Source organism: Lontra canadensis, unplaced genomic scaffold (assembly GCF_010015895.1).
Source record: "Lontra canadensis isolate GAN:19392208 unplaced genomic scaffold, GSC_riverotter_1.0 scaffold13, whole genome shotgun sequence".
In the NCBI taxonomy this organism is placed as follows: domain Eukaryota; kingdom Metazoa; phylum Chordata; class Mammalia; order Carnivora; family Mustelidae; genus Lontra; species Lontra canadensis.
Window position 1 is genome coordinate 10,048,648 of NW_022631007.1, and position 71,254 is coordinate 10,119,901.

A 71,254-nucleotide genomic window follows, 5' to 3' on the forward strand; every position below is an offset into this window, starting at 1 on the left:
CTAACTGCAGTTCTCTTGCCTCTGTTACGAAATTGTGGTCATTTCTATAGATGTAACATGAGATTTTTGAAGGCTAGTCTGGCTCAAAACTGCTGCTTCTAGTGGCTTGAATGTTTCCCTTATGCTGGGGTAGAGAAGCTTTTTAGCTTTCTTTAGAAACGCTTTCTCTTGTCACCTTCAAACACCATGAAGTGGGTCCCAACCCCAGAAAGGGTGAAAGAGGGGAGGCCTTGGGTTCCTCCACTTCCCTCTTGGACAGAAGACATGGAGTGTTCTTTCAGGAAGTGGTTTCCACAAAAAAATCCCCGCTTTCTCTGAGGTCCTGCAGCTCTCTGCACTGGGAATCATAGGGTGACACTTGTTGCAGCCAGCCCAGAAGGAGCCCTAGATCTGAAGACTCAGGAGCCTGGGAGAATGTGAAGTGAGAGACTTTGCTTGATTCACTTCCATTAGGTGCTGGGTATTGGGAGTTCTTCCCAGGATTCTCGGAGAAACTCCTGCTCGTCTTCCATATACTTTTTTCCTAGAAAAGAGAACCCATTTTTCCACGGGCATAAAAGACCTCCACTGGTAACGTAAGGTAAGGAGTTCTCATATTTCTCAATATTATTTCTGCTTGAAATTGATTCTCCATTCTGCATTTTCAGAAACCTGATTTTATCTAATCATGCACTTCTGGAATTATCCCACTGTAATGGTAAACAGTCAATTGGTATTTTGGTTTCATGATGAGAACTATACTTAAACAAAGGATGGAAATGTTCCAGTTTAAGTGGTCAAGGCACTCTGGTCTCAGTAAGAAAATACCCGTGGGAGAGGAAATGAGGTCTGAAGGTTGATATTGGGTGGTTTTAAGGAGCCATTCTGTGTTTCTCTTGGTAATATCATCTGTACCCCCCCAGAATGGCAACCTCACTCAAAGAAGGACTTGGTTTGTCTTGTTCAGTGGGCATCCACAGCATCTAGAACAGTCAGAGGTACTCAACACATACCTAATAAATGGATGAATAGGAGGCTGGCTAGCTGGATGGATGAATGTTCCTTATTTTTTAGAACATTGTCCCAATGAAAAGTTTTCTCTGACTTTTCTAGGAATTTTAGACTCCCTCCTCTGATTTCCATGGCACTTTGAATTAAAACACTTAAATCATAGAATTGAAACTATTTGCTTAGACAGCTATCTTCCCTAAAAGATTTTGAGCTCCACAAATGCCTTACTTCTCCATTTAACTAACTATAGACACCTCACACAACTCTATCACACAACAGAAAAAAAAAAAATACATGGCTGAGTATCTCTCAGCTTGTGGGATATGCTTATTAAGTAGATCAGGATATTACATTAATTGGGCCTCATTGCTTCTTCAATGGTGATACATTATTAACTTCTTACTATTTGCTTTTCATTGCTTCCAAGGGAACAAGCATCCTTCTATTTTCAGCTGTTTTTTAATACCTTTCTGTTGAACCTGTAAGTATACTCAGTGGTTTCCATAGATTACATTTCCAGGATCAAATTAGTCATCTCCTGATGTTATATAAAGAGGCATCTTAATCTTACAAGCAAACCATCTCCAAGTGTTAAAATAGGATGCATAATTTTGGGGAGGACCACCTAGAGATAACACATCCCTTCTTGGTTATATAAATTCTTACTGCTCTGGTCACACAAACTGAAGTCCCCTACAGGTCCCCCCTCATTTTTGGCTCATCTCTTTTATTACCAATGGTCCTCTGTCTGAAGTCTGTTCTTCCTTCAGTAAGAACACTTACCTTCTGACCAGGTCAGATTTCTTTGGGGTCCAGGCAGGGATTTGCATGGTACCACTCTAACAACTCTGAAAGAGCAAATGTTCTCATGTAGCTCCAGTCCTGGATCATCCAGAAATAATATTCAACGTTTTGTGACCAGACATTTAGGAATTCAAGACATAGACTAAGTGACAACCACACTTTTAAGATCAGGGCAGTCGGAAAATCTGAAACAAGGTAGATGCTCAGGTTAGGTAACATTGGCAATAACAATGGCAATAACCATGATGTAAGCCTGATTCTTTAGTGGACTTAGTGGGATCCTGAGCCCATGGATGCAGATAGTTTCAGTGGCCAAGAGGTGGTGAAAAGGAAGGTAAAAAAATACAATTTTATTGGAAGGTTATTTGAGTATGGAAACAAGTCTCACAAGATCAGAGTGGCGCAAATATATATTTGTGGGGTACATACCACTGGGATATATACATCAACCATTGTACCCCTATCTCCCACCTGGGTTTTTCATGCAAGAAAAAGAATAACTTCCCCAGATCCTCTTATTGGGATACAGAGAAAAAAAAAATCACCTTTGTTTAACCCTTTAACATTTCTTGCAGGGCTGGCTTAGTGATCATAAATTTTTTTTAGTTTCTGTTTGTCCTGGAAGCTCTTTACCTCTCCTTCCATTCTGAATGATTGACTTGCTGGATAAAGTATCCCTGGCTGCATGTTTTTCTCATTTAACACCCTGAATATATTATGCTAGTCCTTTCTGGCCTGCCAGGTCTCTGTGGCTAGGTCTGCTGCCAGTCTTATGTTTCTACTATTGTAGGTTAAGGACCGCTTGTCCTGAGATACTTTTGGGATTTTCTCTTTGTCTTTGAGATTTCCAAGATTCACTATTGTATGTTGAGGTGTTGACCTATTTTTATCACTGTTAAGGGGGGAATTCTCTTGCCTCCTGGGCTTGAGTGCCTGTTTCCTTCCCCAGATTAGGGAAGTTCTCTGCTATAATTTGCTCCAATATACCTTCTGCTCCACTCTTTCCTCTTCTTCTGGGACCCCAATTATTCTAATACTGTTTCACTTTTTTTTAATTTTTTTTAAAGATTTTATTTATTTATTTGACAGAGATCACAAGTAGGTAGAGAGACAGGCAGAGAGAGAGAGAGAGAGAGAGAGGAGGAAGCAGGCTCCCTGCCATGCAGAGAGCCTGATGTGGGGCTTGATCCCAGGACCCTGGGACCATGACCTGAGCCAAAGGCAGAGGCTTTAACCCACTGAGCCACCCAGGCGCCCCATAATACTGTTTCACTTTATAGTATCACTTATCTCTTGAATTCTTCCCTCGTGATCCAGTAGTTGTTTATCTCTCTTTTCCCCAGCTTCTTTATTCTTCCATCATTTGGTCTTCTTTATCACTAATTCTCTCTTCTGCCTCAATTATCCTAGAAGTTAGAGCCTCCATTTTTTATTGCATCTCACTAATATATTTTGATTTCAACTTGATTAGATTTTAGCTTTTTATTTCTCCATAAAGGGATTATCTAGTGCCATCTATGCTTTTTTCAAGCCCAGTTTTGTATCTTTATAATCATTATTCTGAACTCTAATTCCAACATCTTACTTATATCCGTACTGATTATGTCCCTGGCAGACAGGACTGCCTCTTGTTCTCTTTTTTTGGGGTGAGTTTTTCCATCTTGTCATTCTGTCCAGAGAAGAATAAGTGAACAAGAGAACAAAATGCTAAAATAGTAACAATGACCCCAGAGAAAAATACACTAAACAAATTAGAAGAGACAAGAAACTGAAAAGAAAAAAAAGAGAGAGAGAGAGAATATAATCAGACAGGTGAACTAGATTCTGAGTGCATTTTGGTCTAATTGTTAGAAGAAACTAGCTTTCAAAATTGTAAAGAAAGAAAGAAAGAAAGAAAAATATATATTTCTTCCTCCTCCAATGAAATAAGTTTCTTGAAAACTGAACCCATATCTCATTCATCTCCACAGGCTCAGCATTTAGCACAATGCTTGACACAAGGTGGGTACACGATACATAGTTATTGAATGAATGGGTGAATGAATGAATGAATGTATGAATGGAGAAAATGGGATATGGACATGAATTTTAAAATTCTGATTATTCATTTTTTTGATCTTTCAAAAGTGGTTGGATGATAACACAGCTGAGGTTTTCAACATTAATAATTTTTTTCACCAATATTTACAATGTAATTTCTATTGAAAAATACAAAATATAGTTATAAACAATGTTTGTCAAATAACATTAATAATAATAATATGCTTCTTATTTGGGAATAAGTCCATTAAATAAACAGATAAATATAATGGTCATACTTTAAGATTATCACAAAGATAAATATTGACATAGCCATTTGCTCTATAAATATGATTCAAAATTCTATGCCATTTTTAAAAGGCAAGTACAAATGCTAATGAAAATAATCAAGAACTTTAATAACTTGGCATAAGTGGATTTTCCTATGGAAAAATGCTAGCCTATCCATATGGTAATAGACTCTGCTATGGTCAGAGGCTTATATCCCTGCCAAAGAAACTTTGTAAATATACGGGATTCTGAAAACTGAGATAAATCAATTATATGATAGTTAAGTGAAAGTTCAACTTAATAATCAACTATGTGCTAAGTAAAAATTTACAGAGAAGGCAAAAGTTAAAGCATTCCATGGGTTTTACATTCAATTATAAATCAGAGTTTTCAGATAAAGAGAATCGACTTTGCATGACGTATATAATCAAGTATAATTTATATTACTCAAAGGTACCTACTACAGATAAGAGTACTTGACAAGAAATGTATATTATAAGTGGATTTCAAAACTAAGGGGGTTATTTTTCATCCAGTGAAACAAATAACAGCCTGTAAAAAAGGTTAATAAGAATAGCTATAATTACATTGTACCTTAATTGGGGGAAATAGAATTAAATCTGACAGAAAGTTACAGCAATCCCCAATGCTGAGTCAGAGAGAGAAAGCTAAAGAGTTTCATGCAATCTGCTGATTTCAGATTTGCGAAGAATGTATTGATAAAACATTGGTTTTATGGCTAAAGCCAGGTGGGGTCTGCTGAGGCAGAAAGCGTGTGTGCTGTTGCTTGGGATGGGTCAACTATTTTAATTGTGCAAGAAAGAAATCCACTGACTATAGTATAGAGGATTTCCTGCCAGCAAAACACACAATTCACTATCTTGGCAACTATTGTTGACTTACAAGCTTTAATAATGTTAAAGTGATACACAGGTAAATTAATTTTTGAAAAACTTAATAAATTCAATAATGTAACATTAAAATAGTTTCAGGAATGCCTGGGTGGCTCTCTCTTATTTCCTCTCTCTCTCTCTCTCTGACAAATAAAGAAGGAAAGAAATCTTTAAAGCAAAGCAAATCAAATAGCTTCAGCATTTTTCAAGAATAAATGCAAAACCAAGAGACCAGAGACAAAATCCTCTCAAATTCTGGGAAATAGCATTCACAGTGAATCACATGCTTAGCAACATATAGATCGCTGTTTGCTTTTTGTGGTTTATAGACATCATATTGACCTTTGGTGGCTGGAGAGATAGGGAGGAAGGGAGAAAAATACCATCTGTCTACTGACTGCTAGGTTAGTGTCAGGGGCTCTGACTGTGTAAGCTCCCTGATGTTAGAGACTTCTTGGTGTGTTTTGGATACTGATGGGTCTCCAACTCTTAGATCCACACTGGTGGGCACACATGTGCAGGTTTATCATGCGATCTGAAATTAAACTGTTCCCATGAGAGCTTTTTTTTTTTTTTTTAAAGATTTTATTTGTTTATTTGTCAGAGAGAAAGAGAGCACAAGCAGTGGGGAATGGCAAGCAGAGGGAGAAACAGGCTCCTCCCTGAGCTTGGGCCTCAATCCCAGGACCATGGGATCATGACCTGAGCCAAAGGCTGACCCTTAACCAACTGAGCCACCCAGGTGTCTCTTTTTTTTTTTTTTTAAGATTTTATTTATTTATTAGAGAAAGAGAGAGAGAGAGAAAACAGGGAGAGGAGAAGAGGGAGGGGGGAGAGAGAATCTCAAGCAGACCCTACACTGAGCATGGAGCCCAATGAGGGGTTGGATCTCATGGCCCTGAGAAAACGACATGAGCCCAAATCAAGTTAGCTGCTTAACCAACTGAGCCACCTAGGTGCCCCCGTCCCCCATGAAAATATTTTGTAAGCCAAAATGACATAAAGCAAAGAAGCAATTACCATTTATTTATATGGAGAAATTTGTGAACATTCCCAGATGCCAATATCAACTCCCATAGAATTTTCTGATCCTATAGGACCTAGTGGCTGCACAAAATAAATTGAGGTGACGCTCATAGGCATAGTTCAAAAGTCTGGCAGCCTGAAGCTGAGATGCTGAGCATGGTCCTGGGGAAGGACGTGGGGTGAGGGGAGGGTCTCTCGCTGCTTGGGGTGCGTGCTGCCTCCATCCTGGCTCCAACAACTGTGGAAGGCTATTGTGGCTTTTTGGTCTTTTTTTCAGTTAGTGAAAACAGGAACCAGTATAGGTCTTTGACAAAAGCGAAGTGGCGAAACATGAACTTTCGAAAATTGGATGATACCTTGAGCAGAATTCACCAACTGAGTGAATACCTGTCTATGTGTCGAGACCACTACTTTTGACAGTTAGTCTGCGCCAGTGCAGAGAGATCCATCCAAGCAGAATCGAATGACTCTTATTTTAGCCAGTGCGCTGGTGATATCATATAAATTCATTATTTAAGCTCATATGAAGATTAATGGAAAATGTTGTTTGTTGCCTATGATATCATTACAGTTAGTATTAATGTACAGTGTTTTTCTGAAATCCTGGTATGGCTCTTTTGTCTATTTATATCTGCAGATACACCTAGCACAGTGAAATGTGTCATTAAATTGTGTCCTTTTTTGTTATCATTGTTACTGTAAGGTTAGATCACACACAGTTACTATTATTTAGATATAGAATGAAAAGAGCTTTGTCAGTGCTCTTAATGAACTACCTTCTTTTCAATACTTTCTCCTTGAATATTTATTTGTATTCCAGGTTTGGGGATTTGTTTCACGTGGCTACCCTTGTTCACGGGCAGCCTTGTGTTTCAAAACCTCAAGTAAACATGCGCAAGTGCATTGTTTTTTAAGACGTGTTTTTACACATTAAGTAGCTCAGAAAAGGCCAAGGTTCTTGTAAAGCAAGGTGTCAGGTCTCTGGATTAATGAATCCTATGAGTGCTTAGAAGAACACTTGTAGATCAAAATTTTGGTCAGAAAAAGAGTGGGGAAGGAAGCCGGAGAATTTCCCTCTATAAATAAAAAGGTGAGTTCAAACTCAAAAAGTTAACTGCCTGAAAAAGCACTCCGAAAAATGTGTGATTTTGCTGCCTTCAGAAATCACAGGATACACCTACAGAGCTTTTGTGATCTCATCTAGTTCCCACGTCACCTCTGTGAGCTGTTCTCAGATGATCAACAATCACAGCTAATATTTACTATGTGTTCTTTCTTGATATCAAGTGACTGGTACTCAGCAGACACCGGTTTCCTCCCTTCCTTCCTGCCTGCTTTGAGGAGAATAACAGAGGAGATCACCAAAGCTTCCCAGACTGGAGTGATTTTTTTTAAAATAACCAAAGAAGTAAGATCACGATTAGAGCAGAGGGGAGGACATGTTTAAAGACCTCGAGGAGGGCATGTTTATTGTAGGAGAGGAGATCTGATCATCCAGGGAGGGTTTTAAGAGCAATTCTTTGAGTATCCACTTCTTCTCATTGGCTTTCTGCCGCCAGCCACAGAGCATTTGGAATCACTTCTGAGATTTGTTTTCAGCTGATGGTCCTTTCCACTGGCGGTAAGTCAGATACTGGCCCTAAGCCTGGCCCACACTACCCAACAGACCGTGAGCACCCAAGAAGGAAAGGCCCTCCTTCCTCTCAGAGATCTTTCCTCCTTCAGAAATTCCCAGGTGGAGGTTCTGGGGAGAGTCTGGGTGGACCCATGGGAGAGTCTGAGCCCTTCTCAGTGAGCTGGAACTAAGGTGGTCGCTAGGAGCTGCTTTTCCGCACTGGATCAGTCTGCTCTGGCTGCCGAAACAAAATACCGCAGACAAGGTGGCTTAAACCACAGAAATGTATTTCCTCACAGTTTTGGACACTGGGAGTCCATGATCAAGGGGTCAGCGGAGTTGGTTTTCTCTGAGGTCACCCCTTTGCTGCCTCTTCACATGGTCTTTTCTCTGTGCACACACATCTCTAGGGTCTGTGTGTGTCCAAATCTCCCTTTCTTATAAGGATGCAAGGGCACCAGTCAGATGAAATTACAGCCCACCATAATGGCCCCATTTGAACTTAATGACCTCTTTAAAGACTCTGTCTCCAAATACAGTCCCATTCTGAAGTTCTGGGGGTTAGGGTTTCGACATGTGAATTTTGGAAAGGGCATGATTCAGATCATAATACCTAAGTCTTTTTTTTTTTTCTTTTCTTTTTAAAGAAGAATTCAATTCACCTGCACCAGTAGGGTCTTGTTGGGAAAAAACTCAACAAACAATAGCCAAATGTCATTTCAGAAATCAGAAGAATTAGGTTGGAAGCCAGACTTCACCATTAACCAACAACACCCTGAGAGGAAGTTGTGGGGAGTCTGTCACAAACTTTAGGTATCGCCCTTCCCTGATGTGGGGCACCTGGCCCCAGGGTTTTAGAGACTGGCCGCTGCAGGTGGACTACCTGGTCCAAGCTCCAGTATCACTGTCACCAGCTCATTAACCCTGAATGACTTCCTTCTCACCTCTATATCTCAGTTTTCTTTTGGGAAAAATGTGAAAAAAGATTGTGCCTCCTTATTGGGCTTGGTGTGTTGATTAAAGAAGTCAGCTCCCCCCAGAGCCATCTCATAGTGAGCAGTCAGCATGGATATCTACCGTTATATTCTGTTTGTGTCTTTACCCTCTTCCTATCTCCCTTCCAGACCCTTCCCTCACATTAGCACCCATCCAACGCTCTCTTGGTTTTCTTCGAAAGTGGGGTGTCTGTTCAGGAATGGTTGCCCTCAGAGGTAAGAGTGGGGGAGATTGCCCAGCTCAGTGACCCTGGACTCACAAGGTAGGCAGTGCCCTTCCGTGGAAGGTATCTGTCTCTCTGGACCCTGCGGTGGACTAGCATGGGGGCGCAAGCTGGAGAAGAAGAATGTGCTGCCACCCATTCATTAGCTCCCTGGGGAAATGGCTCCAAGTACACATGCTATTGGAGGGCCCCAGCACCTTCTTTTCATACCGATCTGAAGACGAGCAAAGACCGACCAGATAAGCAAAACCAAGGCCACCTAGTCAGAGGTTGAGAGATCAAGGTAGTGAACCCCAGTCACTTGCTTTTTAACAAAGCCTCAGAGGCAGGCAGAGGAATGGGAGAGCTTAGTGTGGACATGGGAGGCTACAGGTGTGCCCTGATGGGAGCCTGGGGAAGCTGGAGGAGAGCTAACTAGAAGTGGGGTGTCTTTGTGACTGGGTGGAGGGACATATTTGGCTCTCTCTGGTTGGTCTTAAGTTGGAAGCAGGGACAAAAATTAGGGAAGCTGCCAATCATTAATAAAGTCCTGGCTGTTTGGGGCCAGTTATTACAGAGGTTGTTGTCTGGCTACCTGGACGGTCACAAGAGACACCTGTTACTGTGGGCGAGGGCTTGGTTTCCTGGCAGGTTACTACAGGCTGTGGATCAGCATTTAATTTTTATACATGTGTTGGCCATATGTGTTCATGTATTCAGTTTCCCACCAAGGGTAGCATGTTGCCCTCAAGGGTTTGCCATAAGTCAGTCTCTTTGGAAGGATGAGACCCATTGTTTCCCTGCTTTTGTTAGGCGCTCATCCCGCCACCATCCCCATGCTTCCAGCAGGATTTTTGTAGGGAGTGGTGGCAGCTGCTTCTGATTTCATCACAGCAGTTGTGGAACAAATGTGATTCTTAGCTCCAGGGTTTTCTTTCAGAGCTGAAGCCAAAGGAACCTTTAGGACTGGAGGAAAATAGTTATTTCCATTTTACAATTTCCAAAGAAAAAGACTCTAGGAATGAACCATGAGTAGAGGTAAGACATATAGAAGGGGACTTCTTATGTGGCTTTTGTTGCCATGAGCTCTTGATTGGCAAATACACCTCTGAGAAGGAATATGTATTTGAAGAATGGGAGATTATGTCTGGCGGCATGATCCTGAATAAATAACTCATCTTTCTGAGTTCTCATAAATAAATTAAAGGCGATAGAACTTGCCCTCATTGATTTTGCACATTTGCAACTCTCCCGGCGATTTTATGTCGGCAAGAAGAATTCTAAGCCACTTGCTATGGTAGTAGTGTCTTCACTGTGTACATTTGTCCTCTGCCAGGCTTCCTGCTCTGTAGAGCTCCTATCAGACCCCACTGTGCAGGCAAGGGTGGGCATCTCATGTGTCCTCTTAACCTATCACATGGCTGCTCCTAATTTTAATCATGCAAGGCTCCTTATTGAGTGCAAAGTGAATTTTTACCCATGGAATGGAATGAAGGTCCTCCAAATCTGGTCCCAGACTTTGTCCTTAGTCCTCTGAATAAGCCCTCAGTCCCCCAAACTGGATCTTCTCATCTCTCCTGAAGCTCCCAGGTTTTGCCCCAGCCTGGCTCTTCCCATTTTCTGTTGCCTGCAATCTGGACCTCTCCTCGTCTCTATCCACCTCACCCTGGGTCCTGCTTTCTTTTAGTTTTCAACCTTGAAAGGCTAGGTTTGAGTCTCAGCTCTTCCAAGAAGCTTTGTCTCACTGACTCCACGACCCTTTCTATTCTGAACAACCCCGCAACCCTGCTGGAGACACCCAACTTTCTTGCTCATTTGGCAGGTTAAGTGAAACTACATGATGTTTCTGGTTATTATTACCTAGTTATATAGTATTCTGTTTCTTCCATTGGGTGAGAGGCTTCTGCGTGTCAGCACCTGTGTTTTACCATCTGGTAAGCTCACTGCTTAGGATATGTGTCGTGTGTTTTAATGAGCAGTGAAGATCGGTAGAGTAGAATGATGCAACGATGTGCTGCATCGATCAGTCTGTTAAACATATTAGAAAGCCACAGAAACTAGTTACCTGAAAGTGTGTATTAGATCTGGAAGGAGAGGGGTTTATTATAGTTGTAGCTACAGTAATTTGGGAGAAAAGAAGCTTGTAAAAATATTTTTCAAAGGAGGCGCAATGGGAGTCTCTGATGCTCTGTGTAGGATTACAAGTCATAGAACACAACAAGGCCAAGCCCCACTCATTGCTGTTGGGAATGTGCTGGGAAAGAGCCAGAGAGGTGTGTAGGAATGATGGGGGAGGGGGACATGCAGGAGCAGGGAAAACCTGCTGAGCAGAAAAGAGGAATCCAACAGGGAAGCTGAAGACATGACTGAGGTTCTGGGTGGAATGGGGGATGGGAAGCAAGACTGAATAATGGGGGAGCATAGCCCATCAGCTGAGTCAAACCCAGCAACGTGAGCTGGGGAATGAGCATTGTTGGGAGGCCTAGGCAGACAGGCAGGCTGTCACAATTGTGTAGCCTGCCAGCAGTGACCTTCTAATTCAGGGACTCAGTGACTGGGTTTTAAGTCCTAGAGGGGACCTAGCAGGACAAGGCAGGTCCTGTCCTAGAAAGCTGGCAGTTCTATTCAAGCTCAGCCATGAAGGATAAGATGGGGACATTCCGAATCAAGGCAGGGCCAATCTTGTCTCAAGAATAAGGAAAAAGCCCGGAATCTCCTGGCCCAAGTTAAAATTTGGCTCTTGAGGATGTCAGTGAGGATGGCTCTGTAGATAGAAAAAGTGTGGAACTTGTAATCCTGCATGACTATGATGTAAGGAACCAAGGACCAGAGAAGCAAAGTGACTTTGATATCCACAATCACATTCCCAATTGGCCACAGACCTAGGCTTAAAGCCCAGTTCTTATGACTCCACCAGGCATGGCAGAGTTCTAACTTACCAGGGTCTGCCTGCCATCTTCACTGGGGCCCTTGGTGTCTATGGTGGTGCCTTGAGGACAGTTACAGGAGTGTGCCCTGTGGATAAGCATTTTCCTGTTGATTATTGAAGGGTTCTAGTATAAGATTTTGGCCAAAAATTCTGCAGCTTAAAGAAAGCGTGATGATTGAGCTTGACAATGACAATGACCATTCCCATTTCTATTCCTCTCTGGGGGTTGGAGAGAGAAGAATAAATGCATGGAGTTTGACTGCACAGCAATGGCACAAAAAGCCATCTGAACAAAAATTCTCCACAAAGGGTGACAACACAATATGCAGGGGGAGAACAGATGCCTTGGGCAAAGAATTTCATAAGGAGTTGTGGCATCTCAGATTCTCGGCAAGTTGCAGCAGCTGTCTCCACGGTGATACACTTTTTAGGAAATCCATATGATATATACTGGGCCTCTTCAGGGTCCACTCTATATCCTTTCAATGCTAGTGGCCGACCTAAAGGAGCAGAGGGAAACCTATTTAAGCTAACTTAAATAATAGAGGGGTGTGTTATATTTTTAGAACCCCAGCACAGAAAATTCAGAGCATCTCAGCAGAATCAGAAATTCAGGAGCCCAGGCTGTTCTCTCTCTGCCTTGCAAGGGCTTTTGGAGTCTTGCAGGGACTCTGTGGTTCCCTCTGGTTCTCTCTTACCTCTCTCAATCACTTTCTTCTACTCACCTACGTGCCAACATGACTGACAGGCCAATCACTCAACATCACACTCAAACTCCATTCTCTGAGAATTCTTCAGTCAGATTTTTAAGAGGCAGACAGTGGTGGATTCAGCTCAGTGTACCCCTAGTTCCAATCAACTCTGATGAGGGAGGTGATGCAACAGGTGATGAAGAATGAGTAAAGCCATAGTGGGAGGCAAAGGTTGGCATCTCTACAGTAGACTTTCAGAGACAGTGATCCTGAGATTTGGAGGATCCCCAGGCTGCAACACACAACCACTTACCACTGTTTCTGCTTGAGAAGATCTAATCTGTCTACTACCATTTCAGTGGTCATAGTCCCTCAGTAATCCTAAGATCCCAGAACCTTGTTGGATGTGCAGTCTTCCAGCTTAACAACAAAAACAGTATTTCTACAATGACATTGGCTAAAGAAGAACTCATAGCACACATTTATTTGACCTTGCATTTGACATGAACATTCTTATAGTGGTTGTGAGAGTGGGTTCTGGAGTTGTACTCTGAAATTCACATCCTGGCCCCTCTATCCAATAACCATACGGCCCCAAGCAGGTTACTTAGCCTCTTTAGGTCTATTCCCCCATCTGTGAAAAGTGCATAATAAAACCACTTTGTGGAAACTAAAACATACTCCAGAGCTGGTGAGGAATATGCTCTAAAAATAGTTTTGATCCCTAGAAAGTCCTGGGTAAATGTCACCTGTAACTGCTGTCATTTTGTTAATATACCTGTCATGTCTTATGGACCCAAATGAATTCCGGACTCTGCATCAATGGCTTCCCCACATTCCTTACAGCTCTTGCCCTAATGTCTTCCCCAGACCCTTGTATGCACTAAGTGTTAACAAGTACTTGGGTTCATCAACTGTGGCTCTGAGTCGAAAAAGTTCTCATAATCAAAGTTGGAAAAGGATGCACAAAGAATAAAATCTTGACCTGATTTTGAGCAATTTGCTGACTCCTGAGAGTACATCTTTCAAACTTCCCTTTTGGATGGTTTGAGTACGCGCTCCTCTCTTGAAATAAAGTGAAGAGCCCAGAAGATTTCTCCAGTTTCTTTGATTCATGTCGATGCTGTCTGAAGTTGTTGTATTCTATACAGAAAAAGGTGTAATGTATTCCTTGCGATTTCTGCTAGATCACAGAGCTGGAAAACCACACCAGAAGCTTTAAGATTCACTCTTCCTTGTTCTTTAATCCTGCAGGAGCCTAGTTGCCCTGAAAGATCATGAACTTGTCTTCTGAGCACTGCAACATATCAGATTGGCTGAGGCTGGAAGCAACAGTGAAGGCCTCTGTGTACACAGTTGCCTTCTTGTTTGCCACATCTGTTACTGTCATCATCGTCACAATAGTGTCACAGAATTCGAAGCTGAAGAAAGAGGCCCGATACATCCTCCTGTGTCACCATCTGCTGTGCATCTCCTCCTACTGTGGCCTGGGGGTGGTATTCCAAGGGATGCGGGCTCTACTAGCCAATAGTCCAGTGCTGATGTGCTGGGTGGTATTTGGGGTCCAGCTAAGTGTTGGAGAAGGGATCCTCTTCACCCTGGCGTTGATGGCTGTCAACACTTACCTGGCCATTTGCTGGCCTTTGAAATCTCTGGCCTTTGTAGATTCAGTTAAGTATAGGGTTCTGGCTGGGTCTTGGACAATCATTATATTCAAGAATGTTTGCTTATTCCTCATAGAGGGTACTAGCCCCACTCAGGGTGCTGTTTTTAAATCTGAACCCCTTTGCCCTGTGATCTTGAATGGCTCTGCTGCCAGAGCCATTGGCATGGTTTTCCTTTTCCTTCTTCTGTCCATCATTCTTGTAAGTTACTTTCTGATCTACCAAGAAGGGAAACGGGCTGGCCATTTTAATAGATCAAATATCAAAGCAAGGAAAACGGTCCTTATTCATTTAGTGCAGATGGGTTTACATGTGATACCAACCCTGATATTCATAGGTTTGGGAAAGATGTGTGGGTTGTTTTTCTTTGTTTTAAATTTGGTGCTTTTTGGAGTCTTTGCATTTGCCCAATGTCTTAACCCTCTGATCTATGGGCTCTGGAATAAAGAGCTGCAAAGCAGATTGTACCGTTGGATGTGCTGTCAGTTGTGGTGTGGTCACATGATGACCAACAGAGAGACAGTTTAACCTGAAATTCAGCCACACTGAATCAATAACTCTAGCCCTAATGGATCATTAGCTATGCTTGAGGACTTACCTTTACTCAACCATATGAGTAAGTCAGAGTTATTCATCTGGCTTGCAAATTTTGCTGCTGTGTACATGGAATTGGCCTCTGTGAAATCACTCTATGTCTTTAATTTTAAACCCAGATCAACATTTTTGGCAGCATGTCCTACTGCATCTCAGTAAGGAGGCAGTTTTTGAGAATGCACTAATTTTTAAAAACTGAGAAACCGTCCATGGTTGATAGGAAGAGAAGAAGTTTGGCTGTTCCTTTATTATTAATTAGGCATAGGCTTGGCTACATGTAATAACAAAACAGAAACAAAATAACAATGACTTTTTTAAGGTTTGAGATTGTTCATTTGTTTGTTTCTGATGTAAAAGGAATCTGGACGTAAACAATCCAGTCCTATACAGCAGCTTTGTAGGCAACGGGTTCATTCTCTTCTATTCTGCCATGATTACTATACTGCCTCATGACCCAAGATGGCTGTTAATGCTCCTGTCATCACATTCATACTCCAGCCAACAGAAAGGAGGAAGGGGCAAAGGAGGGCTTATACCCTCCTTCTAAAGACTCTTTTTAGAAATTACACAAAACACTTTTTCTTATATTTAACTGACCAAAACTTAGTCATATGGTTATGTGTGGCTTTAAGGGAGAGTGGGAATAAATTTTAGCTGGGTAGTAGTGTCCCTAGCTAAAAATTGGGGTTCTTGATACTAAGAAAGGAAGAAAGAACTGTTATGAGGAGGCAAGGTTATTTCAGGGACCATTTTCCTCTCAACCAAAGAAAGTATAAAGAAAGACAATGGCTGGGTTATAATTAAAAAATATACTCTGCCTCTTTCAATGTGGTACTTGGAGTTAACTTTTCAAAGTCCCAGAACACTTTAATTGTATTTTGTTAACAGTTCTCAAAGAAAATGGCATTAAGAAGAACATTGAATTGGTTTAAACATGGGAATTAACTCATGATTTAAATCTAAGCCATTTTGAAGCAGTAGTACAAAATAAAGTCCTTCATGGGAGTTTACGTATGAGATTTCTTTAGATGAAACATCCACTTCTAAGTAAGTCAGGATTCAGTTCTAGAAACAGGAATCATTACTCTAGGTACTTTAGACACATGGGATTTAATATGGGACTTAGATACTTACAAAGACACCAGCAGGGCTGGAGGAGTGGAAATCAGGAGCCACCACTTGTTGGTGTCAAAATCCCACAGGGATCTGGTGGTCTAGCAGCTGTTTCCATCATTGCTGCCCATGCCTCAGGCCCCTCTTAATGTAGTAAATTTGCGAAAGAAAGAGCAACTGGAAGATGGCCTCCACTTCCTTTCATCTTTCAAATCTCAAGTGATTGCCTCTAACTGGTGGAACCTATCTGGCATTAAGACCCTATAAGCAAAGAAGTCTGGGAAATATAGTTCCTAGTTTCACAGGAACAGGAAGTTATCCCAAAGTGAGGGTGAAATGAGGATTGAAAGAGCCAATCCATGGGATCCACCATTATGACATTTAGTTTTATTTATAGGTGTTAACAACAGAAGCAAAATAGTTGCTCAACACATTCACAGCTATCATGCTCCTGACACTATGCAGGCCATTTTATATACATAAAATCAAATCCTCACAACAGGTATATAATATAGGTATTATTATTCCTGATTTAGAAATGAGAAAAACTGAGGCTTAGAAAGGCTGTACAGGAGCTTAGGAGGACAGGAACTTCCCTTTCACATTTTCCATTTATATGACTTGGCCAAAGGTGTTCATTGAGAGCGAGACCAAATTTCCTAAGAAATTTCTTAGGAAATTTGGTCTTCAGTTTTCCACTTTGCTTTGGGCGTAGACACCTGTCTTGTGGAAAAGAGCCTCTTTTCACCCATTGCTTTGATTACACTTTCCCACCCTTAGACCCCCACTTATTTTCAGATTCTAGTGCCTTCCATATCATGTCTAGACTCCATTTTGGCTTCAAGTCCTTCTTGCCTCTTCTATGGGTGTTCAGTGTGTCTTCTCTCTTCCTCCATCCTCAACTCTGAGACTTCAAAGCATGACCTTCTCTTTTGCAATATGCAAATCTCTCCAAGGCCAGAAAGACTGCCAGGGTTGATTACCATTGTGTCCTGGCACTTGACACAGTGCCTGTAGATAGCAGGTGTACAAATGATGTAATGGACTCACTGGTCAGTAAGACATGCCCTTTTCACAAATTCCCTCCTCACAAAACCCAAGCTGTCTCTTTGTTTTTATTGAAATATAAAATAATCTGAGTGCCAAGAGTAGAATAAAAACTCAAAAAATTTACCAAATTAACTCAATTATAAGCCCTAGGTCTAAAATACACAATTTAATTTATCCTTAAAGCTTTCCTTTTTTCCCCCTTTTTTGGGGTGAGGTGTTAAATTTTTTTACTGAAGCATAATTAACATACAATGTCATATTATTTTTAAGTGTATAGTACAGTGACTTGACAATTTTATGCATTACTCAATGCTCACCATGATAAGTATAGTTACCATCTGTCACTATATAACAATATTAAAATATTGTTGACTATATTCCTTATGCTGTACTTTTCATCTCTGTGTCTTATTTATTTTATAAATGGAAGTTTGTACCTTTTAATCCCCTTCACCTGTTTCACTCATTCCCCCTACCAACCTCCCTCTGGTTTGTTCTCTGTATTTAAGAGTCTATTATAAATGACATTAACAATAATCTTTCTCATGATGTATAAATCCTTTGTACTCGTTAGAGAACTTTAAACTTGGACAAGATGTGCAAGGAAGAGAGGAAGTGGTGGCTAAAGTCACTTGAAATTTGTTGAGGGTTCTTGTAAGGTGTTTCTTTTGTCTATAGAGATAGGCAATGATATTGAATTTAAAGTCAGAAAGGGTATAGGTTTGGGGGACATGTTCAGAGAATACACACTTTGCAAATAGCTCTGAAAATATATTACTTAAGGAAAAAATGTAAATTATTTCAAGATTCCTAAGTTCTTACCAACATTGTATTTTACCATAACAGCAACCATATTATTACTGTGTGAAACTATTTCTGACTTATCCATAGATATACTATATAAACATATATTGGCTAACTAAGAATGGACTTAGGCAAAGTCCCTAAAAGCAAGAACAGAGAAGTGGTTCATAATGTTCATCATAAGAAAATGTTGAAAGAATCCAGGCCATTGTTCAGAAGACGCTCAAGATTATAAAATCAGCCATATTAATGAATTTTAAACACATTTTTTTCCCCTGAAAAGATCAAGGGCTATGGTTTGAACTGCCCTGCTGATGTCCAAGCAAAGATACATAAGCAATGGGGAGAAAACCACACATTTATCCCTGATGGAAGAGGGGAAAGGATGCCAGAGTGTTCTTATGAGCCAAGAGGAATGGTGGAATGATCTGACCTTGGGGTTGTTGGAAAAGTCTTGTCTTTAAAGGCTTCTTGCCAAAGGACAGAGGCCATCAGCCAAAAGAGGCTGGAAGGTACCACTGGCTCAGAGGGTGAAGATGGGATAAGGAGCACCTGGCCAGAGACAAGGATTGCCCAAGGGCCCAGAAGCAGTAACTTTGATTGAGAGCTCCACAAAGCACTGTTGAAGAGAAACAATTATTGCTGGGAGACTGTCCCACTCAGAAGATGCAAGCATCGTCCTATATCTGCCTTTGGTAAGGATGATCTCTTCTGCCCCTTATATCTTCTTTCAGCTTCTACCTCTGCTGACCCTGCAGGAGTCACAGGCCACCTGGGGGCTTGAGGGAAGCTGACTAGAAACCTTAACTCCCCCTTGAAATGTAGCAAAACACATCCACAGGTTCCAAGGATTATGGCATCTTCGTGGTAGTAGTGGATGTTACTTTGCCTACCACATTTGCTAAAATGAGATTGTTTTTTGGACCTCAAAAAGACCAAAGGACTTTTTATTATTTAAGAATGACCGGGGCACCTGGGTGGCTCAGTGGGTTAAGCCTCTGCCTTCAGCTCAGGTCATAATCTCAGGGTCCTGGAATTGAGCCCTGAATCAGGCTTCCTGCTCGGCAGGGAGCCTGCTTCCCCCTCTTTCTCTGCCTGACTCTCTGCCTACTTGTGATCTCTCTCTGTCAAATAATAAATAAATCTTTAAAAAAAATGTCCAAAATGTTGATCCAAACCACAAAAAAATCCCACTTCACGCCCATTTGGATGGCTACTATCAAAAAACACAGAAAATGACAAATGTTCAAAAGGGTGTAGAGACATTGGAATCCTTGGGCACTGTTGGTGATTGTTAAATGGTGCAACCATAATAGAAGACAGATTGAAGTTTCTTCAAAAAAAAAATTAAAAATGGAACCACTGGATTGACCCAGCAATTCCACTGGATCCCATACTTTTGAAAGTAGAGTCTAGAAGAGATGTTTTCATGGTCATGGACATAGCACTATTCACAATAGCTAAGAGGTGGGAGCAATCCAAATGCCCGTTAATGGATGAATGGGTAAAAAAAAAAAAGTAATCTATACATATGTTGGAATATCATTCAGCCTTCAAAAAAAGGAAATCCCATCAACACTACAACATGAATAAACCTTGAAGACATTGTGCTAAGAGAAATAAGCCAGTCACAAAAAGACAAATGCTGTTTGATTCTACCTAATATGACGTATCTAAAGTAGTCAAATTCATAGAAACAGAGAATAAAGTGGTGATTAGTCGGGGGGGGGTGCTGGGACTGGGAAGAGGGGGAAGGAAAATGGGAGTTGTTGTTTAATGGGTATAAATTTTGAAATGAACTTTTTTTCAGATGATAAAATTCTGGAGATCTGTTTTACAGAAATGTGAATATACTTGATGTTTGCAAACTGTACACTTAAAAATGGCTCAGATGGTAACTTTATGTTATGTGTTTTTTAGCAACAGGAAAAAAGAGTGATAGACATTTCTATGACATATACACAGTATGGAAGGGTAAGTGTATGTGTGTGTAGAGAAATTTATATTTCTGTATATAAAGATTTTATTTATTTATTTGACAGAGAGAGAGACACAGTGAGAATGGGAACACAAGCAGGGGAAGTGGAAGAGGGAGAAGTAGGCTTCCCACTGAGCAGGGAGCCTGATGCAGGGCTCGATCCCAGGATGCTGGGATTATGACCTGAGTCAAAGGCATACACTTAATGACTGAGCCACCCAGGCACCCCCATTTCTGCATATATACATGTATGGTTACAGGACCATTTTTAGGCAATTGAGTCTGGCATATTTCAATGAGATTGAGCCTAGTGGTGTCATTATAACTATAGTTTATGCTGCATTAATGTTTTTTAAAATTCAGAAATATTGCTCAATCATTTGTACTATTGACTGAATGTTTGTGTCTCCTTAAAATTCCTATGTTTAAAACTAATCCCCAATGTGCGGTATGTGGAGGTGGGGCCTTGGCAGGTGCTTAGGTCATGAGGATGAAGCCTTCATGAATGGGATTAACCCTTATAAAGGAGACCCTAGGGAGCTCCCTTGCCACTTCTGTCATATGAAGGCACCACATAAAGACTGTGACCTAGAAGAGGGTGCTCACCCAACCATGCTGGCATCCTGATTTCAGATTTGCAGCCTCCAGATCTTTGAGCAGTAAATTTATGTTGTTCAGAAGCCTCCCAGCCTGTGCTATCTAGTTCTAGCAGCCTGAACAGAGTAAGACACCTAGCCTTGAAAGTCACACAGGACAACCGCTGAAACATTCCCTGTGTGAGCACTGAGGCAACTAGTCTAGTCACTTGCAAGGGAAGGGGAATTAGATTCCACCTTTTGGAGGTAACAATGTCAATGACTTTGTAGATATATTTACAAATGACAATGCCATGTGATTGGTTTTGCCAATGAAAACCAAAACATGTCACTTCCAGAGGAAAACCTTTAAGAGCTAAGATGTGATTTCCCACATTCTTGCCCCTTTCCAATATTGATGTTTATGTGTTTATCTGAAGAAGTAAAGCTGAGTCATTGCATGAGGGACAGCTGTCCTAGAAATTAGCCCTGACCTTCAGGGGACCTTACATGAGTGATAAATAAACTGTTGTTTTGAGCCATTGAGATTTTATTTTATTTATTTTATTTTTGGGGGGGTTCTTTTTTTAAATTTAAATCAAATTAATTAACATATAGTGTATTATTATTTTCAGAGGTGGAGTTCAGTGATTTATCAGTCTTATATGACACCCAGTGCTCATTATATCATGCGCCCTCCTTAATGCTCATTACTCAGTTACCCCATCCCCCCACCCTAGTTTGTTTCCACTCCAGCAACCCTCAGTTTGTTTCCTATGATCAAGAGTCCCTTATGGTTTGTCTCCCTTTCTGATTTCATCTTGTTTTATTTTTTCTGGGTTTGTTTCTTTAATTAACCAGAATCATGTTGTATGTATTGTTCTTTGATGTGTTTGTTAATGTTCCAGCCTAGCACACTCCTTTTATCCATTGTAGAGTCTACAGAATTAGTGTGACTATTTGAGTTGCTTTATTCTGCTGTTATAATTATACCCACTTTTGTGCATAAACTTGAGTACACTGGCTGGAATTTGAGGGGAAGAGGGTCAGTTTGAGTCCTTGTCAGTCTGAGGTGAAGGTGTATTGACTTGGCATTGAGCAGGTGGCAAGCAGTACATGCTGACTCAGGCAGGAGGGTGGCTGGACTGTGGATTTGGGATCCACAGGCCTGTGGCAATTTGTGTGATGGGGACATGGCTGGTTTTGCTCCTGGTCATGAATTCCTTTAACTTTTGTTTTTCTGGGAAAACTTATCTCTCCTATTCTGAATGAAAACCTTATGGTAGAGTGTTCTTGGCTGCAGATTTTTTCCTTTTAGCACTTTGAATATATCATGCCACTCTCTTCTAGCCTGTAAAGTTTCTGCTGAAAAATCCACTGATAGCCTTATGGGGCTTCTCTTGTATGTAACTGCTTTCCTTTCTCTTGCTGCTCTTAAAATTCTCTCTTTATCACTACTTTGGGTCACCTTATTTACCTTGTGTCTTGGTGTACACCTTTTGGGGATGGTCTTGTTGGTGGCTGTCTGTGCCTCCTGGATCTAGATTTCTCTTTCGTCTCCCAGATCCAGGAAGTTTTCAGCTATTATTTCTTTAAATAAATCTTCTTCCCCTTTTCTCTCTCTTCTCCTTCTGGGATCCCTATTATGTGACTGTTATGTTTGACAGTGTCGCTGAGTTCCCTGGGTCTATTATCATTTTGTGTACTTGTGTACATTACTCTGTCTTCCAGGTTGATGATCTGTTCTTCTGCTCCCTCTTGTTTGCTATTTATTCCAGGTGATCTATTTTTTTAATAAATTTTTTATTTTTTATTAACATATAATGTATTATTAGCCCCAGGGGTACAAGTCTGTGAATCGCCAGGTGTACACACTTCACAATACTCACCATAACACATACACTTCCCAATGTCCATAACCCAACCACCCTCTCCCTACCCCCCTCCCCCCAGCAACCCTCAGTTTGTTTTGTGAGATTAAGAGTCTCTTACAGTTTGTCGCCCTCCCCGATCCCATGTTGTTTCATTTTTTCCTTCCCTACCCCCAAACCCACCACATTGCCTCTCAAATTCTTCATATCAGGGAGATCATATGATAATTGTCTTTCTCTGATTGACTTATTTCACTCAGCATAATACCCTCTAGTTCCATCCACCCAGGTGATCTATTTTTAATTTCATTTAGTGAGTTCATTATCTCTAACTGCTTCTTTTTTTAGGTCTCCTATCTATCTCTTTGTGGCAGGTCTCATGGAGCTCCTACACTCCTTTCTCAATTCTAGTGAGTATCTTTATGAGCATTACTTTAAATTCACTCTCAGATATTACTTATCTCCATTTTGTTTTGGTCTCTTATTATGATTTTGTTCTGTTCTTTCATTTGGGACATTTTCCTCTGTCTCCTTACTTTGTCTATTTCTGTGTCTGCTTCTACATGTTAGGAAAGTCAGCTGTATCTCCCACACTTGAAAGTAGTGGCTTTATGAAGAAGAGGTCCTGTAGTACCCCACAGTGCAATGTCTTCTTTTCACCAGAAACTTGTGCTTCAGGGGTGTCTCCTATGTGTGTTGCTAAAGGGGTGACCTACCATTGTGGTAAAGCTGTGTTTGCCTTCAGTGTAGCCTGCAATGGTTCTCTGCCCATTGTGGGCAGAGTCTGGTGTCTGTGGTATTAGTGGGCCAGTCTGGGGCTGCCTTGGGCTTGAGTTGAGTAAGACCAGGTGTTTGCCAGAGATGAAGTAGCACCAAACTGCAGGGCACTTTCCCTGTGCTGTCCCCTAAGAAACTTTTGTTGGTGGGTGGGATCCGTAGTTAGACCAGCTGCTTGCCCCCAGCCCACTGCAGGGGCCACAGTCAGACTGGTGTGTGGTTATCTTCTTTTCTCCCTGGAGCAGGACTCACTTTGGAGTGGGTTTGGCCCTTGTCTGGGCTGCTTCCACACTGCCAGGCTTGTAGCACTGTCTTGATGAGATCTTGCCAAGAGTGATTGGAGGAGGTGGATCCACTTTGTTGTGGCTTCTTGTCTACCTCTGGCTGCAAGGAGTGTTCTGCTACTCTTCAGGTTGCTTTCTGGGTTATTTATGCTAATGTGGGTGTTCTCCAGGGGATCACCCTGCACGAGATGGGCCTGGCTCCTATTCTGTGATTTTCATGGCAGTCTCTAAGCCACTGAGATTTTAGAGTTACTGCACCATAACCCAGTCTGTCCTGACCAATGTTCCCCAGCATCCAAATTTGCAAGATGGATTGTTTCAGGACAACCCTGGAGATTACAGCATATGATTAAAAAAGATAGACTGCATGTTCCTGACAGTATAGAAAAAGGGTTGGCAAACTAAGTCTCACAGACCAAATCCAGCCCACTGTCCGCTATTGCATAGCCTATAAATATGAATGTTTTTTCTATTTTTAAATAGTTGGAAAAAAACAAAAGAAGAATATCTCATGACATGTGAAAATGATGACATTCAAATTCCTGTGTCCATAAAGATTTTTTGGACCATGCCCATTGATTTAAGTATTGTCAATGGCTGTTTCTCATCATAGCAGTGTCAAGTAGGTGCATGACCCCCACAGCCCAAATTAGTTACTATCTGGTCCTTTGCAGAAAACATTCGCTAACCTTGGCCAAGAAAGACAGCCTGGCAAAACACGGAATCTGATGACTTTGATTTGAAATATGGTTCAAGAAAGTTAGGAATAGATTTAAGAAACACCTTAACCAATCAATTTTCTTTGCATCTATATGTTTATTGGCTCATAGGTGATATGGGATGAAAAAGAATCTGTCTAAATAAGTTTAAATCTTCTTGAATAAATACACACTACAATTCCTAAGAAATAAAAAAATAATTGGGGCATAGTTTAATTTGCAACTTCTTTCCCTTCTTTACAATCTGTAGTGTCCTCGACTCAATATAATATGGTAGCATAAAAGATAAAAAGTGAAAGAATTTCACTTTTCACATTTAACATTCCAACAGTCACATAATAGGGATCCCAGAAGGAGAGAAAGTGAAAAAATTTCACAATTTTCACTGCTCATTATGATAAGCAGGCTGACTCAGCATCTCTTTCTTGCACTTACTCCACCTCTGGCAGTTGGCCCAGTACATATAATAAAGTGGGTTGTGACTTACCTATCTAGGTAGAACATCAGGATTGGAGAGTCTTAAATCTAGGGCGTTTTCTGAAATTCACTGAGCTGTGTGGGAGACCTGGAATGGTAAAGTGAAGCAGGAATGCCCTAGGGCAGATGCTGTTCCCATCTTTTTTTCCCCATCTGTTCCTACTGAGCAGTTCTCATCTCTATACGAAGGGTAACTGCTGCCAGAGAGGTCTGGGATGAGTGTTCATTTGTTTTCTGAGGTCTCTGTTGTCAGCACTTCTGAGGATGGTAGCTGACATGTCCTTACTTTAGAGAATTCAACCATTGTTTTCTGGTAAAATACAGGGAACCTGAAGATGTAAGATGGGATAGGCTGTGTTCTTTTTTTTTAATCGTCAGCTACTCTGATGATGAACTATTAGCTGGGATGAGAGGAAAGAAAGCAGGCAGTTCATTCTAAATCATTATCCTGAGTTGTAGGGATCTTAAAGGCACAGAGCCTTCTTCTGGGTATTTTGCCTTTAAATGGGGTCTTTCACTGCAGAAGACTTGGCAGAAAAACTCTAGAAAACTCATCTGTTATTGTTAAAAGCATAAGTAACAAGAATGATCAAATTTAAGGGACCATGTGGACCAAGTGGAACCAAAATGGGGGGGTCTGATTTCTTTTGAAGTCAGATTTATTGAGGGATAATTTACATACAATAAAATTCACCCCTTTTAGATGTAGATTCAATGAGTCCTGATGAATGTGGAGAGGCTTATGACACCAATATGATCAAAACAGAGAACAGTTCCTTTATCCCAGGAAGTTCCTTCTGGCCCGCTGGCAGTTAGTTCTCTCTCATCCCCCAATCCCCAGCCCAGGGCCACTATCAATTTGTGTTTTGTTCTTCCCATTTTTCCTTCTCTAGATGGTCATCCAACTGGCATCATATAAATGAAATTATCCCATTACCATCTATTATGGACTAAATTGTGTTTTTTCTCCCAAATTCATATATTGAAATCCTAACCCTGAGTACCTTAGAATATGACCATATTTGGAGATAGGACCACCAATGAGATAAAGTTAAATGAGGTCATATAAGTGAGCCCTAACCCAATAAATACTGGGGTCCTTATGAGAAGAGACAACAGAAATTTCTACACACACACACACACACACACACACAGAAGAAAGGCCATGTAAAGACACACCCAGAAGGTGGTTGTCAGCAGGCCAGGATGAGAGTTCTTCCCAGAAACCAACCTTACCCACACCTTGATCTTAGACCTCCAGTCTCCAGAATTGTGAGAAAATAAATAAATTTCTCTTGTCTAAGCCACCCAGTATGTGATATTTTATTATGGCAACGCTGGAAAACTAACACACCAGCCTTTTGAGTCTGGCTTTCTTCAGTTAGAATATTCTTGGGATTCATCTATGTTGTTGTATGTATCAATACTTTATTCTTTATTGAGTAGTATCCCATTGCATGAATGTATCACAATTTGTTTACCAATTCACTGGTTGATGGACATTTAGGATATTTCTCAATTTAGTTTTTGTCCATTACAAATAATGTTGCTATGAACATCCATGTACAAGTCTTTCTGTGGGCCTGTGCTTTCATTTCAATAACTATGGGGGGATTGCTGGATCAAATGATAAGCGTATGTTTAATCTTATAAAAACCACCAAACTCTTTTCCAACATAGCTGTAGCATTTTGTGTTCCCTTCAGCCACGCATGTGATTTCTATTTGTTCTGCATCCTTGTTGACTCTTAGTATTGTCAGTCTTTTAAATTTTAGCCATGCTGACAGGTATGTCATGCTATTTAGCTGGGACTTTCATTTGCATTTCCCTGATGGCCAGTGATGTTGAACATCTTTTCATGTGCTTAATTTGCCATTTATTTATCTCTTTGATAAAGCATCTGTTCAAATTTTTGGCCCTCCCCACTTAAAAAAATTGGGTGTTTTGTCTTCTTAATTACTGAGTTGTAAGATTTATTTGTATATTCTGGATTCAGGTCCTTCACTGGATACATGTTTTGTAAAAATTTTCTTCTGGTCTTGGTTTGGTTGGTCATTGTTATTTTCCTAAAAGTATCTTTCAAAGAACAGAAGGTTTTCATTGGGATGAAGTTCAATATATACAGTTTTTCCTCTTATGATTCATGTGTTTTTTAAAAAGATTTTATTTAGTTATTTGAAAGAGAGAGAGAGAGAGAGAGAGAGAGTGCATGAGAGGTGGAGAGGGGAGAGGGAGAAGCAGACACCAGGACCCTGAGATCACAACCTGAGCCAAAGGCAACTTAGCTGACTGAGCCACACAGGTGCCCCCAGTTCAAGTTTTTTATGTTCTATCTAAAATCTTTAGGTAGGTCTAACCCAAGATCTCTATTAATATTCTAGTATTGCTATAACAAATTGCTACAAATTGAGTGGCATAATTCAACATGAATTTCTTTTTTTTTAAAAGATTTTATTATTAATTTGTTTGTTTGTTTATTTATTTGTCAGAGGAAGAGAGAGAGGGAGAGCACAAGCAGGGGGAGCAGCAGGCAGAGGGAGAAGCAGGCTCTCTGCTGAGTAAGGAGCCTGATGTGGGACCCAGGACACTGGGATCCCAGACCTTGGGATCATGACCTGAGCTGAAGGCAGACATTGAACTGACTGAACCATCCAGGCTACCCAAGACAACATGAATCTCTTATCTCACAGTTCTAGAGGTCAGAAGTGTGGGTTCCTTGGCTGGTTTCTCTGCTCTGGTTTTCATAGGGTCAAAACCAAGGTGTTGGTTGGCTGGGCTTGTGCTGAGAGGATCAGGAAGTATCTCTTTCCTTGGAAGAATCCAAGTTCACTGAGGTTGGTGGTAGAATCCAGTTCCCTGAGGTTATAGGACCACGGTCCCCATTTCCTTGCTGGTGTCAGCCAGGGCTGCCCTTAGCTCCTAGAGACCTCTCTCTGATACTCATGCATAAGTGCCTAACCCTCACACCCAGTAAAAACATGTGGAATCCTTCTCACAGTTAGAATCTCTAATTTTCCCTTTTGATTAGTTGGAGAAAGTTCTTTGTATTTAAGGGATCTTGTGATTAGATTAAGCCCACTTGGATATGCTCCCTATTTTAAACTCTGTAACCTTAATTACATCTGCAAAGTTGCTCTGCCATATAACTTCGCATATTCCAGGTTCAGGATTAGGGAATGGGCATCTTTGGGAAGTCATCCTGCTGACCACAGGGGCATATATTTTTCTCCATATTTCTTCTAGAAGCTTTTCCATTTTACCTGTTATAATTCAATCTATGATCCATTTTAAATTAATTTTGTGTGTGGTATGAGATTATGAGTTTGAGTTCCTTTCTTTTCCTTTTTAATTTTTTTTTGCATGTGGGTATCCAATTGTTTTAAAACTATTTGCTGGACAAATTAGGGTTTTTATTTCTATCATCATGAAAAGTTATGATTTTTATAGTTTCAGAACAAACAGAACTATGATTCATGTTAGTTGATTCCATGAAGAGTTGTATCATATTTTCAGCATTTATAAAAAATATTTTTTTCTGGGAATTTTTAGGAGTGGAGGCATATGGAACCCTATTCCCCTTCTCACTTTCTACACATACTCAGCATTCCAGATGGCCATGGAATCCATGGCTTAGTGGGCTCAGGGGTGCTAAACAATTCTGAACTAAAGGAAGCCATAAGAAGATTCCTAGTTTCCTCTTCTTGCTTCTTTAGGGTGAGGTGGGCATTTCCTGGGAACAGTTAAGAAGAAGATTTATCGAGGAGTGGCAACAATCCATGACTAGACTGTAAAGCTCAGAAATTGGAGGCAGGACTGGAAAGAGTGGGTCAATTCCAGGGTGCTGCAATGTTGGGGTAGGAGATTTGGAGGTGGGGCACAGGTAGGAATGGGATCTGACTGCTCCACAGGCAAGGAATGAGCTAAAAGGTGGAATGTCAGACAGATCATAGCACATGCCACTTACAATGGGAATTTGTCCATCTCGAGGCCACGTCCCACACCCGTCTCTCTCTTAGTGGTGTTGGTATCTGAAGAGACCCATTACCTGGGACCTCATGCCAAATATCCAGCGTGGCTCATAGACCAGCCTGGTCTTTGAAATCAAAGAGTAGACACAGCTCAGTAGATGGGGTGAGGAGTCTTGAATTCTTAATCCATTTCCTTCCTTAGTAGAAATCAGAGTCGCAGCAGCTAAGCTTATTGAGTTTAAAGCCTCTTGTTCTTTCTTCCAAATCTGAGGCAAAAAGCCTGAGACAACAGTCTCTAATCTGGGGTCGGAAATGAAGGTGGTATCAGAGGGGACCTGAGGTGGCCCAAGATTCTGTCTGTGGCCAGAAGAACTGGCAAATCTCTCTATGATGAAGTGTTTTGCATGGTAGCTGAGCTTGCCCATCTGTCCCCTTCTGGGAAACTTTTTGCAGGAGAAATCTTGGGGCAAAACTAACTTACCACAAGAAGCCTTGGCCCGGGTACTCAGGAGTGAGACCCCCACTAATGAACGAGGAAGAGGGACAAGGAGGCAAGATGCTGCTCAGGGAAGCTCTGGAATCCACAGGCCAGTTGGCTCAGACTACCTGGGAGAATAGAATCATTCATTCATTCTACAAATATTTATGAAGCACTTCTAAGCTTGACAGAGGTATACTGACAAACAAAGTAGACAAAAAATCTTGTCGTCGAGGAGCTTACATCATAGTGGCAAGAGACAGACATGGATTATAATAAACAAAGGATAGCTTGTGTTGGAACATGATCAGTGGGGCCCTGTAGGGAAACAAAGGAAGCAGGTAAGAGGGAGTGAGAGGGGTCAGGTGAGGGCAGGGGTGCAGGGGTAGGGGCAAGTCGGGGTAAACTTCCCCAAGAAGGAGAGATTTGAGTAAAACGCCTTAAGGATGAGAGAGCGAACCATGGGCATTTGTAGGGGGAGGAAACTTCCAGGCACAGGGAACTGTTGCTGGAAAGGCCTTGAGCAGGAGCCCCTGCTCAGGGAACAATGAGGGGAAAGAGTGAGGTGCAGAAGATCCAGTAAAAAGGAGAAGTATGAAGGAGTTTCCACTAGATGGGACCCAGGTCTTTCACTGTGAGGGTAGAGTCAGTGGGATCCGAGGGTTCCAACAGGCACAGTAGGGCTGCTGTGCAGGAAATAGGGTCTGGGTTGGGGTTGGGGGGCAGGTGGGATGGGGGTTGGCAAGACAGAAGTGGGGACAACAGGGAAGCTACTGCAAAACCTGGGCGATGGTGGTTTTCCAGTGGAGGTGAGGACACACAGCCCATTCTGCATTTATGCCACCTAAAGGCAGAGGCAGTAAATTGTGGGCCAGCTCTTTGAAGCGCTGTGGCTGTTTGCCAACTTCCTGCCTCTTGTCTGGAATGTCACTGGTGCTGGACCTTGGGCTAGATCACGAATTTCCACCCCAGGAAGCTGGGGGAGGGGTGGAGTGGGGAAGTGAGGTAGGGATGTTGCCTTGCTGTGAGTATTTCTGAGAAAAGCATTCTCTCTCCTTTTAAAAAAGGTTTCCCACAATGAAAACTACATCCAGGAAAACAAGGAACAAGAGGAGGCTGGGTCTCGGGAACTCCACCCTCACAGCTTCCCTCTGTCCCCATCGTCTACCCCTCTGGGCACATAGTCACTCTGGGTGGGGCTGGGGTCATGTTCTTTTTGGGGATTCCTGTGCCTGACCTTAGTCAGGTAGTGGATTCTGGCCAGACTGATGGAAGCTGGTCATCTGTGCTGCATCAAGGCTGAAGCATGGAGCATGATGGGACCTCAGCTCCATGGACCACCGACAGGCAGGGTGGTGAGGGAGGACCTGGGACAATGCAGGTAAAGGGCTAGGAATGCCCACTAATCTCAGACAATGGCAATGACTTCGCTTTATTGAGTGGCCACTGTGTGCCAGACACGCTGCATGCGTGGTTGGATCAATGACACTTCTTCCCTGCTAAGGAATTAGCATGAGTAATTTGGGGCTGGGCACCTTCCGTTATCTGCCTGTGAAAGAAAGTTTTATATACTCTGGGGCTGAGGGCAGGTGTTCTTCTGGCAGAAATAAAGCCCAAGCCAGGCTTAGTGGTTCTCAAGAAATGACTTCTGTGAAATAACTACATGAAACAGTTAAATGGAAAGAAGTTAGGTGGATGGACTGTGACAGCTCGATAGGACTGTATTCTTTCCTGGGGATCAGGAGTGGGTGTAATTCTTCAGTATGATGGGGGAGCAGAGGGTGGGCTGGGGACAGGGCACAGCTGAGACCCTGCAGACACCCCTCCCCCGCAAAGTGGGGTGTGTGTGACATTCCTTGGGCATTCCTCACTGCGGTGGAGCTGGGGGGAGGAAGACCCAGTGGTTGGCTTATGGAGATCGCTGTCCTGCAGGACATGGGTCTCGGTCTGCAGCTGTTTTGGTGATTTGAAGGAAGGGGGCATTCTTGGCAATGACCTAACTTCCGGAGGAAAATGTACCTCAAGTTGGATGTCCTTGTAACCTGCAGCCCACTGACAAATACTCAAGGCCAGCAGGGTATAAGTTCCTCCAGGAAGCTCTCAACTGTCTTAATGTTAATGTCTTCCTCGAGGGGAAAAACAACCTTAGCTTGACAATAGCTAGGCCTGGCGTATCCTGTACGTCTTCTTCAGCATCTGAAAATTCTTTCAAAAGTTCCCTTTGTCTTTACTTCCCCCAACCCCAAAGTGTATAATCGGTCGTTCCTCACAATCCCAGGTTGGCAGCTCTTTCTGCCCACAGGTCCTGTCCTGTGCTTTAATAAAACCACCTTTTTGCACCAAAGACGTCTCAAGAATTCTTTCTTGGCCTCCAGCTCTGGACCTCACCAACATGCCAAAACTACATCAAGTGCAAGGTGTGTTTTAGTTTTAGGTATTTTAGGCCAGAAGCTGGAGCCTAGAGGAGACTCTTCTGACCCCTGTCCGTATTGTCTGCCTTTCCTGCCTTGGGTACAGTGGTCCTTCTTCGTCACCCCCACTGCACAGCTCCCCCTTAAAAGCCTGGATGGTTGGAACCTGATGCTTGGAAGCACTAAGAGGGAAGGGCGGGGTGGTACAAGGGACATGCCCCCAGCCACCTCCCCTATTTCCTGTCTCCACCTAGATGCTGGGTGACCACAGTGCCTCTTTCAGGATGTGGCTGCTTCCCTTGCCTTCTTGGGGCCTCTGGTCCTCTGATCTGGGCCCCCTACTGCCTTCACTTCCTGCTTTTCCCTGCAGCCGTTGCAATGAAGCCTGTCTACCCCGGACCTGGCAGTATTCTGGATTCCTTGTTCTTTGCAACTGACCCTAGCCTAGACACAACGGGGGAGGCGGGCGCCTGGCAGCCACCTTAGGGTGATTTCACATTCAAATACATTACCGGACCAACATCCAAGGAAAGCTTCAAAATGAATGTAGACATCTCAGGTCTCTCAAGATTGACTTGGGACAAAGCATCTTAAGCTGGTCTCCACTTGCCCCTCTCTTCAAAGTCCTGCGCTTGTCCTCCAACCCCCAACCCCCAGCTCTGCTGCTTTTCCTCCCAGCCCACCCCACCCCCACTCCCAGCTGCTTTCTCCTCCTGGTCTCATTTTTCCTTCTGGAAACACCTTCTTTCCTTCCTTATCATTGTTTCTGAAAGCTGGTTCTATTTGAATAAATGCTTAAATAAACGAGAACACATGAAACAGCCAAACAAAAGAGCCTGGAAGTCAAGCTAACCACAAATGTGTCACCCTGCAGGGCCTGGGAAGCTCTTGTTATTAAGTTGCAAGCTTCACCGCAGTAGTTAGATTGGTTCCTTTGTCAGAAGATAAGTAGTGGATCTTACCAAAGGGCAGTGGAGGTCAGAATTCATGGTGGCAAAAAAGTGTCACCTCAAAAACTTGTTAAGCTTGTAGAATGCACCACTTTCTGGGCATCAGCCCTAGAGATTGCCATCTGGGGCCAGGGACCCAGGAATTTGCATCTTAAGCTTCGTGGTGATTCTGAAGGCGTGAACCACGGACCATGTTGGCAAGCAGCGGCCCCACGTACTGCCATCTTGGAGAACCCCTCTCTGAACACCGTGGGTCAGAGATACTTTACTGGGACCAAAGGCCCCTCTAGTGGTGCAGCTTCCCCCCGGAGCAGGTCCTATGGGCGTTCCTGCCAATGGGAGATTCCAGAATCCAGGTCAGAGGACGCTGGTGGCCAGCTCCAGGCTGGGCCAACCACCAGACCCCAAACTGTTTCAGTGAAAAACAGATCCCACAGCCCTCCTTCCAGCCCGCATTCCTAGTGCGCCTCCTAGTGCATCTACACTGACCCTGAGGTTTTAAACTGGTGACAAGAAGAGAAGAGACCTTTCATCCTCAGTTACTGCAGAAGTCCTGAGTGCCTGGAACTCTCAGAGCTGGGTTTGGAGCCTGTCCTGGGCTAGTGGGAAGAGCTCTTCTTTGGCTCAGCTGAGCCCAAGTGTTCCAAAGAGCTCAGAACCAGGTCCAGAGAGTCCAGGGAAAACCACTCTGAGGACCCGGGGACGGGTGGTTTTGATACCAGGCTTGGCTACGCATATAAATCAGGTGTGGTCCAGATACGGAAAGAGTCAAGTCTGCCCTCTGGCCTCTGTCCCAGGGCAATTCTGGCTGCATTGGTGTTCGTAGGGGCTGAGGGGTAGCCTGACTGCCCGTGCCTCACATTAGGACCAATCCTCTGCCTTGCTTCTTAGGAGGACGAGCCTCTCACAGGGGAAACACCTCCCTACAGGATACAGTGGGTACTAGAGCATCTCAGGTGTTTGCCGCTGCTGAGTGTTCACATGTGCCCGTTAGCCTAAATGGCCACGTTTCATGGGCTGCCAGAAGCATCCTGCCCCGGTGGGCAGAAAGACCAGGATTTCACACCACGAGGGCATTTCCGTGGGCCCATTAATCAGTTCAGACAGTAGGCATGGGGTCCTCAGAGCCAGCCCCTTGGTCTGGGCCTTGACCACCGGGCTTCGCTGCAGCCCTGAGTCTGAGCTCATGACCCCAGCGCCCTGGCTCCTTGCCTGCAGGGCTGCTGAATCTAAAGGCTGGAAGCCTTAGTGTTGCCCCTGGGAAATAAGGACGTGTCTGCCTCATCTCACTCTTGAGACTAGAGCTTTAGAGTGCCAAACCATCCCTCCACCTTGAACACATTCTGTCCCAGAGCAATGGGACAGATGAGTTCTGGTGACAGCTGACATCTTTGACCTGCAGCTGCTCCTTCCTGCTGACACTCAGGCCTTGCGTCCAGGCTCAGGTCCCTGTCCTCGCTCCCGGGTCTCCCGGCTTGAAGGCCTTGTGCTGTCTGCTGGCAAATTGGCCTCCATGTCACTTCTGGATCAACGGAGGAGAGGGGTCCCACAGGGGTGTCACCCGCTCCAAACCATCAGATGCCAATGGCTACTCTTGGCTCAAGGTGTCCCCAGTGCCAAGACATCTCAGCTCTGGTCTTATCCAACAGAAACACCTGCTGGCACACTGCCTGAAGGAACCTTCTGCTAAGAGGGTCTTTGCTGAATGGCATTCCCTTTTCTAGATAGCTCCGGAGATGCAAGTGGCCCCCTTGAGACCAGGGGAAAAATGAGTAAGACAATGGTTTCATGGATTCCATTATCTCGTGTCACTTCACGGCAGCATGGCTTGTAAAAGGAATAGGGTCTGTGCTTCCCTTCCCTTCCCTTCCCTTCCCTTCCCTTCCCTTCCTTTCCTTTCTTTTCCTTTCCTTTCCTTTTCTTTTTCCCAGGGACAATGGCAGAAGGGAGAGCCTGGAATCCAGCACGCCCAATTCCAGGAGGCGAGGAACTCCATGATGGAGTAGGAGAATCTTTAGGGGGAAAGAAGTAGTCAGTCTCCTCAGAGAAGGAAGGGGAGAGGCCAAGGCTCCCAGCAGGACCTACCAGGCCAGCTGGAGGCACAGCTCCCCAGCCACCTGCAGGATGGGAGCTTGCTGGGTCTGGTTCTGCCAGAGCGTGGAGAGCATCTGAGAAAGGGACTCAGGCCAGATGCTGATTGCCAGTTAAGTCTACCTACCCTGAGGACAGGTTAACTTGACTCCCAGATCCTAAGAGTGAATTTTCCAAGGTTGAATTTCTTCTCTTTTTCCTTTTTTTTTTTTTTTTTTTGTTAAGTGGGCTCCACATTGGGTCTAGAGCCCAATGTGGGGCTTGAACTCATGACCCTGAGATCAAGACTTGAACTGAGATCAAGAGTCAGACAGTTAACAAACTGAGCCATCCAGGTGCCCCTCCAAGGTTGAATTTCTGGTATCAGCTGGAGGAGGGTACATATTCTTATGTATAATTCCTTTAGTCACGTCCCATAGAAAGCTTTTCCATGTTACATTTTTGTAGCCTTAGCCCTGCCACTTTAGAGTCATTTATAACCTCTGGTGTCACAGTTTGGGGGGGTCGTCCTGGGCTGACCTGGGCTGACCTAGGCTCTCTAGCAGGCCTGGCCAGTGTGGTTGGGGAGGAATGGAACAGAGCTGGACCAGGAAGGAAGAAACAGCCTGGGTGCAAAACTAGAAGGGGTTCCTGGGGGGAGGCAATTGGCCTGTGTGCAGGGGTGTCACTGACGCCAGAGGGTGGGACTGGGGGGTGTGAAGTCAAGGGAAGAGCAGGCAGGAGCCTACCTCCTGGAGGTACTGGTGGATGATGAGGGTCAGCTGAGTAGAGCAGAATAAACCAAATCCTGCTCTTACGGGTGGAAATAGTGTGAAAACCAGAGGAACAGTAGGATAACAAAAGGGAGCCCGAGGGAGAGATGGCTTCTGGGATGGGGTCTTGGTTGTCATGGCAACTAAACTGCTAGTATTTGAAACTTTCAAAGGAATAAATGACTCTTTCAATGTTGTTGGTTTCTTTTTCAGTTACAGAGCAGGCCACAGCTGTGATAGGAGAAAGAGAGACTCGACTCAGCTTGCCAGGGTCAGAATGGAAGAGAGGGTCACCAAAAGATGTGCAATCATTTAATACACAGCAATCTTGGCCACTGGTAAACATTGGGTCAGGGGCCGGGGGTGGGGTGGGGTGGGCGTAGAGATCTTTTATCCTGATGCACAGACAGTGAGTTGGGAGGAGGAGAGATCTGTACCCCAGGGATGGCCATCTCTAGCCACACCCTACCCCAATCTTCCCTTCCAGATCAGCATCAGTAACTGCAGTCTTTATGGCCCTGTTTGTCCCCTTCCCACATCATACAAGAAATTCTATTTCTTTACCTGCTTCTTTTAAGTCAGGACTCAAGCTGCCTGCACCCTTTCCTGGATCATAGCTGGCCAGTTCATATCGTGGTTCATGCTGCTGTGGAAACAATGGGGGACTCTCTCTCTCCATTGTCTGTTTATGAGTCTGTGACACCTGGAACCGAGACGGAGGCTCCCACACACTGCTGCCGGAGTCCCTGTTTGGGGAGGACAGTGGGGTCCCAAGGTGCCTCTCATTCTTTGTGTCAGTCGGTCGGGGCTACCGCAACAAAACCCCCAGCTCAGGCAGCATAGACAACAGGCATTTATTTCCCACAGCTCTGGAGGTTGAAAGTTCTGGGTGCAGGTGTCTGCTGATTCCCTACAGGGGAGAGCAGGCTTGTGGCTGGGAGGGGGCCTCCTTCTTGCTGCCTCCTCACCTGCCCCTTCCTCTGTGGAAGAGAGCACACGGGCAGAGCTCCCTTGGGCATCTCTTCCTCCTTTTATAGGGACACTCATCCTAGTTCACTAAGGCCTTACACTTGTGACTTCATTTAACCATTAACCCTTTCTTACAGGCCCTATCTCCAAGTATGGTGCATGAGGTGTTAGAGCTCCAACATAGGAATTTGAGGGGTGGGGGGGACACAATTCTGTCCATAACACTCTTCCATTGACACTACATAAGAATGAAGAAATCAGGAACCCAGGTCAGGACAACTTAGTAGTGGCAGTAAGTTTTTATTTTTGTTTTGAGAAGAGAAAAGTGTTGTGATAAGAAAAGTTTGCTAGGCTGATAGAGAGCGATTAGCATGATTGAAATGATAAAAAAAATCATTAAACAACGTGGGGGACTTAAGGGGTAGGAAAGGAATAAATGAAACAAGATGGGAACGGGAGGGAGACAAACCACAAGAGACTCTTAATCTCACAAAACAAACAGGGTTGCTGGGGGGAGGGGGGTAGGGAGAGGGAGGTGGGGTTATGGACATTGGGGAGGGTATGTGCTATGGTGAGTGCTGTGAAGTGTGTAAACCTGGCGATTCACAGACCTGTACCCTTGGGGCTAATAATACATCATATGTTCATAAAAAAATAAAAAATTTAAAAAATTTTAAAAAATTTTAAAAATCATTAAAAATATTGACCATAGAATTGTAATTGTTTTGAATAAGTATATTTAAGTCTTAGACTGATGACCTCAGAAGAGGAGTGCTTCCTGGAACTTATTTTTTCTTTTTTTAAAATGATAAATAGGGAAGCCAGAGAGCAGAGAGCCAAGTATGGATAATAGATGTTCTTGAAAGAGAGCCCAGAACAAAAGGATCAGAAAGATTTAATGCAGCTGATGAAAAAAAGAACTGGGTATGTATATTGAAAGGGCAGAGCACCAGGCAAGATCAATGATAAGAATATTACACCAAATCCTGTCCTGTCAAAAATATGTAAGTACAGAGAAAACAAGGAAACCCGCTATGTGTCTACACACTAACAAAGAAGCACACTTCACAGGTATAGGACGAAAATGCCCAAACACAGTGGACCAAAGTCTAAGTTGATTTTGAAAGTGAGAAGTTTTGATAAAATACATATTGTAGAGGCGCCTGGGTGGCTCAGTGGGTTAAACCTCTGCCTTCGGCTCAGGTCATGATCCCATGGTCCTGGAATCGAGCCCTACCTCGGGCTCTCTGCTTGGCAGGGAGCCTGCTTCCCCTTCTCCCTCTGCCTGCCTCTCTGCCTACTTGTGCTCTCTCTCTCTGTCAAATATATAAATAAAGTCTTTAAAATATATATATGTGTGTGTGTGTGTGTGTGTGTGTGTGTGTGTGTATAGTAGCCCAACAGTGAATTTATGAAAACAGAGAAGACATTCAGAGCTATGCAAAGTCTCAGAAAACATGCCACCTGTGTACTCTTCTTTTAAAATTGCCGAAAAAAAAAAATTACCTAAAGATACACTGACTGAAAGAAGGAGCAGAAAAAGAAGCAAGGAGAAGTCACTGCAAGAAGAGACCAGCGGCACTGATTCACAGCATTAATGTTGCTGTCCTGAAGCTGAGGTATCGTGGTTTTAACTTCTACTTTTCTGGTAGCTATTTGAAGTAACAAATAATTTCTATAATGTAAAAATAACAAAATAATGATTTATATAATATAATTGAATAAAACTAAAATAATTAATACAACATAAAAGTAAGCATTTAATAATGATAATAAATAGCTGTATTATAAAATAGTGAATTCTTCCCTGTTTGAATTAGGAAACCAAGGGGCATAAGAGGTGACGAACAGCTTGGCTTAAATATATGGCTCATTGAAGATATTTTATTTTTGGCTCTGACATTTAGTTATTTATCTTTTAAAATATTTATTTATTTATTTGAAAGAGAGAGCACAAGCAGGGAGAAGGGCAGAGGGGGAGGAAGAATGTCAAGCAGACTCCCCACTGATGTCCAAGCCTGCTGTGCAGGGCTGAATCCCAGGACCCCGTGACCATGAGCTGAGCTGAAATCAAAAGTCAGCCGCTCAACAGACTGAGCCACCCAAGCACCCCAGACTCTGACATTTAAAAAGTAAGTTAAAAACACGTTTGGAAAGCTTGCAGTAAATATTAAAATTAAAAACTCTTACAAAAGTCTTCCAGAATAGAAGGCAAAAACAAAGAAAATATAGACCAAAATCACATGAAAGTATTCCAAAGAGAGGGAATAAAATAATATGGTAGAAATAAGGCCAAGTCAAAACAACACATACATGAATGACTTCTTAGAAAACTAAAATTGGAACTGATTCAAAAAGCAAGAGAACATCTGAATCATTTAATGACCCTGGAAAAGCAAAGAACGTGGTCAATATTACCTCTTCAAAGAACAGTAGGCTATATAATTTTATGAGTTGGTTCATTGAAAACATTATAAGCTATTCCAGAGCACATAAAAGGTAGAAAGTTTTAGGCATACTTGTGCCAAGCTGAGATAGCCCTACATCTGATTTTGACAGTACACAGAAACTTACGGACCAATCTCATTCACAAATACAAGTGCAAAATTCTAAAAAATACTCTCTGCAATGGTATATGAAATATATAATGATATAAATAATATATCATGATATATATAAAATATGTTTATATATATAAATTATGTATCTCTATAACAGAAACAAAATACAATAGAATATACATATAAAAGAGAAACAAAATAATTTCCACACAATTTAAGATTCAACTTGGTTTCTTTTTCATAGTTGTTGGACTGTAGAAATTCTGAAGCTATTATCCCTGTAGTTTAGTTGAGTAAAAGAGAATAGATAACTGTGGGAGAAGAGAGATGGAAATACTGACAAAGAAGACGCTTGTGGTTTTGGCTGGGGATTAGAGGTATATCTTACACACACACACACACACACACACACACACTTCACACACTTTTAGGTGTAGAAAGAATCAAACAAAAAAAAGAAGGCATGATGATGGTATGAAGGCTCTGGCTTTGAGTCAAGAGGGCAGCCAATAGCATCCCAGACTCACTGGCTATCTAAAGATGGCCAGGGTCATGTCATCTGGGTCCTGAAGTTGGGGTGCCTTAGTCTTTCTAGAACAGGGTCAATGAGTCTGGAAGCTGTTCTCATTGGCTTTGCAAAAAATAAACACCTGTTTGAGGTTCTTTTCAAATTCTGCCTCCAAGTCCAGTCCTATCTGACCAAAGTTGGAAGCCTGAAAGGAAAAAAAAAAAAGCAAACAAACAGACGTTTAAGGATAAAGAATTAGGACTATCAAAACACTTGCATTTTTGAATTTTTTTTTTTAGAGCCCCACCCTGCCTATCCCGAATACTGTGCTTCCCCAGCAGCCAGGCAGAGTGCACAGGGCAAGGGGAGACGCTGATGCCTCAATACTGAAATGGACAAGCCTCTGCCTGATTCCTAACTTGGACCTGACCAGTGGTCAGGACTGGAGAGCTGATTTTAATCACTGCAAAGCCTGAGCTTGGGATAAAACAGAGACAAAGCATTTCTTGAAAGCCCACCCTCTGAAGGAAGGATGAACCTTCCGTTCTCCAAGGCTGACACTGGGCCAGGCATGGAGGGGCTCCCTGGGTAGATTCTCCGCCAGCTCCACAAGCTGACACTAGTTTAGAATTTGTGTCTTCATGAACAGGCCAACTTGTGCCATGGAGGAAGGGAAGGAGGCTGGGTGGAAATGGAAATCTTCCTTAGATACCTCCCAAGAAGTATCTGTACGAATGATAGTATAAATGAGGATAAACTCAACAGACTACAATTAACCACCTGTTGGCTTGCAAGATAACTCAACTAGTTGTCTCTCACTGTGGACAAAGGATGAACCCAACACCCTCTGAGGGCAATTCTGGAGCTTTGGGTCCCCTGGAAAATTTAGGAATAAAAAAATCCAAGCATGAACATCCTGGGAGTTTATTTCATGAAGTTGGATTCCTTTGTTCATTTCTGTATTTCTGAGGCATGGAGGACAAGGTAACCATAAATCACCTTTCCTCCCCATTTGAACAAGGCAGGATGAGATGGGCTGTTCTCTGCGCGACTATCCCGCCTGTCCAAGAATTGGGGACAGATTGTTTTCAGGGAAGGATGCTTCCCTCTCCCTGTTCTGTCTGAATTCCTCTCCACCCCTGAAATTAAGAGGCCGCTTTCTTCTGTAATCCAACTCATTTTGAGCTTTCTCTAGGACCAGATTGGTAAAATTCCCGCAAAGTTCTGCTGCCCCAGAAATTAGGGAAAAGTGGAAAGGAGGTGCAGAGGAAACAAGAGACACCCTTTACCTTGTAAAATGTTTTATGGTTGCTAAAGATGAGGCGCATGTCGCGAACAAACCACGCCACTGTGTACACGTTCTCAGTCAGCCTTTCCTTAATCAGGTCCAACCACATGGCTTCCTTAAAGGGCTCTCCATAATCTCGAATCTAGGGACAAAGCCACCAAAAGAGTGATATTGGCACCGCCATTGTTCCTGGAAGGGATCCAACAGAAACACAGCAGAAGTGATGATATTAGCACTGGACTTGTCTATGCCAGACATGGTCTAAACACTGCTACTAGGTTAACATATGATCCTACAACAACCCTGTGAGATTGGTACTATAATTACGCCCGTTTTCCAGATGAGGAAACCAAAGGAGGGAGACCTTAAACAACCTACTTAGGATTTCACAGCTAAAAAATGGTGGAGGTGGGACTTGAAGTCTCCTGAGAAGGGCTCTAAACCCTCTGCTGACTGTAAGAAAGACATTCTCATCTAAGAGAAGGAGAAACTGAGGTACACACGAGGCAGAGCAAGTCGCCCGGGGCTCCCGGAACCCGGATGCCGAGGGTGGAGTTTGAACAGGGGTGTCTCCCCTCTAGACTCTGCAACTAAACCCGCTCTTGGCCAACAGCCGGCGCCTTAGGGGTCACACTCGCAAATTCCAGAGTGAGCTTTCCATCAAAGAGATGCTCAGAGAACAAGAAGCATGAAATGTCACTTACGTTATGTGGGGTTTCTGCAAAAAAGGAGCTTTGTGGATGACAGTAGGCCTTCAAGAGGAGGAACTCACATTTCTGTAAAATGTGAAGAGAGCTTTAAAGGGAAATGCAGCTCCGAGAGAGTGAAGCTGGGCCTGTGCCCAGAGAGACAGGCACAAGAGGGCGCAGCTAGACATGGCCAGCCGTCCAGCTACATTTGCGAAAGAGCCATGGGGTGCATCGAACTCTGGACTTTGGGCGCCGAATCGCCATCCTCAGAAGCCAGACACTGCAGGCTCCCTCAGGCACCTGTGGGCGCCCTTTCCTTCCCCTCTACCTGTTGGACTTCTCACGTGTCTGGGGTGAGAAGGCTTGGGGTTGGCACCCAACTCACCAACTGCTCCTCAGGCTGCATCTGCCTCTCCAGGACCTCAGATTCCCCGTGACACGGCTGCCTTCCCGAAGAATCCTTTATCCGGCAGAAGGTGCAAGTCCACGGGCTCCTGAGAGGTGGGGGATGAATGAGCAAGGGCCAGGCCCCTGGAAACAGACCCTGTTCCTACAGCTGCCATTGTCCTCCTTTCGGGCATGGCTGATGGACAGCACAGCTGGGAGATGAAGGGGACACCTCCCGGAGTGTCCAAGACCCCCCAAGCAGGACTTGAGCCCATGACCCTCCTCCCATTGAGAGTGGCACGAGGGGGCTCAGTGCACGGAGAGTGGTGTCAGGGTGAATGGTGGGTTGCCCTTCCCCGAGCTGAGCTGCTGGGAGCACAAGACGCCCCGCCTGTCATACCCAAGTGTCAAAACTGGGGCTTAACCCCTGGGGACCTAGGCTTCTATCAGTCCTTTGAGCCCATGGTAAAATGCAGGAACCAGGCCATGTTTCCTGCCTTTTCTGAAAAAGTGCGGAACATAAACAGCTGGTGTTTCCCATCCTCAATCCCCAGGGACGGGAGTCAGGTCTGTAAAACTAGGAGAGGATGCTCGCCAGGGTCAGTGGCAAGGTGGAGGCAAGGTGGCTCGGTCATAGACTCAGAAGTAGAGGCTGCCACGAAACCACATGGAACATAGACCCCATCCTGTTGCTCTGGGTCATACCTGAGCCATGACGCTCACAGGTCCTGCTCTTCTGCCTGGAGAAGAGACACTAGAGGCAGAGCCTCGCAGAGTCCATGTGCAAAAGACAAGGCTGCGTCTCACTAACCTCTCTGCCTCTGCAGATGGGATGTGACAGTCCTCATGAAAGGCTCTTGGACAAGTGTCACAGCAGACCAGTGGTCCCCCTCTACAGCACACCTCACATTCCTTGGAGTTTTCTCCCTGGAAGCGGAGAGAATGCAGCAGCACTGGGATCAGCCCTGACACCGAGGGGCTTTGGAACACACCATCCTTCTGTGTTGCCCAGTGGAAGTTTCCAACCTGCCTGACCATGGTGCTCCGGGAGGTGGCTGATGGGGGACGAGCGTGGCCTTTCCAATCGCAGACAGGCAAATGGCAAGAATCATCAAGCTGCCTTTGAACCACACCTTGCCAGAGCTGGAAGGGCTGGAGCATCCTTTAAGCCTTTTGTATACAAAGTGTGGCCTGAGGACCAGCAGCATCAGCATCCCCTGGGAGCTGGCTAGAGATGCAGACCTACTGAACTGAAATCTGTTTTCACAGGATCCCAGATGGTTTGGAAGTACATGAAATTTGAGAAAACCCAGCTTTTGGCAATCTTCTTATTTTACAAGCCTGGAAAGGCGAGATGCTTTTTATTCTGCAGAGTAGATACAACTTACTACCTGAGCCAGACAGGCACCCAGGCTGCCTGTGCCTCTGGGTTCAGAGCTGTCCCATCCACTGTGTGCAGGCAAGTGTGCCGGGCAGACCCAGAACGGTTCCTGACATTATGGCCAAAAAACAGAAACATAAAGACAGAGAGCTGCTGTATAAATCGGTCTTTTCGTGGGCCTTTGAAATCATTGTCTTTCTCATGGCCTTAAAATGTGATCCAGTAAATTCTACAAGCGATTTTTACTGCTGGATAAAACCTACAGGCAGGAGCCCCTGGTTCCACTCCTGACCCCGCAAGAGGGACAGTGGGGCTCCATACATAAGAACATGTTTTCTCTGTACTAAAGGTAGGAGGCAGGAAGAGGCATCTTTCTGGGTGTTGAAAAGGTGGGAAATAGACCATCAGGAGCTGGAGGAAAGGACTAAAGGAGCCGGGGATCAGTCGTATCTAAGGAGAGAAATTCTGCCACTACCCTCAACTGTCCACGACACAAGTACAAGGACCTGGCTGAGGACATAAAGGATGGAAATGTTTTGTCCATTCTCAAAACTAGGCACTTGGAGGGGTGCCTGGGTGGCTCAGTCAGTTAAGCATTTGCCTTTGGCTCAGGTCATGATCTTGGTGTCCTGGGATCGAGCCCTGTGTTGGGCTCCCTGCTCAGTGTGACATTATGAGTGAGAAGGAATATTGGGGCCATTGATTAATGCTCTGGATTTAAAATATCTTTATTGTTTTGTTTGCTCATTACAAAAGTAATAAATGGACATTTTCTATCTGTACATAAGTGTATAATATGGAAAACAATGTCTTATATAATCCTATGCCAAAATAACCAATTCATTCAGATATATTTTCAATCATAGACCTACATAGTCACATAAACAAAATCGGGTTCCTTCTACTACTACTACTAGTTTAAACTTCTGAAACTTTTTTGACTTTAGAACCTTTGAGTGGTTTTCCATTGACTAAGGAGGAGTCTATAACCATGCTTTTTTTTTTTTGAACACCAATCAGTAGATGTATCAGTTTGTTTTATAATAACGATGGTCATTTGTATTCTTCCCTAATTTTTGGCTATTACAAGGAGCACCCCTGTACACATTAAGATATTTCAAATCAGCATGGAAAAGATGTTTTATACAATAAACAACTTTGGGGGACCCTTTGGCTTTTTAAACTTTGAATGAATCCAGCCAAGGGTCAGGCAGCCTCCAGGGTGACATGAGAAAGGCACCATTGCCTCTGCCTAAGGTTTAGATCAATGGGAAGTTTATGAGTGAGATTTGTATCTGAAGGACATATTTAAACAAGTGAAGAAGGTTGAGGAGGAACAGCACAAGACAATGATGACTGCCATTTTCACCTGGAGGGATGTTCTGCTGAGACAAAGCTCAGTTCAAACACTATTTCGTTTTGGTACTGTTGATAATGAGCATGTTGAATTGAGGAATAGTTATGTTCAATCAAGGATGGTCTTCTTGCTCTTTCACATACTGTTCTTATCTACCTCTATTTCATAATTACTTTTCAAACTAGAGCATTCTATTTCTGACAACTTTGGTCTGTATTCATCCAAATATCCAGGTCTAAAACACATGTAAATCATCAGTTTCTGTTCTTTTATTTTAAGAGTTATTTGTGGCCCCATATCAAATGAACTGAAATTATGGCGGCACATACATGTACCAGTGTGCCAATGCTATTGTCATGAGGATGCAATGCCTAAAACTAAAGGTGACCCAGGGCTGGGGAATTTGAGGACTCAAAGGTAAGCCTTTGGATGCAGAGTCTGCAATACGGAGACTGAAAATGTGGTAGAAATTCACCTGCTCTTTACCTCTCTCTTGACACTTCTTGGAGGACAGAACAAAAGTCCTTTCTGAAAGAGAAAAGGGGTCAGTGAATGAGGTTATTCTAGAACCTCTTCTTTTGTCCACATCAAAGTTCCCACCTCCTGGTGAATATTTGTACCAAGACATCCTACTCAGTCTCAAACCCAAGGTGTCTGAGAGAAACATTAGCTCCATCCTCCAATCAGTTCTTCTTCTGGACTTCACTTGACAAAATAAGTTTTTCCCCCATTATTCAAACCCAAGACCCCTTAGTCCTTCTTTCCAGTTCTTTTCTCACCCATTTTTTCCTCTCCATTTTTCCTTCTGTAGGTAAAGTCCGTATGATTCCATCCCAGTGATAATTTTTTTAGTGTTTTTGGGAGGCTTTGTGTTGGGTTCTGGGATCAGAAAGACCACTAGCCTTGTTTGTTGTTCACAGGATAGAGTGTGAGCTGGGGAAGTATAAATGAGGGACTGACTGCATGACAGACAGGATGGTCTGGAAAGGTGTCACCCAGGGGTCCAGATAGAGGTGGGTATGGAGGAGGTCTTTATTGGGCAGAGGGTGCAGGGAAAGTCTCAGAGGTCTGTGTCTCCATCTGGCTTCCTCCTAGCTCACCCCATCTAATACCCCCAGGCTAAGCTTCTTAAAACTCTCCTAACCTCACAACCCTTTCCTCACATTTAACATTCTCTGCTGTGGGTACCACCACTCTGCATTCCTAACTTTCTCACCCACAAATTTTTCTATGAAAAATCTAGCTCTTTCTCAATCATGCTGTTGAATCCTAAAGGAAGTTCCTTCACATTTCTGCTATTGGAATTCCACTTATCTTTCCAGGACTTAAACCCATCACCCATCTGTTCCCTGTTAAATACCTGCAGCAGTTCTCCTAAGGTCTTTCCTCTGCAATATACAGTCTCCTTCCATTTCTTTGTATTTGCCCGTTTTCCTTCGATTTCAAATTCTTTTGGTGTGAACCAAACTCCCTCCTCATTCTGAATGCACTTCTCTGAGGAGCCTGTAAGATAAAGATGGACTATTCCTAGATCCAATTTCATTCTCTGTGAATTCACCCTAAACCTCAAATCCCTAATTATGGTTGTTCCACCTGCCTGGGTCCAGAGAGCCTCCCTGTAGGGAGGGAGCAGTAGCAAAAGAGTCTGGATTCCTTCTCTCTCAGACTGAAGGGAGCCCTAAAACCTGCAGGAGTGGTGTGGGAGTGGGAGAGGATTTGCATTTTTTTGTGACATCTATATGAGGCAAGTAGTGCCATTGGGTCCATGGATGACTTCCTTGTGGGAGTAGAGTGGCCCAGCTGCCAGGTTTACCATGACACAGAAAACTAAAAATTCTTTCTTAGCAAGCACTTCTTTCTCAGCAACCTCGCTTGCTGGGATCATTTTCTGGGTGATTTAACATACTGGTACTTCCCTCTCTTCTAGTGGTTTTAGAGGTTCCAAAGAGAAGACTGAGAAACTCACCTTGTTTCAATTTCTCTTTGTATAAAATCCCTTTGGCTTCACCACAGGTCACTGGAAGTTCAGGAGAGAGAAAATCTATAGTTTCATCTTCAGGTTTTTCTGAAAGTAGAAGGAAAAGTAGAAGAGTGTAGTGTTGCTCAGCCTTCATTCTCTCTTCTTCATGGATTTTCCTTTCCCTGAATTCTGATAATAGTAATAACAGTAATCATGTAAATGGCACCAGAGACAACCTCTGGTTAACTGGCAGGAGGTCTTCCATTTTGAGAGGCAGGTTAGCTAACATGGACAGAGCAGTTTCCAATAAACCAAAACATTGCCACCAACATTACATCAAACAAAATGGTTAGTAAAACATATAAGGCTTCTTTGGTGAATGGGTTTTAATTCACAAGCTAACTGGCCATCACCTAAGTTTCCTTTATTTCATAAGCATCCTGCTTATCCTTCTATGTGAATAGAAGTTGCCTGCTCAAAATATTTCATGGTGCACATGTGGCTAGAGGAAAGGTTTTTTCCTATAATCTTATCTCCTGATTTAAACCAAGGCAGTGTGAGTTAGGTGCTTAGCACTGAGTTACTATTGTCAGTCTTCATTTTTTGCTGTCCTTTTCCATTTTATTATTTTTCTGTTTCTTTCCCTATGAATAAAAAAGAAAACCCCCAAGAACTCTAGACTAGTCTGCAAATTGCACATGGAGAGATTTGGTAACTGTTAAACCCTGAGTAGGGATGTGGGATATTAATTCAGGAGAAGCAGTTATAAAAGTTTAAAATAAGTATCAACAATTCCTGCTTCTTTTTGTCCCAGCCTCACTGTAGATGGATTCATTCCAGATAGATTGCAGGAGCTGTCTCTGGGGGCAAGGAGAAAGCTCTTCCTGTGGCTTATGTTGCTTATACAGGACGTTACTTGTAGAATAAGTCTAGGTGAACAACCAGTCCAACTTTCTCAGATACTTATTAAAAGAACCAAAGGGAGGGTCCCCTATGTGACTCAGTCAGTTAAGTTTCTGCCTTTGGCTCAGGTCATGATCCCAGGGTCCTGGGATCAAACCCTGTGTCCAGCTCTCTGCTCAGCAGGGAGCCTGCTTCTCCTTCTCACTCTGCTGCTCCACCTGCTTGTTCTCTCTCTCTCTAAATCTATCTCTCTCTGTTAAATAAATAAATAAATAAATAAATAAAGAAATAAAATCTTAAAAAAAAAGAGCCAAAAAGAAGTGTATGAAAAAGAGAGCATCATTGGAAAAAGAACAGAGCAGCATCAATGGTGAAGAAACAATTAGTTAATTTGGAAAGATGTGAACTGGAGTCAGATAAGAAAGCAGAGATCCCTGAGGATTGAAAGGATGGCTCCCCTGAACAGAATGATAGAAGATGTCCAGTCTTGGAAGGGTAGGGGCTATAGCAAGCCTGGGTAGGAATGGGGGGTGGGAAGAACTTAGTTTCAAGAGCCAGCCAGAATTCTCGCATGGAATGGCTGGCTCCACTACTTGTCTCCAGACTCTGCCCACTCAAACTGATATGGCCCAGAGGATGACAGCTCAGCCTCAGGAGCCAGATTGGCTGGGTTTATCATCTTGACTATGCAATTTACTTGCAAGTTTATGTTAAGTGCATATTATTGTCAAAGTTGAGTGAAAGATTTGTCCCTGGGGTTTCCTAATGTGGTGACAAGGCAGAGCCACAAGCAACTTTGGACTACTGCAAACCCCAAGGGGGATTAGTGGGGCACTGGGGACCTTGTATAGTTCTCTGTCTCATGGAACTGATTCCTTAATTTCCTATGGTAAATATAGGTCCCAGACATCTCCCACATCTATGAGATCACCATTCTTAAGTATGAGCAAACAGTGAAGAACCTGTTATGAAAAATAAGCAATTAACAAAGAGAGTTCATGGGAATGAAAAGCATGATGGAGAAAATAAAAAGAAAGCCTAACAGAGACAAGGAAAAACAGAATGGAAAAAAAGTAATTACTGATTGGATAGATGAACATAGGGAAAAGGCAAAAGGTGAAAATCATTCATGGACAGACATAGCCTGGGGAAAGGTCTGGAGCTCCATGGTAGTAGTCATTGGAGCTCATACTGCATTGTATGAGTAAACTGAGGCTCTGATCTTGGTATTCATACTTTGCAAAGAAGAATGGATAAAGTATTGATCTGACAGTTATTTAAGCATAAACCCTGTGAGGCATGGAGAAGTTGGACATAGAGCAATGAGCAAGATTGACTGCTTACTGATCTCATTTGCCCTTCACAGAGTCAACAGTTTATTATAGTTGTGACAAGTGCCATGAAGAAAAACAACACCGGGCTCTATGAAGTCATGTCAGGGAGACTCACCCGTATTACCTGCTGGGACAGAGAATGCTTACTTCAAGTTGAGGCCTGAGGGTGTGAAGCAAAGGGAAGTTGAGCAAGGGGGATTATTAGCTTTGGGGAGGGAGTGTATGAGGGGGACACACTGAGGAAGTCCTGAGCAGGAAAGGAGGACATAGCATCTAGTTTCAAAATGGCCCGTGCTCTGAGAAATCAGGCTAGTGGAGGCATTCAGCGTGTGGGTAGGGTTTGGATTGTGGGTGTGGGTTATGTTGTGTTTCTTGACCTAGGTGCCAGCTACATGTGAGTTTTTCCTTTGTGTTAATTCCTCAAGGTGTACATTTATGGTACATGCATTTTTCTTAGGCGTAATACATGAGCACTACTCAACATGTGATGTGTTGAGAGATAGCAGCTTGATCAAAATAGAATCAAGGCTCTCAAGGTTGTGGCATCTAGCCCTATGTTGGGCTCCACGCTGGGTGTGGACCCTGCTTGGGATTCTCTCTCTCCCTCTCCCTCTGCCCAGGTGTTCCCCGGGGAGCTCATTTACTTTCTGTCACATTCTCTCTCAAAAAAAAAAAAAAAAAAAAAAGAAAAAGAAAAAAAGAAAAAAGAAAAAGAAAAAAGAAAAAAAAATGGATATCAAAGCATCTCCACTGAGATGGTCTGTGAAGACAGTGTGTTCAGTGTCACAGATAATTTATAAGCTCCTTCTTTTTGCAGACCTGCCACAGACTTGTCAATGGCCCCAGTCTGTGGGCCCTACCTCAAGTAGCACATGCTCTACCTCAACAGTAAGTTCAATAAATTCATGAGGAAAAAAAGACCAATGTCACTGGACCATAAAGGGAAGGGAGAGTGAGAGGAGATAATGCTGAAGAAGTGTCACAAAAGCAGAAGAAAAATGAGTGCAGGCAGAAAAAGAGGAGGGGGAAAAGGAGGAGGAAGAGAGGAGGAGAATGACCCCAAGAGGCCTTGGAGTGCAGGGGGAAGAAGCAAGCCAAGGGGCTGACCCACAGAGACCAGTCCAGCACTCCTGTCTATCACAGGAAGAGAAAGCTCAGCTCTATGCAAACAGGAACACCGTCAGGGCCTTGCTTCCCTAAGAGTTTTCACCAAATTTTACAATGAAGGAAGTAGAAGTTGATGTTAGAATTTGACTCATGGGTTCAGTCATTTTCTCTTAAACATTTTGGGTCATTGTTGGTGGATTCTGTGTTGAAGAATCCATCCCAGTGGAGAAGTTGGTGATTGGGTAGGCAACCCAAGGTATGCACTGGCATTCAACTGGAGTGTCAGGCGTGACATTTTGTTAGAGTAGAGAAGAATGCAGGTGAAAGATACCTATGTAGAGGAGGACAAGGATGGGAGGGAAAGAGAAGGAAGACAGGAAGACAAACAATCAGCTGCTGGCCAGGGTGCCATGCAGCCTGATGGACAGTCCCTGCCTCTGGCTTACCCTTTGGAGGAATGTTTTTCTGACACCTTCTTGTTGAACTTGAATCAACATCTTTTTTCCTTTTCTTCTCTAAAAAAAAATTAAAGAAATTAATGTCATCTATAATTTGAAACAGATTTTTATGCTTTCTATATCAACTATTTTAATGTAATTTTTTTTCTGTCTTTCTACCACTTTGGAGAAACAAGATAGATTTGAGTCTTGTGAAATGAACATTAAGTAATAATAAGTAAAATCTAACAAAATAAACATAAAAAATAAAAATAAAGTTTTATTTGCATTTGCTTATATATATTTGTCTCTGGCTCCTTTCATTCTACAGTGGCAGTGTCGAGTAGTTGCACTAGAGATTGTATGGCCAACAAATCTTGAACCATTATCTGGCCCCTTTTAGAAAAATTTGCCAAGTGCTGGCTTAGAACAACCTAGTTGTACTTCTCCTTCATGTTACTCATTCATCACAAGCTAGTTCCGTGTCATTGACATACAAGGATCCTGGGAACAGAGCAACCTCTCTCTAGAACACTGTTGGTCCCATGGCAGAGAAAAAGGTGATACAAATGTTCTTCAAGCTTTGGCTTTGAAGTAACCCTCACACCTGTCCACATTTCTTTGGCCAAGTCAAGTGACATGGTCACACTGGAGTCCACGGGGCAAGGGTTTATAACCTTCTGAGATATCAGTGAGAAGTAATACAATCTATCACATGCAAGATGCAAAAAGATTCCAAGGAAAACATGGGTGGAATATCATTCTTTGTTTTTAATCTGTCAACACAGAAAAGTCTTATTATTTCTAGTTTTGGTGGAGGTGGAGGAAAAAGAGCATCTGAATGCTGTTAATGGGAGTCTAAAATGGCAACAATATGATCATCAGTCTGTGCTAATTTTAAATATTGATTAAGCCACTTCACTTCTAGAAATAAGCCATTAAGAAATACTACTAGGAGTGTGTCCACTTTGAGGATTGGTGCCACTCCTCCCATGGGACAAACATGAATCTGACAGAAGCCCCCAGACCCATTGGAGCAGTGGTGACTCTACTAACGGAAATGTAAACAGTAGACACTGGGAAGTGGTCATGTTGAGTCCACGTGGCACAGCTGAGCTGACCTGCTTGTTGGGAACACTGCACTAATTTCTTTCCACAACCACTCTCAGTCCAGAAGCTCCTTGCTGTCTTGTCTGCTCTACTCCCTTCTACCATTTCCTTCACATAATACCCAACCCTGTGCTTGCCCCATGAGAGGCCCTCCCACACTGAGCAATCGAATGGCAGATTCAGTCCCCAGCTTACCCTTTGGTCCAGAGGTTTGGACACATTCTGTCCTTGCCTTTGGGGCCCTTGTCATGATCTTTGAGTTCCTGGTTGAATCACATTTCCCTTCAGTTGCTTGATTCACCACATGGAGTTTCTCTTGGATTCTGGGCCTAGGTGAGGCTGTGCATGGGATAGCGATTTGTGAATAGTTTAAATGGGGTCCCCAGTGAACTGCCTCCTCCCCCCTTAGTGACTTCCCTTCTCATACCCCAGTCCTCAACCTTTCAGGAAATCCCTGTACCCTTGTACTTCATTTTTAATGTTATTTTCTTATAGTTATTCCTCTTCTTTTTTGAGTGTAACTTTTTTTCTTTCCCAAACTCACAATACTTCATCTTGTTTCTCTTTCTCCCTGTCAACTCCCCTTTTTGTCTATTAATCACACACATATCAACTAGAATGTAAACTTCATGAGGGCAGTAATATTTGTGATTTGCTCACTGCTGAACCCACAGGACCTGGGACATGTACCTGACACATACCTTACACTCCATTTGCCTTTGTTGACTGAATATATAAGGGGAGCATATTTTTGAAAATATTAAACTGATGTATTTTTTTATCCTTATGAATCACAATGGCCCAGGGTTTCCTAATTATTAAATCAATAAGTATCTGGGAAAAGATAGGTACTGGCTAGAACTGAGATGTCACTGCTCAGTAGAGGAGCCTCAGAGAGGCTGTTTTGGAGACCTCATACTAAATCTTGAAACACAGAACTTGTTGAGAGCTCAAGGGATTTCCAAGTTCCAGAAATTACCTTTATAGGCTAACAATACAAGTTTGGAGGTCTAAATGTGAAGTTTTCCTAGAAGTCACTGGTAAAGAAAATGCAGCATATGACAAAGACTAAGTTTCCTCCAGCTGTGGAAGGTGATGGGGGTTGAAATCAGGAGAAAGAGACAAAGGGAAGAAGAGGGCAAGCAAGGAGATCTGAGTCCCCTCCTAGGTCAAACCCAAGACTGAGAGGCCCTAGAAACAAGCAGGAAAATTCGGAGCATGTCCAAAGCAGTGGTGCTTATGTCACAATGCATGTTGGGAGCCGAGGGGAAATGCCCTCCCAGAGTGCTCACAGAATGGCCCAGAATCCAAGGGAATCCTTACTGATTGGCACACCTTGGATACGTAGTTTTGAGTAAAAGAATGAAGGAAAAGGGAAGGAGAAACGTAGGAGAGAGAGAGAGAGTTCAGGGAGACAAGGACAGCAGAGAGATAAAGCAGAGGAACTAAAAAATACAGTTTCACAGATTTTTGTTTCCTAAACTGCAAATATTCCAATTTTAATGCATGGAGTAGATACAAGAAAAACAAGCATGAGTCAATTCAGGTGATTTTGAATGCTCAGTAATTCTAAATCTAACTCCAGTTTGATACTGGGAGTCTGAATCCTGGCTGCCCATTAAGACTTGTTTGGTCTATACATCCTTGCTCTGAGCCAGACTAGACACAGTCCTAATCCCAAAACCGTCTGACACCTCCTATCCAGTTCCACCCTATTCCTCCTACTGATAAGAGGAAAGAAGTCTGCCGGAACCAACATGATGTCTGGGTTCTCCTTCTTTTGTGAGGGGAGGTCCTTTAATAGGGTGGTCTAGGAGGCAAGGATGGGACTGTCTGTGCTCCAGGGATACCCAGATAGCCATGTGGCTGGAGGAGGTCATGCTGGTCATCCAGGTAAGCCTGGGAACAGTAGTAGGGAATAGTAGCTTCATTCTTCTTGCTTACTTCTTGGGAGCTTTCTTTCCTGTCTTCTTTTTGAAGATGGAAGATTATATTTTTCTGTCCTCTTTCCTAAAACAGGAAAAAAAATCACTTATGGCTATAAATATTGATCTTCAAGCTTAAAATATCAATACTTCATAAATAAATTTATGTAAAAATACTTCATTTTATTTGGAAATGAAAAAAGAATTGAACAAAGAAGTAATAGATATACCAAATTATCAACATTTAAAATATGCCATTTAAAAAATAAATAAAACAAAATATATAATTTTTTTCAAGTTAATAACCAGTTTTTCAAGAGTAGAAGAAAAAGAGAGATTGTTATAAGCCACATATAAGAGATTTACTTAGTTAAAACTCAAGGGTAAAAATCATAAAGGTGAAAGATGAATAGATTTGACTGTTTAAAAAATAAAAAATCCCCACACTTTAAAAAAAATCCTTGTAATATTAAGACAAAAAATGAGGAAAATTGCAGTATATATAAAATTTGCCTAAATAGATAAAATCAAAGACGTGCAGGCTCTAACCAAGTAATTGCATTTAGAAATTAATTCTGAGGAAATCAATTGGACATGTGTGCAAAGATACAAACACATACAAACATGATTTCTATTTTCATATAAAATTAGAGATAGCCTAACTGTCCGTCATATGGGCGATTATTTAAATGAAATTGCTAATTATACAATTATACAATAACGTGCTGTATAACTAAAAGAAAAAAAATAGATAACATTGATATGCAGATATGTGTATTAAATATACAATGAAAAAACTGTTTTTAGACCCTAGAGTGTGAGCTTCTATGTATATAGAATGAGATAATGTATGCAGATGTCTAAGGTACAGAAACAAACTAGGGGAAGCAGATATGAAATAGGAGTTTCACTTCGTGATTAGTAACTTCCCGTACAGACTCTGTGGATTTTATTGAGAACACTGTATCACACAGACCAGGATAGTCTTATGCTGCAGTACAAACAAAACCACAGTTTGGTGGCTTCATGTTCACAGTGTTATGTCTCAGTCATACAGAGTCCCCTGCGGGACCTGGAGTCTCCTGGCAGCCTTTGCGGTGGGGCTGAGACCCATGCTTCTGGCACCTCCCTCTTCCACACACTTCTGCAATCACGGGGAGAAGGTGCAGAGTGGCACAGTGCTCTTCTGTGTTTTGACTCAGAAGTGACCCTCGCACCAGCTTATTGGCCAAACCTGTGATCACCGCCCTGTCTCCTGCAAAGACCTGGGAAATGCAGCATCCAGATCTGGGAAGAGAACTGGAAATAATGGTGAGCACTTAGCATTGCTCACCACCACGGTACATGGGGCATGGACTGCTGATTATTCGGCTTTCTCTGGTGTCACTTTTTTTTGCTCATCAAGTGGTTGGATTTTGAGCTGGATACCTGTCCTTCGAGAATAAAAATGACATTTCCCAGCCTCGTTTGCAGTCAGGTGTAGTCAGGTCACTCATAGTAAAGAAATGGCAACAGCATATCTAAATGCAACCTACAGATAGTGTCCTCAATAGAGGGGACGCACCCTCCTAGACCTTGCCTCTTCCCTTGGTGGGAATGTAGACCTGCTAGCTGGGCCCAGTGAGGGGATGCCACCCTCTGGGAATGGTGGTACAATAACTAAGGAGTTTGAGATTCTAGCCTACCTCCACATGGGAGTGAGAAATAAGTAAGCTCTTTTATTTCAGCCACTGGTTTTTGAGGAGAAGAGTGGTTCTTGTCCCACACAGCAAGCTAATCCCAATGGCGGCTGCATATTGCTTTTGTAGTGTGGAAATTTTTCTATGTTGAAAAAAAATAAATAAATCACTACTTTAAAAAGCTCAAATCTTTTTATGGTCTAGCATGTCTTTCGTAGCCTGGAAGAGTGTTAACAACCCAAAAAAGTAACATTAGATCCACCCTAACAGAGACTGAATAGGTTCTTTACACTTAGGCTTTTCCCCAGCAGATCTTTCCAAAGATGGTTTATTTCCATTATTTTTTGGATCTAGAAAGTAAAAAGAGGCTTTAAACTTATGATCACCTCATTTCAGACAATACTCAGTTGGCAACATTATTTAGGTCTCTTTCATTATAATGGGGTCTGAAGAAAGTCCTAGGGGACCAAGATGTCTTGGTCTTATGCCACCATCCCATTAGGTGTCTTATGCCACCATCCTTTATCCATGGGATCTTGGAAAAACCCACTCTTCCTTGACATGTCTCAGTCTCATCTGTAAAATTTGAAATCATTATTCAATCTTTTCCAAGGATTGTTGAGCAAATAAAATGAAATTATCCATGAGAAAATTTGCAGTATTTCTATATAAGTTAGTGTAATATGGGAGAAACTGTTAAAATGATCATTTGTATTTCAAGGTAGGCAAATTTTACCCATTCTTTCTGACAATAAATACTGGTCATTTGAGAGTTGCATTCTGTGATTTTGTGACACAATGACCACATTGCCAACGCACAGAAAAATGTTCATATTCTTTTCCCCTCTAAGGATAGTGGTAGCAAATGGCCAATGGTAGCGGTGGTGAAGGCACACTCCCCTCACCGTTTGTCAGTGCATGCCCACAGCCGTGTCAGCTGTAACCAGTTGCTTATAGGACTGCATTTGTGTTTATGATGAGCTGGTCTCTTCCCAAGTCTCCCAGAAAGGTCAAGTGGGCAACATGGAAATCTGGGTCTTGGGAAAAATTTTGTTCCATGATTTGGGAACTTCCAATAGAGTACCATGAATGTATTTAGAACACATTCAGCAGTAGTGGTACTGCTCCTATGTAGAAAAAAACTGGTTTGGGGATTGGAGTGGGAAATCACTCTTTTTATGTATAAAGTATATGGAGAGACATACATATTTATTCCTCCTCAAAATAATTATCTACCTAGCTATCTAAACATAAACGGATATATAATATATTTGTGGTATTAAAATATCATAGGTTGTGTTCATGATTAGGAAAAAGTATCTAAGAGGGCTCCTTAGGGCAGTGATAATGGGAAAAGGTTGAGAAACACTGATTTAGAGTCTAACAGTTCTGATTTGGCCTCCTGGGGACTGCATGCAGAGACTTGCAATCCCTCCTGTTTACCATGTGGGGTGCTTGGTGCTGTGCTGGGCGGCTCCTTCTGGAAGCTCTTTTCTTCATTCATTTCTGGTGAGTCATCACTGGTTTCTGAAAAAAATAAAAGACATTTCTTTCAGATCTCAGAAAATCCTCTGGAAAGTCCCATAGGAGTTTCCAGAGGTCCCAGGAAAGACCTTTTGCAGTGAAGCCTGGAGTTTCCAGGTCTTGCCTGCACCTCCATAACCCACCCACTCTCCCACTCTTTCTTTCTTTCTTTCTTTCTTTCTTTCTTTCTTTCTTTCTTTCTTTCCTTCTTTCCTTTTTATAAAAATATTTTTTTTATTTATTTGACAGACAGAGATCACAAGTAGGCAGAGAGGCAGGCAGAGAGTGAGAGGGAAGCAGGCTCCCTGCTGAGCAGAGAGCCTGATGTGGGGCTCCATCCCAGGACCCTGAGATCATGACCTGAGTTGAAGACAGAGGCTTTAACCCACTGAGCCACCCAGGTGCCTCTCCATAATCCTTTCTGAGAATGATTCTACCACTGGGTCTGTCTGCCTCTGGGGAGGAGCAGAGCAAGGCTGGGCAATAGCTTGTCTTCTACCAAGGGAGATGTACAGTGACGGGCAGTCATTTGAGCCCCTGGACCAGAAGCTCAAAGTGAAGTTGTGAATTCCTGGGGTGTCCCAGAAACCCTTTCAGGAGATCTTTGAGGTCAAAACTGGTCCCATACTAAGGTGATCTTTGCCTTTTCGCTATGTTGACAAGTTCTCACGTGGAGCAGCAGTCATGGCAGGGAAAGCTGCTGGTACCCTAGGACAAATCAAAGCAGTGTCCCTAAACCGCATACAGTTTTCTCTGCCACAGACCATTAAAAAAAGAAGAAAAAAAAAAGAAGCCAGTTTCATTTAAGAATGTTCCTGATGAAACAATGAAAATTATTAACTTTACTAAATTTCTACCTTTGAGCATACATCTTTTTTTTTTTAAAGGATTTTATTTGTTTATTTGAGAGAGACAGTGAGCGGGAGGGAGAGGGAAAGAGAATCAGACTCCTTGCTGAGCACAGAGTCTGATGCAGGGCTGGATCCCACGACCGACCGTAAGATCACAACCTGAGCTGCAACCAAGAGTCGAGAGTCAGATGCTTAGCTGACTGAGCCCTCCAGGCGCCCCTGAGTAGACATCTTTTTAATAGTCTATGTGGAAAACTGGGGAGTTCATCTAAAGCAGTTCGCTACATCTTGAAGCATGAATGTCTCGAGAAAAATACTCGTGTGATTGAGCTGCAAGCTTAGTGTCGAATTCAGTGAACCAATATTGTCCAAATGTTTGAGATATTATAAAATCCTGTGTAAGCAGATATGCCATTTAAAATGCAAGACAGCACAATGCGTTGTATTGCAACAGAGTATAAAAAGTTAATTTAAAAAAATTAAAAAATTTTATTTTATTTAAATTCAGTTAATTAACATATAGTGTATTATTAGTTTCAGAAGGGTGTAAGAAGTTAATTGCTGTGGTTTCAGATGCTAATTCATAACTAATCTTTAAGAAACCATCCCTTCTTGACTTTGGGTGCAATATCAAAGGTGAACATACAGAATTATCTCAAGAAACTGTTGAAATACTCCACCCTTTGGAACTACAGATCCTCAGGAAGCTGGATTATCTTCCTGTCCTCCCACCAAAGCAATGTTTCTCAACCGATCGAACACAGAAGCAACTATACACATCCAGCTGTCTTGGATTCAGCTAGACACAAAGAGGTTTGTAAAAATGTAAAATGGTGCCAGTCTTTCACCGGTTTTTGCATTTGGAAAATACACTTGTTTTTCATGAAAATATATCATTTATGTTAATAGGTAGTTGGTATATTACTGTTACGTTTAAATGATCACTTAATGAATTAACATTAAATGATCGGTTTTAATGCCTAATGAAGTACATACAGATAAATATAAACAACAGAAACAGAAGGTCTTTAGGGTACTCCGTAATTTTGAAGAGTGTAAAGAAGTCTTGGAACCAAAAAGGTTGAGAGCTGCTGCCTTAGGTCACAGCTGAGGTCAGTGGTACTGTGTGGACAGAGCTGTTTCTGCACAAAATGTCCTCAGGTGCAACAGATCTGTGTCCCTCTTGTCACACACACCTGTCTCCGCACTTCTCCTTCCCTCTGCTGTTACCTTTACACACCTGCCTAACACTGCCTGTTCTGTGAAAGACCCTCCCACACCGACCACTCAAATGGCAGATTCTGGCACTGGCCTTACCCTCCGGTCCAGAGCTTTGGGCACATTCAGCGCTTGCCTTTTGGGCCCTTGGCATGACATTTGACTTCCTGGGTGAATCGTCCTTCCTTTGAGTTGCCTGTTCCACCACTTGGAGCTTCTCTTGGCTTCTATGCCGAGGCGAGGCTCTCCCTGGGCCAAAGAGTGATTTGTGAATAATTTTCACCGGGGTGCCCAGGAAAGCACCTCCCCACCGCATGCCCCCCGCTCCCACAGATTTTGAGATCTCTGAACTCCTGTGTCTTGTTTTTCTCCTGCTATTTCTCTGTAATTACATATTTTTCTTGTGTGCACCTTTCTTTCTCCCTTAGACTTACCATCTGCTCTCACCCCTGTATAACCTGTTGAAATTAACCAGAATCCCAGAGCAGTAGAATTTCTTTCCTGGACTCTGTTGTATGACACCACATGCAGTGGCCGTATCTGAGTAAAAATGGCCAAGTGGTCTGTTTTGGCGCAGGGGGAGTGTTAAAAAGTACCTCTCCAGGTTCCTGAGGGCCTAGGTATGGATCAGGAGAAATCCAAGGGTACTTAGGTGCCTCTGGTAGGGAGAGTGCAAAGTATTAAAGAATTGAGGGGCCCCGTGACGGTGTGAGAGTCTGGAACACAGAGGATTTGCAATGCCTGAGGTGGAGCTTGTCAAGTTTAGGGTTCTCTTTCCCATGGTCCTGGATGCCTTCATTTTGCCAAGGACTTATATTTATATCTTTGAATCTGATTTTTTATCAAGTGTCAAAGTGACATAATGTGGGGAAATTAAACTCCTTTGAATTCTCAGTGCTTCTGTAAGAAGCCCTCGACCCCAGAGACATGGAAATACATACAGAATAAAGGTAGGGAAAGCTTGCTTTCACTTACCTAGACACATTTGCTCTTCACATATCATGGGAAAGAGAGCTATAGCTAGTGAATTGCTGTCTGATCTAAAAGGATAATAAAACTTCTCATCTCCTGAGATTGCCCAAATGCCTAGAGCAGGGCTAACTTCCTAGGTTAAGTCCCAAAGTTAACTTCCCAAAGTTAAATCCAAAGCGGGGGGGGGGGGGTAGTGAGGGGAGTCCTCCCTCCATAGGTATTTACACATCAAAAGGGGTGAAGCCCAGAACTTGAAGACAACTTTAGTAAAACCTGAAGACACCTGGGCTTTCTCTGCTTCTTAGAAAGAGGCATTTAGTGATGATGAACATTTTTTCATGTGTCTGATAGCCATTTGTATGTCTTCATTGGAGAAGTGTCTGTTCATATCTTCTGCCCATTTTTTGATATGATTATCTGTTTTGTGTGTGTTGAGTTTGAGGAGTTCTTTATAGATCCTGGATATCAATCTTTTGTCTGTACTGTCATTTGCAAATATCTTCTCCCATTCCGTGGGTTGCCTCTTTGTTTTCTAGACTGTTTCCTTTGCTGTGCAGAAGCTTTTGATTTTGATGAAGTCCCAAAAGTTTATTTTGGCTTTTGTTTCCTTTGCCTTTGGAGACATATCTTGAAAGAAGTTGCTGTGGCTGGTATCGAAGAGATTACTGCCTATGTTCTCCTCTAGGATTCTGATGGATTCCTGTCTCACGTTGAGGTCTTTTATCCATTTTGAGTTTATCTTTGTGTACGGTGTAAGAGAATGGTCGAGTTTCATTCTTCTACATATAGCTGCCCAGTTTTTCCAGCACCACTAGCCATCAGGGAGATTCAAATTAAAACCACATTGAGATACCACCTTACACCAGTTAGAATGGCCAAAATTAGCAAGACAGGAAACAACATGTGTTGGAGGGGATGTGGAGAAAGGGGAACCCTCTTACACTGTTGGTGGGAATGCAAGTTGGTGCAGCCTCTTTGGAGAACAGTGTGGAGATTCCTCAAGAAATTAAAAATAGAACTTCCCTATGACCCTGCAATTGCACTACTGGGTATTTACCCCAAGGATACAGATGTAGTGTAAAGAAGGGCCATCTGTACCCCAATGTTTATAGCAGCAATGGCCACGGTTGCCAAACTGTGGAAAGAACCAAGATGCCCTTCAATGGACAAATGGATAAGGAAGATGTGGTCCATATACACTATGGAGTATTATGCCTCCATCAGAAAGGATGAATACCCAACTTTTGTAGCAACATGGACAGGACTGGAAGAGATTATGCTGAGTGAAATAAGTCAAGCAGAGAGAGTCAATTATCATATGGTTTCACTTATTTGTGGAGCATAACAAATAGCATGGAGGACATGGGGAGTTAGGAGAAGGCATTTGGGGGAAATTGGAAGGGGACGTGAACAATGAGAGACTATGGACTCTGAAAAACAATCTGAAGGGTTTGAAGAGGTGTGGGGGTGGGAGGTTGGTTGAACCAGGTGGTGGGTATTAGAGAGGGCACAGACTGCATGGAGCACTGGGTGTGGTACAAAAACAATGAATACTGTTATGCTGAAAATAAATTAAAAAAAAAGTATTTGTTAAATGACTAAAGAAAACTTTGTGAATATAAACATTTGTATGCTTATGTACACATGTACGTGTACACACATTCATGTTTCACACAGCAATCCTTATAAACACATATTTACAAAAAAAAAGAAAGAGGCATTTAAATTCCAAAAGTTAAGGGTGAGAACGCAGGCTTGTTTCAATCTTAATCTCAAAGCAGCAAAAGGGGTGTTTTTGTTTGTTTGTTTTGTTTTGTTTGTTTTTTTCTTTTCCTTTCAGGAGGGCAAGAGGATGGTTGTCCTTGTCCGTAAACAGAAAATCCACCATTCTCATTCTCTGTCTCTTGTCTGTGGGATATCATCTGCCCTCAGAAAGATTCCATTAGCTCTCTTCTCGTTGCTTATGGGTCTGCGTGGGGGGGTTAGGTGCTGCAATGTTACTCTGGATGTTGAGCTGGTTGTGAATATTAATAAGGAATTCTCTCCCCTTGGATTCAGGTGACTGGGTTCCTGCAGTGGTCATATACCTAAAGAATGTGCCAGTGTAAGTGGGGTACCATCCCAGACCCTTCACGGTTTTTGACAAAAAACTTACTGTCTTGGCACAAGGTCATAGACCGCTAACACCAATCTTGAAAAAAATAGAAAATTCTAAAATTTCTCCTCCAATTATTTGCATCTTCTCTAAGCAATACATGCCACCCTCCACCCGGCCATTCAAGCCAGATACTGAAGAGCAGGTCTCGTTTCTTTCTGCTCCCCAGCTTCCAGTTTATCAAGGCCTTTCAACTCTACCTCCAAGCTGGTCTGGAATTGGCCGTCGTCCCCATCTCCAATGCCAGATCTGAATCCAAAGTTCTATCCACTTGTGTGACATCTGCCCCCCAAATGGGTTGCCCTGCTTCCATACTTTTCCATTTCCAGTTCATTCTTCACACAGCCCAGAACCGTTCTTGTCAAACATAAAATGGGATCATGTCACTTTATTGATGAAATCTCTTCAATGTCTCCTCATTCATTAGAATAAAATTCAACTTCCCACACCTTGACCTGCAAACATGAGGTGTCTGTGGCCTCTGACCTCCTCTTGTTCTCTCATCTTACCTTTTGGGAGGCTTTTTTTCTGGCGTCTCTTTTTTGGAGTTGACCAGATACATCTTTTTCTTTTCTTTCCTAAACAGAAAGGGTACAGATCATCTTTTCATGGCTACAAACATAGACCTGCCAACTTTACGTGTCAATAATTTTCAGCTTTCCCTTCCAGTCTTCACACCATAGTGGTGAGGAGGTACTGGTGACCTTACTTGTTGCTGCTTCATGGAGTAATGAGGGAGAAGAAATTCTAACATGGCAGAGGAGAGAGCGACATGAAGAGATGTAGACAATGAGTTTAGCTAACTCATTTCTAGCAGTTTGGTTGTGAGATGGAGGAGAGAACTATGGAAGCAGGTGAGGTGAGCTGAGAATCGAGGAAGCTCTTTTCATGAGCTATGATAAGCTTGGCAAGTGGTTGAATGTAGATCCTGTGACAGGGAGATGCTGAATTCTCAGGAAAGAGAAAGGGTCATGGACCTCATCAGGGGAGGTGGAAGGATTGCTATAGAGGGAAAGAGGGAACGGGAGACGAGGGGACAGATGCAGTTAGAGTTTGCTGGTTGGTAGCAAGAACTGAGGGGATTCCTATCTGAGCCTTTCTATGAAGTAAGAGGAAAAGTAATCTGTTAAGAAAAAAGAGGTGGTGAGAGGGTCGGCAGTTCAAAGAAAAAGCTCAGGGTTGGAAAGGATCATTGCAAGAAGTGAAATTGTAAGGCAGCATGAGAGGGTCATTTATGCTGGAGTCATGAAGACACAGCCCATGTACTCTGTCCTGCTGTGTGGCTCTCCCCAGCAGTACCTGCCTTCAGACACAGTATGCAGAAAGCCGATAATGGGGTCCCTCCAAGACCTGCCAGAGAATACTAGGAAAAGACAGTGAGAGTCAAGGCAGATTAAGATATCAGCAAGACGTTACTGAAGTCATGGTTTGTGGGCTCTAACCTTGTATAAAGGGGCCTGAAGAGGGCATATAATGAACCAGAAAAGAGAAAGGCCGGTGCACTGGTCATCCAAATGAAGTTGAAGGACAGCTCCAGAGGGAACAAATTGTAAGGAAGAAACCAGGCAAGGATACCTTCATATTAATTTCACGAAAAGATTTTATTTATTTATTTGAGAGAGAAAGCAGGCATATGTGAGCTGGGGGAGGACCAGAGAGAGAGGGACAAGCAGACTCTGTGGTGAGTGTAGAACCCAACACAGGCCTTGATCCCACAACCCTGAGATCATGACCTGAGCCAAAATCAAGAGTTGGAGGCTTAACTGACTAAGCCACCCGGGTGCCTCTCAAATTAATTTTTTAAGATTGGGCAGAGGAGGAGAGCTCAGAGATGGAACAATGGCTGTAGAAGCAGCAGACTTTAAGGATTAGAGGTAAAAAAAGAGAATTCTGAAATTTATTATTGGGAGGTCGAGCCAGGCTTCAATGATGAGAAGGCTGATGGGTTGTCTTTGGGTGCAGGAGCCAAGAATTGGTGCAGGAAGAAGTCACTGGAAAAGAGCTGAAGAAGGATCTGAGGGTACTCTTATCCCTGTGTACCTTGAAGGTGTCCAGGATGGTGGCAGGACTTGAACTGATAGAAAAATTCTAAGTCAGCCTTTGGGGTGTGCTGAGGAATTGGGGGCAAGTCAAGGATGGTAGTGATGACTAGGGAGGGAGTATTTCATTTGAACGGTTAAGCCTCAAAGTAGAGGATGGAGGAGGAAGGGGCTGGCTGGGGCTGGTGGGTAGCAAGCAGTGGACATCCTCCCTGCCTTCCGCCAAGAGTGAAAGCAGACAGTATGTGGCCTTATCTTGAGAGAAAGCAGTGTCCTCTCAGGGGAACCCACTTTCAGTTAGAGGGAGGTGCGACTAACCCTTCAAGAAGTTGTGGGTAAAGAAGACCTTGATGATTTCAGAGAAAGTGATTGCAATGGATACATATTTCAAAGGCCCTCAGTGCCTCCTGGCTTCCCTACAGTCTTCACGAAAGCCTTCAAGGAAGACACAGTGAATGCAGAAACATGTGTACATCATGACTACAACCATATGGTGGGAGCTTCTGACAAAATAGCAGAAAAGCAGAAAGTATCTCCAAATTCATGCTCCTGATGTCTACAGGAGAAAGGCAATCCTTCCTTACCTTTCTTGTTGGAAGGTATGCTGGATGCCTCCTGGAGCTCTCTGGGGTCGTTTGGTTCAGGAGAGTCATCTGTTATCACTAACAAAGGAAAGAGAATTCAGTTCAGAGCTTGGAACAGGCTGAAGGAAAAGTCCTGAGGGAGCTGAGGGCAGAGCAGGAGGGCGCAGAGCACATCACCATGGGCTGGGGGTCTGCCAGCCCATGGGGCCCCCTGGCTCTGTCTTGATGTGATCAATTTGTGGTTAGAGTTGCCTGGACAGCTATCCCCGTGAAGCAGGGAACAATTGCCACACAGAGGAAGGCTCAGTTTGACCTGTTTCGAGAGGCTCCCCTTATTCAGTGGAAGAGAGGAAGAAGGGTTCTCAGCCGCCCTCATGCACGGAGTGAAGCTTCGAGCTGGGTGAGGGCTGACCTTAAGTTCTGGTGGCTTCAATGAAGGGGAATGTCTTTGCCATAGGAAAAATACACGTTATTGCTTAGAGGTCTGTGAATGGATATTTTTGGACCTTCTCTTTGTCATGATTTTACCTTGAAAATAGTGAAGGAAGCTAAGAGTCTTGATAGCTCTGTGTACAAGGACCGAGAAAGCAGGAGCTAACTTCTACTTGTAAGCACGTGTTAACAGCAAATAAATACAAAGTTCTACTTTTTTGCCGCACTGAGAAGACAGAAGGGCTGGAAGCCATTATAAATCTCAAGTAAGACTGTCACCTTCTTGTTTGCACAGTGCTATGAGATCAATCTCAGATTTTGGCAAGCAGTCATGAGACATTTTAAATAATTTGTTGCATTTAAAATTATTTTAATCCTATCAATTCTTAAAAATCGAAATGCTATAGAAATGACTGGTTTTAAAGTTGAAACTTCTCCACAGTCGGAGTGGGGACTGGGAAAAATAACCATCCACACCTGGGCCACACAGCGATTTTGTTTCCTTCACATTTGGATGGAGCAGTTTTGAAATTTACCTTATTGCAAAGACCTCAGAGTGTGGGTGACTTACACAGTTCTGCTCTGACTCAGTTCCTGTCCTTTCCCCAGGGTTCCTACCACCAGCACTCATGGCAATGAATGCTTGTGCTTAGCAGACCTCCTAGTGATTCTTGTAGCCCAGGCCCAGTGGGTACCAACTGGGCTCCTGCCTCTCATCTTCAGTGACCCCACTCTAGGTTTTCCTTTCCCAGACTTGTCTCCCTTGTCCACCCCACGGTCTCCTGTGTGTAGGAGCTCCTGAAGGCTGGGAGCACAGCCCAAAGATGGTGGTCTAGAGTGGCAAGGAGAGCCCTGTCTCAAGAAGACCTGAATGACCTCGTCTCTCGGTAGACACAGAAAGTAGGGCAAGCTTAAGTTGTCTACATCAAAATTACCTGGGACGTAGCCTGGTGGGGCATCTTTTGAGCATTTTGTTATCTTTTATCTGGGGCTCAGAGTGTTACCGGACACTGAACCAAGGAAGAAGAGGAATTTCAGGTCCTAAGACCAGCAAACAGGGATCAGAGGGAGAAGAAACATCACCAATCTACTCCCGCCAGTAAAAATGATGGGGCCAACCCAACACCAAGGCCCAGCAAGGGTGGGATAGAGCGGGAGAGTCAATAACCATTTCCTTTCAACTAGCTGCTTACATTTTTTTTCAACTTTATTATTATTTTTAAATTTTAATTCTAATGTAGTTAACATACAGTGTTATATTAGTTTCAGGTATAGGATACAGTGATTCACTACTTCCTAATTTAATAATTGATTTCTTTCTTTGGGTAGTCTAGAGGATAGAATCTTCTGTTGTCATTGGCTTCATGATTATGTTAATCTTATATGGATGGTGGGTATTAGAGGCATGAAGGAAACATTTGGACCAAATGGGGCCCTTTATGCTCAGTGTTGGAGAATCCATGATACCATTTTCGACAGTGCCTGATAATACTCCATGGTTACATTTAATGAATCAATGTCCTTAATAATGATTGTTGGGAGAGATATGAAACACAATTTTGGAAACTAAATCTTTCAATGTTTTAGCAGATTTTTCAATCAGCAGATCCTTCAACATTTTATCATCTTTTCTTTCTTTTTTTTTAAGATTTTATTTATATATTTGACAGACAAAGACTGCAAGTAGGCAGAGAGACAGGCAGAGAGAGAGCAAGGGAAGCAGTTTCCCTGCTGAGAAGAGAGCCTGATGCTGCTCGATCCCAGGGTCCTAGGATCCTGACCTGAGCTGAAAGCAGAAGCTTCAACCCACTGAGCCACCCAGGTGCCCCTATCATTTTTTCTAATAATTTCACTAACATTACTTTTAGAGTCCAAACCACATAAAAATGAATATGACTGGAAGGCCCATGTAACCAGAAAGTGAGAAACTTAGTGAGGGTCACAGAGAGGGGTATTGTACAAGTTTCGTGTCAGTTCAGATCACTGTTATTAGGTGGACATCATGGCATCAAACTGGTTGTGGAGGTATCCCTGACAAGTAGTCCGGTGCTGAGCTGGGGCATCAGTCCTCCTGTTTCTTTTTCTTTGTCTCACCCAGTTCTTTTTCTCTGGGCTTCTGCTACATGCCTCTGGGTTGGCAGGTGCATGTTTGCCCCTCATATCCACTCTGAACTAAACTAAGTCAGCCCCAAGCAATATTACCTTGAACAGTGTTGGGGGGAGAGCTAAACGTCTCCTGTGGGTCTTCTCCATCATTTATTTCGGATGTTAAGTTGTCGTCGGGCATTGAAGAGAGGAAGAAAAATCATTACAGGGTACAGGGACAGCATATCAGGGAGGAAAGCAAATGGTAAATGGTAAAAACAGCCAGGACAGAAGCATCAATGCTCCAGGGCAGAGAGTTGGGTTATTCCAGGGGTGGGAAGCAGGTGTTTGGGCTCTAGGCTTTCCCCAAGCCCCTGACAGGGCCCATAGTCCTTCTTGGAGAAGGCTGTGTGTGGTAGGTGGGCACACAGGATGAACAAGATTACCAAAAGGTGGGACCCTGGGCTTCTAGACACGACCACAGGTACCCTAGGCCAGGGAGGCCCAGGTGTCAGACAAAGTCTTTCCCTCACCTGGAATGATCCTTCCTTCCTGGGTAGCTCTGGGGAGAGCCACAGCAGGGTCAGAAGGGCTGGATGGTTCGCCCACGATCTCAGCTCTATGCTGTGCTGATGAACTGGGTTCAGTGACACTGGGCGAAGGGGGCTGGTGGCTCTGGGGCGGGGGCAGCGGCAGCAGCGTCTGGAGGGAGCATCCTTCTGCTGGGTTGGCTGGAGCTTCGAGGAGGGTCAGCACAGCTCTGTTGCATCCTCCGTAGGCAATGACAACTGGGATCGGTGAAGGAACACACATCAACACCCTGGCTACTCAGAATTATTAGGGAATTTCTTTGTACAGGACTTCCAAAGAGTTGGGGGCATGGGGTGATTCATCCTCCCTCAGGTGCGTAGAACCCATTCATGACCAGCATCTTCTGTTTGTGGCCCCTTTCTATTTATGTGTTTGATTTGGGCATTAGACCTCTGGTCTAATACCGAAGTCATTTCCCACATAAAGCTGAGTTTCACTTTGAACTCAGAGATTTAATTTTCTTCAGTTTTTCTTTAATTTTGGTTTCAGAATTTAAACAATTTTGTATACTATTATAATTTTAATACATGTCCCTGTTTTAATAAATAAACACATCACACCTCCCTGTAGCAAATAAGATAAAATGTAAATTCCTTCACATGGTGCATCCTTTCTACTCTGGTTTATGCTCATTTCTGCAGAACAAGCCTCATGATCCCTGCCTCACACCCTATGGCGGGCCACACCAACTTTCCACCCCATCCTCAATACTCTAGGCCCTTGGCTTTCTGTATGTGATTCCTTCAATTGCCAGGTTTCTCTTATGATTCTTCTCCATCATTTATTTCAGGAGTTAAGTTGTCCAAACCAGTGAACAGAAAAAAGAATTAAGGTGGGAATTTGGAGAGGGGCCTAGAACAAAAGCTTAGAGTTGCAGATCCAGAAAGATGCGTGAGCTTGGCTAGGTTGAGGGGAGCACTGCAGGGTGTGGTGCCTCTGGCTTTCAGACTGACTTAGCATGGCTTCTGAGAACTCAGTCCTCCTCATGCCATCCCAATGATGCCAGGAGCATGGACTCAAGTGGACCTGGGTTGACAGGGAAGGGCACTTTTATCTTTTGCTGCCCCTTTAGCTCAAGGAGTCATTTCTTCTTTGGGGGAGGAACCTCTTTCTGTTAACAGTGGTGAACCCACTAATAAAATGTTATAGTCCAGGGTGGCCTGCTGGTCCTCTTCCTATTGTTCTCAGCTAAGTGAACCATGCGCTTTAGGCCTTAAGCTTAAAGTGATCATGTCACCTCTTCCTCTTGCCCTGGCCTCCTCCTTCCCATCCCTGTCCTTGCTTTTTCTCCTGCTCTTTATCTATACAGCTTGTTCTTGTTCCCAGTGTGCATCACGTTCTGCTTCCTTCTTCTACCCTCTCTCTGTCTTCAGCTCCCTCTCCTCTCCTCCAGGTTTACACTCTGCCTTCCACCTGTCCTTATTTAAAAGGGGATTGAAATCTCAGGCCCTCTCCTCTCCTCCAGGTTTACACTCTGCCTTCCACCTGTCCTTATTTAAAAGGGGATTGAAATCTCAGGCCCTGGTGCCAGGAACCCCAAGTGGGACAGCTGGCTCTGCTCTTAGCAGACAAGTAACTTTGGGAAACTTATTCTGAGCTTTAATTTCTTCATATGTCAGATGCGGATAATAATGGCTTCTTCATATGTCAGATGTCATATGTCCCATATAATAATGGGATAATAATAAAGATGATATGAGGTAATCATATAGAGGGCTTGGGACAATGCCTGGTACATAGTAAGTACTGAAAAAAAAAAGATAATTACTGTCCATCCCTATTCATTTCTCTTCCCCTCTGGCTCCCCTCATCCTTCTGCCAGACTAAGTCTCTGGAACTGCATTTCCCTAGAGATGCCCCAGTGGGGTAAACTGGACAACTTTCCCCCACATTATAGAACAGGTAAGACAGAAATGTGTCTTCTAGAAATTCATCTTAGAGAGCTGGGGCCAGAGGCTGCTCTTCCTGGTGCACCCGTGACAGAGTACGCTCCCTATCTCTCCAGAGAACCCGGCACTATAAGTGCATAATTGCAGGGGGCTGAAAGCCAACCCAAACTTTGACCATAGCAGCTTCTGGCATGCCTTTATAGCCCAAAAGATATTCAAGAAGCCTCGTACCTCTTCTGAAGCCCTTGAGAATAGTTGTCAGACTGGGATATTCACGCAGGTTAATTCGGCTGAACAATGTCTTCAGAATCGACAGACTGAAGGTCTTTTCCAGGTGGGTGAGGATGTTGTATACTACTCTGGGTACAGGGACCTGATTTCTACAGGCTTCCAAGGATTCCTTAAAAAATGGAGTCGAGGATTATTATAAATGATTATAAAACAGAATGGAAGTTTATTACACATTTATGGTTTTCTGAGTTGTAGGAATGGTATTCTGTTCTGCTAAGAAGGAATTCAGCACAAATGCATGGTTAAACTCTAACATAGAAAAGTTACAGTTCCACATGTTTACTTTTAGAACCTCACATACATTTGGATTGTTAGTCATAGGAATAAATAAGTTTTAAAATAAGTTTGCTTTGTGAACCTTATTTTAGGTACATTTGAGGGAAGAGAGAAATTTTAGGGAAGGAAAAGGGGAGTCGAGGCTGCTACTGCGTCATTAATTCTCCAAGGCTCTGGGCAGAACTCTGTAGCAATGGATCAAGATGTTGGTCACAAGGGGGCAATTCTGCAATTGCTTGTTAGCCTCTGTTCTATCTCTTGGACTTGGGATAGCTTGAATGGGTTCTAGCCACAGAGAAGTCATCCAGAGAACTCTTCTTCAGGAGAAGCTGGCCAAAAGGAGAAACATGGCAGGAAAATTAACAACATAACACTGAGCACCTACTAGACTAGTCCTTGGGTAGAAAGCAATGGATAAGATAAACATGGTGCTACCCATGCTGAGCGAGGGACACTGTCAGGTGGAGAAGATAGGTATTAAATAATAAACAAATTAAAGAAATGCCCAGTTGCTATTGAGAAAATTGTTATGAAAAGAAAGCATAGATTTCTTGGAGAAATCAATTGGATGAGTGGGTTGAGGAAGTCTCTCTGAGTAGTGACATCTGGGCTGTGATGTGAAGAGGGGTTGGAACCAACCAGGCCGAGACTGGGAGAAGATCGTTCAACCACTGATGCACTTCCCTGGGACTGGTGCTCAGGAAATGCATTAAGAAAACCCCCAGATTATAAAAGAATGCCCTTTTTGTCTGCATAGTCGTATCTTCCAATGCCTGCTTTGCTTCACATCTGAATGGATTGTGCTCAACAAGCTCTTAGGAACTGGGAGGGTACCCTTTGTGGGTTGAATGGTGTCACTCCTCCAAAAAGGCATGTCCACCTGAACCCTATAAATGTGACCTTATTTGCAAAAAGGGTCTTTGCAGATGTAATAAAATTAGGATCTTGAGATGAGATTACCCTGGACTAGAGTGGGCTCTAAATCACAATGACCAATGTCCTTATAAAAGGAGAGAAGGAGAAAAGACAAGGATAAGAAAAGGTCATGTAGAGCCTGATGTGGAGATTGAAACCACGATTATAGGTGATTTTTCTATAGGCCCAGGAACACAAAGGTTGCTGGTACCACTAGAAGGCAAGAGAGTTAGGGAACGGATGCTCTCTCAGAGCCTCAAGAAGGAACCAACCCTGCCAACACGTTGATTTTGTACTTCTGGTTTCCAAAACTGTGAGACAATACATTTCTCTTGTTTCGAATAATGTTGGTCGAGGTCATTTGTATGGCAGGCCCTGTGACCCCATCTTTCCCTCACAATGAGCCTTTGGGAATAGGTCTTTTGAGCTCCAGAAGCCCTAGGAGTTTGGGGCTTGTAACTTCAGTGATGGGGACTCCTTGGTGAGCCTGGGCTGACATGGGAAAGCAGGCAGCATGACTCACCCTGTACATTGTCTCCGTGATGAAGGAATTGTCTCGGAAGCCTTCGAGAAAGGGAAATGGCTTATATATGGCATAAGCAGTTTCCAGCTTCTGGTATATGAAGTGCTGGAGAAGAGCCTCTTCTAAGGCCCTGGTCATGGTGAGCATCCTATGAAAGAGGCATGAGAAGAGAAGAAAGACTCTGGGAATTCGGGGAGCTGCTCTCTGCACTTAGTAGCCATCTTCAGACGAGCATCCTGGTCCCAAAGGCAGCCCTGAGCAGTCTGCAAAGCAAAATGCCTGCCTCAAAGGCTCATGGGCA

The 71,254-nt window shown here is 43.2% G+C and overlaps 2 protein-coding genes across 6 annotated transcripts; one reads left to right on the forward strand and one right to left on the reverse strand.

The window, feature by feature from the left end:
• Positions 1-280: 280 nt before the first annotated feature.
• On the forward strand, positions 281-16,485 carry LOC116867732 (odorant receptor 131-2-like). 5 transcript variants are annotated; one of them, XM_032857440.1, is made up of 3 exons: positions 281-580; positions 8,763-8,849; positions 13,712-16,485. In XM_032857440.1, the coding sequence occupies exon 3, from the start codon at positions 13,735-13,737 to the stop codon at positions 14,647-14,649; it is 915 nt and encodes a 304-aa protein (XP_032713331.1). In that variant the 5' UTR covers positions 281-580; positions 8,763-8,849; positions 13,712-13,734; the 3' UTR covers positions 14,650-16,485. The 5 variants fall into 5 exon arrangements, with proteins under 5 accessions (XP_032713331.1, XP_032713332.1, XP_032713333.1 ...); XM_032857441.1 differs by lacking the exon at positions 8,763-8,849 and having other exon boundaries at positions 282-421; positions 528-580; XM_032857442.1 differs by lacking the exons at positions 281-580; positions 8,763-8,849 and adding an exon at positions 8,856-8,896.
• Positions 16,486-38,726: 22,241 nt separating this feature from the next.
• Positions 38,727-71,101, reverse strand: SP110 (SP110 nuclear body protein). Its single transcript, XM_032857445.1, has 20 exons — positions 70,954-71,101; positions 69,180-69,348; positions 67,002-67,256; positions 66,586-66,630; positions 63,952-64,029; positions 61,838-61,906; positions 58,301-58,450; positions 56,052-56,135; positions 52,949-53,014; positions 51,200-51,343; positions 49,904-49,972; positions 46,120-46,218; positions 45,514-45,656; positions 44,640-44,681; positions 42,807-42,905; positions 42,227-42,342; positions 41,414-41,522; positions 41,044-41,115; positions 40,341-40,481; positions 38,727-39,256 (listed from the first exon to the last, which is right to left on the reverse strand). The coding sequence occupies exons 1-20, from the start codon at positions 71,098-71,100 to the stop codon at positions 39,146-39,148; spliced, it is 2,208 nt and encodes a 735-aa protein (XP_032713336.1). The 5' UTR covers position 71,101; the 3' UTR covers positions 38,727-39,145.
• Between the last annotated feature and the right edge of the window lie 153 nt (positions 71,102-71,254).

Bases quoted from the DNA above. Each gene is read 5' to 3' on its own strand.
- LOC116867732 (XM_032857440.1), top strand. From the start codon at position 13,735: ATGAACTTGTCTTCTGAGCACTGCAACATATCAGATTGGCTGAGGCTG.
- SP110 (XM_032857445.1), bottom strand. From the start codon at position 71,100: ATGCTCACCATGACCAGGGCCTTAGAAGAGGCTCTTCTCCAGCACTTC. The intron at 58,451-61,837 runs GTAAGATGAGAG...TCTTTGGCCCAG, and splicing joins GAAAAAAAGCCTCCCAAAAG to GGAGAGCCTCGCCTCGGCAT. The intron at 41,116-41,413 runs GTGAGTTGGGTG...CACATTTTACAG, and splicing joins TGCAGCCTGAGGAGCAGTTG to AAATGTGAGTTCCTCCTCTT.